The 72,089-nt window shown below is 41.2% G+C and overlaps 1 protein-coding gene across 3 annotated transcripts; it reads left to right on the forward strand.

Annotated features, from left to right (window-relative positions):
* The first annotated feature begins 9,500 nt into the window (after positions 1-9,500).
* MKRN3 (makorin ring finger protein 3) lies at positions 9,501-20,563 on the forward strand. Of its 3 annotated transcripts, none has more exons than XM_033190748.1 (2): positions 9,501-10,822; positions 19,262-20,563. In XM_033190748.1, exons 1-2 carry the CDS (start codon positions 9,621-9,623, stop codon positions 19,326-19,328), a joined length of 1,269 nt encoding a protein of 422 aa, XP_033046639.1. In that variant the 5' UTR covers positions 9,501-9,620; the 3' UTR covers positions 19,329-20,563. The 3 variants fall into 3 exon arrangements, with proteins under 3 accessions (XP_033046639.1, XP_033046640.1, XP_033046638.1); XM_033190749.1 differs by lacking the exon at positions 19,262-20,563 and adding an exon at positions 11,407-11,776 and having other exon boundaries at positions 9,507-10,822; XM_033190747.1 differs by lacking the exon at positions 19,262-20,563 and having other exon boundaries at positions 9,507-11,856.
* The last annotated feature ends 51,526 nt before the right edge of the window (positions 20,564-72,089 follow it).

The raw sequence follows: 72,089 nt of genomic DNA on the forward strand, positions 1-72,089 counted from the left end.
TATCTTTATCAGCAGTGTGAAAATGGACTAATGCACTAATCTTCAGAGAAATGCAAGTCAATACCATGAGATACCACCTCATGCCAATCAGAATGGCAATTATGAAAAAGTAACAAACAAACAAAACAACAGATACTGGTCAGGCTACAGAGCGAAGAGAATATACACTCTTAGTGGGAATATAAATTATTTCAGCCACTGTGGAAAGCAGTTTGGAGACTTCTTAAGGAACTTAGAACTACCATTTGACCAAGCAATGCCATTCCTGGTTATATATCCAAAAGAAAATAAATCATTCTATCAAAAGGACACATGTACTTGTATGTTCATCACAGCACTATTCACAATAGCAAAGATAGAGAATAATCCCAGGTGCCTTACAATGGAGGGCTGGATAAATAAAATGTGGTACATACATACCATGGGATATTATACAGCCATGATAAAGAACAAAATTATGTCCTTCGCAGCAGCATGGATGCAACTAGAGGTCATTATTTTAAGCAAATTAATGTAGGAACAGAAAACCAAATACTACATGCTCTCACTTACAACTGGGAATTAAATATTGGTTATTCATGGACATAAAGATCACAGACACTGGGGACTACTACAGCGGGGAGGGAAGGATGGGGAAAGGATTGAAAAACTACTGGGTTCTATGCTTACTAGCTGGGTGACATAATTGATCATATCCCAAACCTCAGCATCACACAATATACCCATGTAACAAATTGGCACATGTATCCCCTGAATCTAAAATAAAAGTTGAAGTAATAATAATAATAATTATTATTATTTGAGACAGAGTTTCACACTTGTTGCCCAGGCTGGAGTGCAATGGTACGATCTCGGCTCACTGCAACCTCCACCTCCCGGGTTCAAGCGATTCTCCTGCCTCAGCCTTCCAAGTAGCTGAGATTACAGGCACCCACCACTATGCCCAGCTAATTTTGTATTTGTAATAGAGACGGGATTTCTCCATGTTGGTCAGGCTGGTCTCGAGCTCTAGACCTCAAGTGATCCGCCTGCCTCAGCCTCCCAAAGCACTGGGATTACAGGTGTTAGCCACCGTGCCTGGCCAAAATTATTATTATTATTATTATTTATTATTACTACTTTTTTTTTTTTTTTTGAGACAGACTCTCACTCTGTCGCCCAGGCTGGAGTGCAGTGGCACGATCTCGGCTCACTGCAAACTCTGCCTCCCGGGTTCATGCCATTTTCCTGCCTCAGCCTCCCGAGTAGCTGGGACTACAGGCGCCCGCCACCTCGCCCGGCTAATTTTTTTGTATTTTTAGTAGAGACAGGGTTTCACTGTGTTAGCCAGGATGGTCTGATCTCCTGACCTCGTGAACCGCCTGCCTTGGCCTCCCAAAGTGCTGGGATTACAGGCATGAGCCACCGTACCCGGCCCAAAATTAGTTTTTTAAAGATGACAAGTAATAGCAAGACTGTGGATGACATGGAGCTCTTAGGTATTGCTAATTTAACTATGGAATACAGCGACCACATTAAGAAACTACTTAGTAGTTTCTCAGAATGTTATACATGTAATCCCTTGCAATTCCACTCCTGGGTATGTACCCACAAAAAGGAAAACACATGGCCACATAAAAGCTCATGTGAATGTCCACAGCAGTGCAATTCATAATAGCCAAAATGTGAAGAAAAGAATCAAATATCTAATAACTCCTGAAAGGAGAAACAATATGTAGTATATTCATACAATGAAATATTCTAAAATCAAAGTAAATGATATGTACAGAATGAACCTCAAAATGTAAAGTGAAAGAATTCAGACACAAGAGATCACATATCACATGATTCTCTTTATAAGAAGTATCCATAAATGGCAGATTCATGAAGATGCAAAAAGATTAAAGTTTGGCTAAGGCTGAGGGTGAGAATATTCCAAAATTATATTGTGAATAGGGTTGCAAAAATCTATAAATCTATTAAAGTCATTGAATTATGAATCGAAAACATTTTATGATGGTATGCCAATTATATATCAAGACATTGTTTAAAAAATATTTAATGAATTTTAAAAATCATATATTGTACACCAATGATGTCTAAGGTTAAATTCATTATAATTATTTTAATTTCTAATGCTAAGGACAATTTTTTCTTAATAGTATTGATTCATATCTTAAGGTCTGTTGTGTCCTATCCTTGTGTCATATGAGGGCATTAAGAAAAAGATTGAAAAACCATAGTTTCATGTTGCTGATATCAACAAGCACTTGTTGACAAAAGGAATCATAGATCTATTTTTTTCAAAATTATCCTTGATATTTTGTTTCATTTAGTTGAAAACAATCTTGAAGTTCCCAAAACTTCACTGATTATTAGAGAAAAATATTCCTTTTTTAAGAACAAGGAAATTCTATTCCTAGTGTCCTAAGAGTTTTCTTATAAATAGCTATTATTTTAACAGAAAAATATGGAATTTTGAGACCTTATTACTTGACTTTTCTCATTTAATATCTTTTTTTTTTTTGAGACAGGGTCTAGCTCTGTCACCAAGACTGGAGTGCTGTGGTGCAATCTTGGCTCACTGCAACCTCCACCTCCTGGGTTCAAGCAATTCTCCTGCCTCAGCCTCCCCAGTAGCTGGAATTACAGGCACCCGGCAGCTAATTTTTGTGTTTTTAGTAGAGACAGGGTTTTTACATGTTGGCCAGGCTTGCCTTCAACTCCTGACCTCAAGTGATCCACCCGTCTTTGTATCCCAAACTGCTGGGATTACAAGCTTGAGCCACCTCTCCTGACATAATATCTTAATGTGATTATTGACACCACTGATTTTCAAACATTTAAATTACCTTTCATAACTAGAATGAATCCTTCTTTGCATTTTTTAATCTTTTGTAGATTTGCATCAAAGATTATGAGCAACATAGATCTGTAATGTTCTTTCTTAAAAATGTAATAGAATTTATTGTGAAACTATCTGGTCCTAGAGTTTTCATTTTAATAAAATTAATAATTGTAATTAATTTCCTTTAACAGTTAGAGGGCTATTCATTTTTACCATTTATTTTTGTCTTACTTTTCACAGTTGGTGGGTTTTCTAGAAAGGTGACCATTTCAAATACATTTCCGTATTAATGATCTAAGTTGTATATATCTTTCTACAATCTCATTAAAGTCTGTATGAATATTAAGGATGTCATCACTGTTTATTCTTCATATTGTTTAGTTGAGTAATCATCATTTTTCTTCAGTGAACCTCACCAGAGGTTTATCAGTTTTACTGTTTTCAAAAATTGATACATAATAATAATTGATATATAATAGTTGTAAATATTTTGGGAATACATGTGGTATTTTAATACCTGTATATGAATCCTTTTAAAGAACCAGACTCTGACTATTCTTTTTGCTATATGTTTGGGCTTTAAAAATTAAATTCTGTTATTTTTCTTATTTGCTTCATATATTTTATTTTGTTTAAATGTGTTATCTTTTTTGTAATTTTTGAATTGAATAATTAAATCAGAAGAAATCAGAATTTATCATTTTCTAATGTCTTACATATTAGAAACATGTATTATATATCCTAAGCTATAAAATTTCCCCTAAAAAGCATTGCTTTTTAACTAGCACACAAATTTTTATATATAGCACCTTAATTATTAGTCAAATTAGAATATTTTCTGAATTATTTTGTATTTTTTCTTAGACACGTGGGTCATTTAGAAATATAGTTATTAATATCCAAATATATAATCTATTTTCTATTTATATTTTGTGATTTCTGGTTCCATTTCAATCAAAGAGTCAGAACATATTCTGAATTATTTCAATCTCTGGAACATGTGGGGCCATGCTTTAAGTTCAATATGTTCAATTTTTATATATTGCACACTCTAAAAAGAGGTGTAAATACTCCAACCACTTTGTTTTAAGATCATAAAAGATACTGCTTATAAACATTATACTGATTTATCTATATTGTACTCAAACACTGAAATTTTCAACCAATCTTCTGGATACTTTTCTACAGATGTCAAGAATTCAACTACATTTATAGTTTAATGTGGTTAACAGAATTTTGTAATATTGCTATGACAAAGTAGAGTGTTTTTACATACATCAATTATGTCAGTAGTATTAATAAGTGAATAAATATCTTTACATTACTGTAGTCTTTTCCCTCTGCTATTCAATCAGTGCAACTGAATTACCTATCAATTCAATTACAAATCAATTCAATTACCTATCCACCCTCTCATGTTCGTATATATTAATGCTCTTTCTAATCTTTTATGTAGGACATGAACTTCATTGGCTGGTCATGCAGGTATGATTGTTCAATTGTACGATGGTACAATTTTCTTTACTGACTGCCTGAACATTTTGGAGGAGGAAAGGAACATGTAAAATTGTGAATTTTTTTTTTTTTTTTTTTTTTTAATGAAAATCGCTCATTCTCCAAGCATCAAATTCCAGTTAATTCTGTCTTTTCTCCCTGTGGCCTCAGCATGCAGATCTAAGTGTACAAATGGCACATCGTCTATGGGGATGCACCTCACTGGACCCCTTCCTGAAGAGAAAGGAGAAAATAGGACAACATCATTTTCATTTGACATTCTGCCCATGCCCTATCTTCTTTTTGTCATTTTTTCCCCCTTCTGGAAATGCAGCTTCTTCCTTTCTTGCGAATGCATTTAAGGCTGTAAATTTTGCCTCTAAGCATGACTTTAAGTGCAACCTAAGCGTTTTAACATGTTATAAACTTATCACTTATTACCGTTCAGTGGAAAATAGTTTCCAGTTTTCTTTGTGATTGCTTCTACTACCCACAGGTTATTTAGGTTACTTAAGGCCATCTTTTTTTTTTTCCCCTGAGCACTCACCACAGTAACTATTTCCTGTCTTTTAAGCATCTACTTCATGTATGTAACCAGTTTCTATCCTTGTTCTGGATAAAAATACTAGCTTAAGATAAGTTATTTCATCTGGCTATAAATTGGACATTAAGCATGTTTTATATGTTTAAAATACAGCAATATGACAAAATTCTGTTAACCACATTACAGTATAAATGTGGTTGAATTTTTGACATCTGTAGACAGATCTGTTGAAAATTTCAGTGTTTGATTACAATATAGATAAATCAGTATAATGTTTATAAGCAGTATCTTTTACGATCTTTAAGTGGTTGTCGGAGTACTTAAACCTCTTTAAAAAAAAAAAAAAAGAAATTTAAAGGTATTTTAAAGTAACTTTCTTATGATCCAGTTATTCACTCAGGGTGATCAGATGTCTATTCAAAACAGCCAACAATGAGCTAAAGGAGTGCTGCTCCAGCCAGAATTCTACCGCTACCACAAGTGATGAAAGCACAAGAAATCCTCCACAAAGGTATTCTACAACTTGAAGTGCAACCTAAGTCTATTCTAAACTTCTGAACTAAGGGTTGGAGAAAACTGGCTCTTTAAATTTCAAAATAAAAATCAGTTTGTCTATCAATATAAGGCAATAAATACTCATGCATCCACCTCTCATGTGCCAGTAATTCCCAGGGACCCTATAGAAATCTTACTGCTGTGCAGATAGAGGGACTGACACAAAAACTCCAGTCACAGGATTCTCTGGGTGGTTCTAAAATAGAAGAGACACGTATAGGTATCTTAAAGATCAGGCATCATTCCAATTACTTTATAAGAATTAATGAATTATTATAAATTAATTAATACAGCAAACCTGCAAACTAGTCGCTATAATTCTTGCTGTTATTATTCCCGTTGTCAGATGGGATAAAAGAAGGTAACTAATTTGTGACAGGGGAAAGTCTCAGAAAGTGAGTGGTGGATTCAGGATTTAAACCCACGATGCCTGATTCTGGACACTTGCATTTAATTTCCGCAGCCCTAGCAGCTGCCGGCGCCGGCGCTGCACCCAGCTCCGCTCCGCGCGCCCAGCCCCGCCGGGTCCCGGACCCTGCCGGCAGCCGGCAGTGCCTAAACGTTAGATCTGAAGGATAGGAGCGTGCTGAGAAGGATAATGCTTTTAGGCAATTAATTGTATGCTCTTTAAATACGGGCATGTTAACCATACGGGGCTGGGCAGCGCATGCCTGAGCTGTTTGGAATAAAAGACTGCAGGATTTTGCAGTTTCTTTCTCTCCATCCTGCAGTCCACTTCTGAACTTGCCTCCCTCCTCTTGGGATATTCTTAGGCTGCCCGGACTTCACTTCAGCTCTGCTATCGCCCAGCCTTCCACTCATTCCACTCGGACCCCCAAATGCTGACCGGCCAGGGGATCCCATGCTACCCTGCAGGCTATTATATGCACAAGAAAACCAGGTCCCAGCCTCTGAGGCTGTCAGTGCTTTGTTAGTAAAGAAGGCACAGCTGAGCCAAATAACAAGACAAATGACCAGATGTGTACTTTCTGATAATTGTAAAAACAATATTGATGCTCAAAAAAAATATATGTATATCAGGGCAGGAATATGGACAAAGGCAGTCAGAGAAAATGATCTCTGAAGACATTTGGATGGGATGGGAACTAGTTTATTTTTCTCAAGATGCACTGCCCAATTATTTCCAGTTATTCAATTGTTATTCATTTTTTATGGTATTTAAAATCATGGGATACAAATATTAGTTTATAACAGTTTATATGAAATATTGTTATGATAAAACTAAAAGATAAAGTCACTATCAGACTGTAAGACATGCACACGAATGGCAGCCACACAGGTGGGTATTTGGAAGCAAACACCGCCTGGCACCAACTGCACAGCCTTGGGCAGGTAAGGAAACATTCTGCTTCCCAGTTCCCTTGTGTTAGGAGATGAGATGGCCAAACACTATATACAACTGCACTCCAATACAGTAACTACTAGCCTCATGTGGCTATTTAAATTAAATTTATAATTTTTAAAATGGACATTCATTTCCTCAGTCACTCTGAGGAAGTTATTACCATTCAGTTGAAAATAGTTTCCAGTTTTTTAGCCTCATTTCAAGTGCCCAAGAACCCCATGGGGCTAGTAGCTTTCACACTGTACAGCATGCATACATATATATATATATATATATAAAAATTGTTCGCAGAAAGTTCTTCTGGACAATGCTGGTGTATCAAGAGAGGGTCAACTATGATTTAGATACAGTGCTGGGAAAATATCACAGTTAAGCAAATAATAGATGCAGTGCTAGGAAAATATCACAATTAAGCAAATAATAGTTTTATATTCAGGATTCTTTTGTTTGTGAATTTGTAGAGAGCTTGGCGTAGAAGCCTGAGAGCTGTGCTGCAAGTCTTTTTCTTGTAAAAATCACTGGGGCTGTCAAATCCTGATAAAGAGAAAGTTTATTTCAAAAAGTTCAAGTGAGGCAGACCCTGGGACAGCGTGCATGCAAAATATAAAACTCGGTAACTATCAAAAGGAGAAAAAGACAAATCCAACATTTCCTACATTCATGATGAATAATCAGCACCATTTTTAAATAATTATCAAATTAGGAAAAGACAACCTTTTAAAAACACTGAACCTTCTACTGACCGACTGTAAAGACTATGAGGTATCCCACAATTTATTTAGGTCTTCTGAAGCTAAAATGCTTTTCATTTTATTGTACAGCCTTAATAAGTTTAATTCCTAGGTTAGTTAACTTCTAATGTTATGAATGTTATTAATTTTAAATGTTTACTTCAAATGTTATTGATGACAAATAAAAATGATTTTCGTATATTGCACTCCTGTCCAGTGTCTTTGCTAAATGTACCTATTAAAGCTAATAGCTTATCTGTAAATTATTCTTAATTTTCTGTTGCATTCCATCAATAATTTATTTCCAGTTATAACATCTTTTATTTCTTTGCTATTACACTAGCTAGGACTTGCAATAATAAATACAGATTTTTTGCCTTTAGATTTATTTCAGAGGGAAAGTTTTAGAAACCTTTTAGATAATTATCTAAATTACAGATGTAACAGATCCATATTCACATTTATTTCTGCTCCTGTCATTTTTACTAATAGATGTTTCCAGCAATATGACTATTTCATGTAAATTTTCAAGTTTAATGTCCTAACTTTGTTCCTGATATTCTCTAATGATTTTTAATGCCTGTTATTAATGTAGTGATAACATATTTGAAATTACTGATGTTGGTTATTAGAGCCTTCTTCATTTTTCCTTGATAAGTTTCACCAAAAATTATCTGGCTTCAATAAGCTGTTTAAAGGATTTTACTTAATTTATTTCCCTTATTTAATACTTGTTTTTCTTCATTGCCTTTCTTGGCCTTATTATTTGCTTCATTCTGCTTTCTTTGCTTTTACCTACCTAATTATAATTTAATTTGTTGACTTGGGTGATTATAAATATTCAGAATTTAGGCAACAAAATTTCCTCAAAGAAACTTACAGAAAAAAAAATCCAATAATATATAAAATGATATATCATGACACAGAAGGGCTTCTTATTAGAAACAAATTGGTCAGTCAAATATTTGAAACTCATAGCTGCAAATAATCACATTAAGAGAATAAAGGGAAAAACAAGATTATCTCAAAAAATATACAAAACTACATGACAGAATTCAGTATGCGGCGGTCATGATACGTACTCTCAGCAAAGTAGGAATACAAAAAAATGATTAATCCACTACACGTATCTGCAAAAATGACAAAACGCTTATATATGGAAATTAAAGACCATTCCTTTGTGGATAGTATGCCACAACACAGCACAGATGGGGTTGAAAGAAAGGAAAAGAAACAAAGGGCTGCCATGAATTAAACCACTAGAGAAAATAAAAGCCTGGGTCATGCAGGGGACAGTGCCTTATTAAGCCAGCATCAGGAATGGTTGAAGTCTGGGGCTTCTACACAATGGGAAAACGAGCATAGTAATCACAATAAAGAAAGACATCTGAAAGGTGCTAACTTAGCCTCGGATCAGCAGCGCTCTCTGCTAATGCCTTGCTGGTGAAAAGCGTATCCAACGTAAGCCCTCAGAAATCCCAGAAAACAAAGACCAAAAGAAACGACGCTTTGTCAACAGAGCAAATCGAAAAAATCTTCCAGCAGTGACAGGGCATTAAAAGAAAAAAAACACAGACATAAGATGGAGTGAATCAAAAAAGGATTTATATAATTCATGTATGAAATGTTTCAGAATCCATTGGATTCTAATTTTTTTTAAGGCAGACAGATACGAAAATACAACGAAGACGTGCATGACTGAAACCAAAAGAGATTAAAGTAAAACCTCATTCTCCTGAGGAAACGGTGTGAGAAGGGAATTAGGGACTGCCGGAACACAGCGAAGCAGAGGCAGAAGGCAGACAAAAGGGGCTGGGTTGGTCCCTGCCTGTGTGAACAAAAAATATGTCAGATTGGAAAATTGCGGTAAAATCCGAGCGCAGCACGTACGTTGCCCCCACAGGAAGTGTCCGCCAGTGCTGCCTGTGCCCGGAAGTAGGTAGGAACACACAGTCAGAGGGAGCCAAGAACCGGGGGGGAAGGAAAAGAGATGCACACTTCCCCTAGAGAAGCCTCCGAGCGTGGCCGACACTCCGGGCCTCAAGCCCATAAAGAAAAAATACCGGAGACGTTCTGGCACCATTTCGGGGTGAAGAAGCTGCCATGGAAGAGCCTGCAGCTCCCTTAGAAGCCCACGAGGCAGCCGGGGCCCAGGCAGGTGCTGAGGCAGCAGGGGAGGGTGTGTCTGGGCCGGACCTTCCCGTCTGTGAGCCCTCCAGGGAATTTGCTGCTCCAGATTCAGCCCTGCCACATGCGCCTGTGGCCTGGGCCTCCTTCCCTGTAGCTCCAGTCCCTGCCCACCTCCGCACAGGAGGCCTGAGGCCTGCTCCAGCCTCAGGAGGAGGAGCCTGGCGCAATCCGTTTCCAAGCCGAAGCAGCGGCATTTGGACAAAGCAGATCATCTGCAGGTATTATATACATGGGCAGTGCAAGGAGGGGGAGAACTGTCGCTATTCCCACGACCTTTCTGGTCGGAAGATGGCCACTGAGGGCAGCGTTTCGCCGCCTGGGGCCTCTGCAGGTGGAGGCCCTAGCACGGCTGCGCACATCGAGCCCCCGACTCAGGAAGTGGCGGAAGCCCCCCCGGCTGCATCCTCCCTTTCCTTGCCTGTGATTGGCTCGGCTGCTGAAAGGGGTTTCTTTGAAGCCGAGAGAGACAATGCAGACCGTGGAGCTGCTGGAGGAGCGGGTGTAGAAAGCTGGGCGGATGCCATTGAGTTTGTTCCAGGGCAGCCCTACCGGGGCCGCTGGGTTGCGTCTGCCCCCGAGGCTCCTCCACAGAGCTCAGAGACTGAGAGGAAGCAGATGGCTGTGGGCAGGGGGTTGCGGTTTTGCTATTATGCTTCCAGGGGAGTTTGCTTTCGTGGGGAGAGCTGTATGTTCCTCCATGGAGACATATGCGACATGTGTGGGCTGCAAGCCTTGCACCCCATGGATGCTGCCCAGAGGGAAGACCATATAAGGGCCTGCATTGAAGCACACGAGAAAGATATGGAACTCTCGTTTGCTGTGCAGCGTGGTATGGACAAGGTGTGTGGCATCTGCATGGAGGTTGTCTATGAGAAAGCCAACCCCAATGACCGCCGCTTTGGCATTCTTTCCAATTGCAACCATACCTTCTGTATTAGGTGTATCCGCAGGTGGAGAAGTGCCAGACAGTTTGATAACAGGATCATCAAGTCTTGCCCGCAGTGCAGGGTCACCTCCGACTTGGTCATTCCCAGTGAGTTCTGGGTGGAGGAGGAGGAAGAGAAGCAGAAACTTATTCAGCAATACAAGGAGGCAATGAGCAACAAGGCCTGCAGGTATTTTGCGGAAGGCAGGGGTAACTGCCCATTTGGAGACACATGCTTTTACAAGCATGAATACCCTGAGGGCTGGGGAGATGAGCCTCCTGGGCCAGGTGGTGGGTCATTCGGCGCATACTGGCATCAACTTGTGGAGCCTGTGCGAATGGGAGAGGGCGACATGCTCTATAAAAGCAGTAAGAAGGAGCTTGTCGTGCTTCGGCTGGCCAGTCTGTTGTTTAAGCGGTTTCTTTCACTGAGAGATGAGTTACCCTTCTCTGAGGACCAGTGGGACTTGCTTCATGATGAGCTGGAAGAATATTTCAATTTGAATCTGTAGCATCGTGCTGTGGCATGTGGTCTAGTCTGCTGAGGTTCTGTCGTCTGCTATTTATTGCCTGTTTTCCCTGTGTTGACACTCTTATTGCTTTCAGGGGCTGTTGAGGCAGTGCTTCTGTTTTCTTGTCTATTCTGCATATCTTTTCCCCTAGGATTATGGTGATTATCTGTGTTAAAAAAATAAGTCCTTAAAGTTACTGTTTTGGTGAAATTAATATTAATGTCAGCTTATGGCTTTTTTTTGTCATCTCTGTTTTCAACAGGATTAACTCAGTTCTAGTGTAGTGTTTACTGAATTTTCACACTTATTTTGAAGACCCTCAAGAGTAAATGTGGCAGAGTGAAAGGAGAAGTTTTCATTGAACTAGTAGCTTTGTGCTATAATAGCCTTAACAAATGGACCCTCACAGGGTCTTGCAGCTGCTCATCTGTTTGTTTACAGTTTGTTCTTTTCCTCCTTCCCCTTCAAGTGCACTTGTTAAACTGTGATGAACTTGTGATTTTGTGTTTTACTTGACCAAAACCAAGTGTATATGTTTACATGTTTTTATCCTGTTTAGCTTGACATGAAATAATTTATATTTGGAAATATATATTTAAGAATGATATATATATAATATATATGTATAAGAGCTATGTATTTGAAAATATATATAAAAGAATATACATCACAATATTTATGTTTATGTAATAAAGTAAATACAGAGCTGAAAGCTGAAGGTCAAAGCCTAACAGGATTGGCTGTTGTGTGGATGTGAGTTGTGTGAATAATCATTCTGTCCCTTGCACAGAAGCCAGTAATTAGCATCTAATGAAAAGGACTGTTCAAGTGGGTCTGGCCAAATGTAACAGATGCAGATCTTAGAGGACTTACAAAGCACTACATTGGTAATTCTTACAATGGCATTAATAGCTCACTCTATAAAAACAGAAATGGTGTTCCTATGCAGTTTAGCCACCTTCTCAATAATTCTTTGTAACAGCAAATCCTAGGCTCAGAGGCACAGTGCTTTGTATTTGATATACAAAGTCTCTAGACTTTCCCAACAAGGGGCTTTAGACAAAAGATTTCAACATAAAAGTAACAAGATTATAAAAGGGAAAATAGAACAAAAATACTAAAACCAGTGAGAATAAAATAATGGAAAGATAATAAAATATAGAAAGTACTAAAAACTAAGTGTAAGAGTAATATAGAAAATTTACATACAACTTAATTAGATTAAATGAAAGCAGTTTAAAGACTGAAAGTCAAAGGCTATAAGACTTCATTACAATCAAAATGAAACATCCTATTTAAAATACACACAACATAAAAATACAGAAATATTCAAAGTAGTAAGATGGGAAAAAACCAAACAGGTGCTGTGACTGTCTTGATTGTAGACAAAGTTTATGGTAAGGATAAACACTTTGCCGGAGATAAAAAGGAATGATACATAAACATTAAATTGTAATTCACAGGAATATATAACTATTCAAATTTTGTATACATTTAATAACATTGTATCAGATACACAACTGATAAAAATAGAAAATCCTAACTCCAGACTCTTAGTGGACAATTTTAATACACCTTTTGAGCAAGCAAGCAAAGAAAAAATGAATGTGAAAGATAATTATGCCATTTTAATGACTTACCTGCATAACTTACGATCTGCATCAACTGCAAATGCACTTATCTTGGCTGAAGTAGCTGAAAAATATGCTAGGAGTCTGAATCGTGAGTCCCAGGTTACTCACACTGTCCTGACTGTCCAACAAATACGGCACATTTAAGAGTTTTTATACCATGTAATTTGCATGCAAAAGGATGAATTTGTCAGAACTACCTAATGTGGTACTTGCTATAATTTTTCTCATTATCCTGATGAGGTAAATAATAGAGAATTTAAAGGTTTTGCCCATAGAGTTTATGACCCATAGCTGTGAATTAGTGGAACAAAGACTGGAACTCAAACAGTGTATGTCCAGAGCAGTTGCACTTACCATGTTCACTAGGAGCAGGTGGACTAGCTGAGTGTAGCTGCTGGAGACACAAGTACAGCCTTTAAATATGGATGCTTCAGCCAAGTGGAGCAAAGATGGACATGAATAAGCTCCTTACAGAACGTAGGAGCCATGGGGCATTTATCTATAGGCTGCCAGCTCAGTGATTTTAGTCCACTGCTTCAGAGTGTGCCTCAGCCTCCTATAATTTTACATTGCCTCTCCCTTCTTATATGACTCCTGGTTCTAGTAAGTACCTCAGTCTATTTGCCTGGACCTTTTGCCATATTCCTTTCCTCTTGACTCCTCTTAGCGAAAGAATTCACCAATCAGGACACCCTTGATGCCTGACTATCACTGGCATGCAAGGTGAGTGACAGATTCCAAATAAATTCCAAACATCTGAGGTCCCTGCCCTGCAGTTGTGCAGGAGAAAGAGAGATTAGATGAACTAAACACCCAAAGAATGAGACCAGATGGTGTATTCTCAAAGACTGTGCCAACACCAAAGTCTCAAAAAATGAGTCCCAGTAGTGGCAGAGCTTTCAGAGAGGTGTTTTTAAGCTGAGCCCAGAAAGCTGTGGAAAGTTTCTCCAAATGTACACTTCCCTGCATTGTGAAATACCATGTTTTTATTCAAATAGTATCTTGAGCCAGATAATCGTTAAGTTCAGGATTTATAGTAGGACAATGGTTAGTAGAAAATAAAGTGGCTTGGGAGACAAAGGATAGTTAGAATGCTGACTCTGCTTCTTACCAACCATTCAGTTTCACAGTCTAAGGAAGTTACTTAAATTTTCTGTACTTCAGTTTCTTCATATGAGAAATGGGTACAGTTCCACCTACTTTTGCGGGATTGTTGTGAGGATCAAATGTAGTCTGGACAAAAAGCTCGAAACATAGGTTTGTTGGTTTGTTGGTTTTTTTTTAGTGATATATATAGATGTGAGATTTGTGCATATTTTTGGACATGAAAAGGTGATTGCACAGAAATTAATCACCAAGATTTTCTTTTTGAGAGTCTTTGGAACTTGTATTAATGTAACATTATCACTTAATGATTATTTTGGTAAGCAAGGGGTATATTAGCCTCACACTCATAATTTCAAAAAGATGAAGTATTTTTTCAGCAAAAATTATTCAGTTGAAACTAAGTATGTGCTATTCAGTTACTTAAAATATAACAAAAGAAATACATATTTTTGGCAGATTTCTAACTGAGGAAAATAACAAAGGGATATTTTTAGAATATATGGGATTCCTTGTTCCCTCATCAGTTCATTCAGAAAAATGTCAAATAACAGAAGTATTACTGCCACCGAGTCTGGGTGAAATGTTACCAAGGGCTTTCCTACGATCTGACCACTCCCCTGCTGCAGTCAGGAACAAAGAAGCCTTTGCCACACAAAGGTCTGCTCTGTGAGTGATGCAGCGTGTGCGCTGGCCCTCGCCCCTAAGAGGACTTAGGGATTCAGCCCTGGGGTCTACAAAAATGGTATCATTTCAGCTACAACCAAAAAAGCCTAAAACAAGTCAGGTTTGCTTACGTTTCATGTGTCTCGATTTGATGGATATCCACACATGCAAATATACTAAGAGAAATTTACCTAGTAATTCTTCCCCTTTGAAGATACAGAAATCACTTTGTCTCATGGCTCACATGTCACTAAATCAGTTCACTGAATTTCACTGACAGGGAAACATTTTCAGTCTGTAGTCTATGTCCATATGCTCTTCCATTTTACAGTTTTCCAAACGTCGTGGAGGCATGGTTTTTGTTGCCACAGCTAATGCTAAACTACAACTTCAGTGTGGGATAGAGTTAGGGTAGGGCTGGGAACAGGGATATATGGGAAATAACCCAGTACTAGTGCATAGAAGTAAATTAAGTCGTGTCAGTTTTTGCCATGAAAATATATATCGCATTTTCCAATATTAAGGGAACAATAACAAAACTAATTGTGAAATAGAGTACAGTGAAACTGTCAATTAGATCTAGATATTAAAAGTAGTACAGGCAACATTCTCTGAGGTCAATATGAGAAAATAAGCTACTCCCGTCTGAGCACAGTGGTTCGCACCTGTGATCCCAGCACTCTGGGAGGCCGAGGCGGGTGGATCACGAGGTCAGGAGATCAAGACCGTCCTGGCTAACACAGTGAAACCCTGTCTTTACTAAAAATACAAAAAAAAAAAAAAAATTAGCTTGGCGTGGTGGCGGGCGCCTGTAGTCCCAGCTACTCTGCAGGCTGAGGCAGGAGAATGGCGTGAACCCAGGAGGAGGAGCTTGCAGTGAGCCGAGATCATGCCACTGCACTCCAGCCTGGGCAACAGAGCAAGACTCTGTTTCAAAAAAAAAAAAAAGTAAAAGAAAATAAGCTACTACCACTTTTAATTGTCTCTCATAAATAATTTGATGTAGGAGTGAATTCAAAATCATTTAGAATATAATATGACAATGGCAAATTATGCATACCATAATATACAGGATACTTCTAGATCTGTACTCAAGAGTATAACTCCTAATTTTAAATACTAATGTATATTGTCTTAGAAACAAAGAGCCTAATTAACTAGGTATTCAAACTTAAATTTTAAAAAGACCACAGCATGAACACATGCACACATATATACAAACACATACAAACACAACTAAGGTAAGCAGGAGGAATTAATAAATATTAAACTAAAAATTTGTTGAACAGAGAATGACAATGTAAAGGCTGATTTTTTTTTTTGTAAAAATAATTAGTAAACAGATAAACCACGAACTTAAAAAATAAAGGATAGAGTGCAATTAACATAGGAAATGTTAATCAGAGGTAATTAGAGCTAAAAAGGCACTAAAGAAGTGGGAAATAAATCCTTGTTATACCTGAGGGAAAGGTACTTGAAAATATGAAACAAAATTTAACAGTTTCAACATAAACATAAATTTCCAAACATCAATCCAGATGACAAATCTAAACGAACCTATTGCTAACAACAAAAAAATGAAGTTGTCTAAAATGCACTTACTCCCTACTCCACACAAAAAGAAACAGAAGACGTTATCCCCTGAAATGTACTTATACATTTAAGTAAAATATATTGCAATGCTGTATAAACCATTTCTTAGTCCATTTGAGGAAATATCATAAACTAGGTGGCTTATCAGCAACATAAATTTATTTCTCACAGTTCTGGAGGCTGAGAGGTTTTTAAGAGCATGGCACCGGCAGCTTGGTGCCTGGTGAGGGGCGGTTCCTGGTTCATACATGACCATCTTCGTAAGAAGACACTGTAAAGTGTCCTCACATAGTGGAAGGCACTACCAACCTCACTGGGACCCCTTTAATTGTGCTGTTTTAATGTACAATAAAATGTATTAAAATTAAAAACTATAAATAATTACATAAATATATTTGTTTTCTTTTTTATGGGTAGTTTGTTTTTCAGTGGAGAAGTGCTTGAAGCAATGCCATATGATAACATGTTCTAGTGAAAGTTGTATGCAAGTTAATCAATACAATACAGTATAAACAATGAGGGAATCACAGTTGTGGGGGCTTAGACACAAAGCTGTGTATACCATTTGAGCTGGTAAATTGGAGCCTCTTTTATTAAGGGCATTAATCCCATGTATGAGGCCTCCACCATCATGACTCCAACACCTTCCAAAGGTCCCATCTCCTAATACCATTACCTTAGAGATTAGATTTCACCGTAGAAATTTTGGAGACACACAGACATTCAGTATACAGAACTGCTATGGTTTGGATATGGTTTGTTGAGCCCAGCAAGTCTCGTGTTGAAATTTGATCCACAGTGTTGGAGGTGGGGCCTGGCAGCAGGTGTGTGAGTGGTGAGAGCAGATCCCTCATGAATGGCTTTTGCTGCTCTTCTCACAGAAGTGAGTGAATTCTCACTCTGAACTCCCATTAGAGCTGGTTATTGAGAAGAGCCTAGGCTGCGCACAGGGGCTCATGCCTGTAATCCTAACACTCTGGGAGACAGAGGCATAAGGATTGCTTGAGGCCAGGAGTTTGGACCAGCCTGGACAACATAGTGAGACCCCATCTCTACAAAAAAATAGAAACAATTAACCAGACATGGTGGTGCATGCCTGTAGTCCTAGTTTATCAGGATGTTGAGTGGGGAGGATTGATTGAGCCCAGGAGGTTGTGGCTGCAGTGAGCTATGATTGTACCACTGCACTCCAGCCTGGGCTGCAGAGTGAGACCCTGTCTCTAAAAAAATAGGAAAACAGCCTGGCAACTCCTTTGCCTCCTCTTTCATGATGTGATGTCTTCTCCTATTCCTCTTTCATCATGAGTGGAAGCTTCCTGAGGGCCCTCACCAGAAGCAGATATTGGTGCCATGCTTGTGTGTGTGTGTGTGTGTGTGTGTGTGTGTGTGATGGATTTTTGCCCTTGTTTCCCAGGTTGGAGTGCAAAGCTGCACTCTTGGCTCACTGCAACCTCTGCCACAGGGGTTCGTACGATTCTCCTGCCTCAGCCTTCCGAGTAGCTGGGATTACAGGTGCCCGCCACCACACCCAGATAACTTTTGTATTTTTAGTAGAGATAGGGTTTCACCATGTTGGTCAGGCTGGTTTTGAACTCCTGACCTCAGGTGATCCACCCGACTGGGCCTCCAAAAGTGCTGAGATTACAGGCATGAGCCACCACACCCGGCTGGAGCCATTATTTTTTTTGCAGACTCCAGAACCATAAGCCAAATAAGCTGCTTTTAAAAACTATATTATTCAGTTTCATATATTCCTTTATAGAAACAAAAATGGACTAAGACCAGAAAATTGGTGCTGAGGAGTGGAATGTTGCTATAAAAATACCTAAAAATTTGGAAGCAGCTTTGGAACTGGGTAATGAGCAGAGGCTGGAAGAGTCTAGAGGGCTCAGAAGAAGATAGGAAGGGAAATCTTGGAACTTCCTAGAGACTGGTTGTGACCAAAATGCTGATAGAAATACCGACAGTAAAGGACATGCTGAGGAGGTCTCCGACGGAAATGAGGAACTTACTGGGAACTGAAGCAAAGTTATACCCTAGCAAATAATTTGGCTGCATTGTGTATACACTCTAGCACTTTGTGGAAACCTGAATTTAAGAGTGATGGCCTAAAGTATCTGGCAGAAGAAATTTCTAAGCAGCAGAACATTCAAGAAGTGGTATGGCTACAACCAACAGTCGACAGTCAAATATGGGAGCAAAGGAAGGACTTAACGTTGGAACATAGGGTTAAAAGGGATACAGAGCATAAAAATTTGGAAAACTCAAGCCTGGCCATGAGAAAGAGAAGAGCATTTTTCAGGAGAGGAAATCTGAGGGGGACAGCTGAACAACCACTTGCTAGAAAGATTAGCACAGATAAAAAAAGAGAGCCACTTGGTAATAGAACGGTGTGAAAAAAGTCCAAAGGCATTTCAGAATCTTTGAGTTTACTTCTCCCATTACAGGTCCACAGGCCTAGAAGGACAGATGGCTTCTGGGCCAGGCCTAGGGTGCTGCTACCCTGTGCAGTCTTGGGAAGCTGCTTCCCACATCCTGGCTGCTCGGACCACAGCTAAAGCTCAAAGGGCTCAAGCTACTGCTTAGACCACTGCTTCAGAGGGTGCAAGCTGTAATGTTTGGGGCTTCCATGCGGTGCTAAGACTGCAGGCACACAGTGTGAGACTGACTGAGGCTCTTTGTGGGTTGGAGCCCCCACGAAGTGTCTCCACCACGCACTGCCTAGTGGAGCTGTGGGAGTAGGGTTGCCATCCTCCAGACCCCAGAATTCTAGAGTCACCAGCGCATGCACTCTCAGCATGGAAAAGCCGCAAGCACTGGACTCCAATACATGATAAAAGCTACATGGGCTTCACACAGCAACGCCATGGGGACGGGGCTGCCCAAGGCCTTGAGAGCCCACACCTCATACCGTTGTGCCCAGGATGTGGGACATGGAGTCAAAGGAGAATATTTTGGGGCTTTGAGTTTTTGTATCTGCCCTTCTGAGTTCTAGACTTAATGTGGGGAGTATTACCTCTTTCTTTAGGCTGATTTCTCCCTTTTGGAATGGGAATGTCTAACCAATGCCTGTATCACGTTTGTATCTTGGAAGTAAATATCTTGTTTTTTATTTTACAGGTTCACAGCTGTAAAGAACTTGCCTGGAGTCTCAGATGAGACTTTGGACTTTGGACTTTTGAGTTGATGCTGGACCAAGTTAAGACTTTGTTGATAGGATGATTTTATCTGGCAATGTGAGAATATGAGTTTTAGGGGGTCAGGGGCAGAATGCCGTGGTTTGGATATGGTGTCTTTGGCCCCACCGAGTCTCATATTGAAATTTGATAACCAGTGTTGGAGATGGGGCCTGGTGGGAGGTGTTGGGAATATTGGGGTGGATCCCTCATGAATGGCTTGGTGCCATTCTTGCAGGGATGAGTGAGTTCTTACTCTGAGTTCTCTAGAGAACTGGTTGTTGAAAAGACTTGTCATTTCCTCCTCTTCTATCTCAGTTCCTCTCTTGCCATGTGATGCCTACTCCCCTTCCCTTTCTGGCATGGGTGGAAGTTGCCCCAAGTTCTCACCAGAAGCAGGTGTTGGTGCCATGCTTCTTGTACAGTCTCCAGAACTATGAGCCAAAGAAACCTCTATTTTAAATAAATTACTCATCCTCAGGCATTTCTTTATAGCAACACAAACAGACTGAGAAGCACTATTTCATAAAATAAAGGTGTACCTACATAACTTACGAGTGGTATATAACATGGTATCAAAATACTGCCAGTTCTAGTTCATTTTGTGCTGCTATAACAGAATACACATGCCCCTTGACTTATGGTGGGGCTGTGTCCCAATAAACCCACCATAAATAGAAAATATCATAGTTGAAAATGCATTTAATGTCCCTATAAACCCATTATAAAGACAAAAAATCAAAGTCAAACCATTGTTAAGTCCAGATGCTCACTGAGTTACACTGGGGTTATGTCCTGATACAACTGTCGTGAAGTTGAGTAATCATATGTCGAACCATCATAAATTGGGGCCCCTCTGTGCCTGAGACTGGGTAGTTTACAATGAACAGAAGTTTATTGGCTCATTGTTATGGAGGTTGGGAATTCTAAGATTGAGAGGCCAATGTCTGGAGAAGGCCTTCTTGTTGCACCGTCCCATGGCAAAAGGGCAATGAGAGTGAGAGGGAGCAAGAGCCTGAACTCAAAACTTCAAGCCCCTTTATAATTGGTATTAATCCATTCATGAGGGTAGAGCTCTCATTACCTCAGCATCTCCCATTAGGGCTTACCTTCCAACACTGTTATATTGGGGATTAAGTTTCCAACACATGCTCTTGGGGGAACACATTCAAACCATAGTACCAACATAGTGTAATACAAAAATAACTAGAGATCTGTCTCATTTATGAATATTGATGCAAAAAAATAGGAAATGAAATATTAGTGAAAGAATAGCACAGTTAAAAAATAAGACATCAGGAAGTAATGAATTATATTCCAGGAAAACAAAGATGGTACAATATGAAAAAATATTTTTTCTTAATATATCAAAGGAAATAATCATATAAGCAACTTCATATATCTCCCAATAAAAATATATTTGTGATCCGAGGTCAGGAGATCAAGACCATCCTGGCTAACACGGTGACACCCTGTCTCTACTAAAAAATACAAAAACGAAAAATTAGCCAGGTGTGGTGGCGGGCACCTGTAGTCCCAGTTACTCAGGAGGCTGAGGCAGGAGAATGGTGTGAACCCGGGAGGCGGAGCTTGCAGTGAGCCGAGATCGCGCCGCTGCACTCCAGCCTGGAGGACAGAGTGAGACTCTGTCTCAATAAATAAATAAATAAATAAATTTGTGATCAATTTGCTTTAGTGTATATAATACTGCTATTTAAGGCATAAATATATTTATATATGTATATTATCAAATCTAAATTTTTGAGAAATGAACACAAAAACACATAACTAATGAAAAGAAATCAAAAATTAACACAGGAAAATTAAAATATTAAATATAAAGGCTGAGACTTTGAAAACAATTCATAAAATAAACCACTAAATTAATGAGGAAAATGAGAAAAAATAAAAACAAAATCACATACACACTTACGTTCAATAGGAGGATTTCACAACATATTCTATTAAACATAAGAAATCACTCAACCAGATGTAGATTAATTGCAAAACTGAAATTGATAATTTTCTAGGCATTTATCATTTATCAAACATTGGCTACAAAACATGACAATGTAACCTAGTTAACATAAAATTAAAATGGTTATCACAATTTTAATAGGGATTCTCATAAAACCTTCAAAGAACAAATCATTAAAGTGCTATGTAACACAATCCAGAAGTTTAAAATGGAAGGAAGGGTCGGTCACTGACATGTTTAATTATGAATGACACATACTTTTATATCGGAATGTAACGAAGGTAGTGAACACACACAAACACCCATTCACAAATACATGCAAACTAATGATCAAATTTATGAATAATGATGCAAAATTTAAAGAAAATATTAGAATAAAATATTTCAGCATTGTATTTCTTTCAAAATCAGTCAAAAAAGATAATCCTATCATCTCTTTTGATCAAGCAAAAACAATCAGATTTTTCTCTCCTTTCTTCACTGTTAGTCATTATTTTGATGTATCAATCAGTGCAATTGTATACGAGGCCAAAAAATGAGACATATAAATGATACAGCCTTCAAAGAAGGATTTAAATTCATCTGAGATGTCATATATTAAAAATCTGAAAATTTCTGTAAAACTTCAAAAAATAAAAACCAGTAAAATTCTAGGAGAATAGTAAATGTGGATAAGTTTCATATTATAGAAAATGTAATAAAACACCTATTTTTGTTATCACAGCAATAAACTACACAGGAACCATGTACTTTAAATTTAGGAATAAATAAAAATGGAATAAATGTGTTAAGTGTCTTCAGGAAACCATAAAAACTTAAGCAAATGAAAATAATATACTATATAATTTGATAGGGAACTTTAACATCACCAATGTGTCCATTTTTTAATGAATTTACCAAATTTCTAATAAAGTACTGCTTAGGGAAAAGTCTTCTTATAACTGTGTCCTTCCTCTATTCTCAACCACAACAATCACGAACGCAGAAAATGTCGGTGGCTAAATGTGGGGGCATTTCACACACACCAAGCAGCAGACACCAGCTGGCTGGGAATCCTCCAATTTAATTCCAAGGCTATCTACCTGAAGATAGTGTCAGATCCCACAGGGAGAGGGGCCAGCCGGCCCCGAGACTCCTCCCACTCCCTAGACACCAGTCACAAGTCCAGGCCTCTGGAACTTCTGACCAGTGGGCTTCAAGTTGGCGTTCCCACAACCCACTCTTTGGATTTGATTCATTTGCTGGAGCAGCTCACAGAACTCAGTGGAACATGTGTACTGATTCATTACAAAGGATGCAGATGGAGAGATGCATTTGAGGAGGCTGTGGGGGAACGGGGTGGAGCTCCCATGCCCTCCTGGAGCGCCGCCCTCCAGGAGCCTCCAGGTGTTCAGCTACCCAGAAGCCTTTGGAGCCCAGTGCTCTGGGGTTTTTATGGCAGCTGCGTAACATCAGCATTCCTTCCCCCAGGGTATGGGGGGTATGGCCCTTTATGGAATGAGGATCTTAGGATCCACGTCAGAAAGGTTGGGTGAGATTGAGAGTCCTGCCTTGAGGTGGCTCAAAGGAGGTCAGGAGAAGGTAGAGAGATTCTGTTTCCGAAGTCCTGCTCCTGAAGCCTAACGCCCAGTATTATTTGTTTATTTTTTTTATTTTATTTTATTTTATTTTATTTTATTTTATTTTTTTTTTGAGGTGGAGTCTCGCTCTGCCGCCCAGGCTGGAGTGCAGTGGCGCAATCTCGGCTCACTGCAAGCTCCGCCTCCCGGGTTCCCGCCATTCTCCTGCCTCAGCCTCCCAAGTAGCTGGGACTACAGGCGCCGCCACCTCGCCCGGCTAGTTTTTTGTATTTTTAGTAGAGACGGGGTTTCACCATGTTAGCCAGGATGGTCTCTATCTCCTGACCTCGTGATCCGCCCGTCTCGGCCTCCCAAAGTGCTGGGATTACAGGCTTGAGCCACCGCGCCCGGCCACTATTATTTTTTTAAAAAAGACTGTAACAAGGGCTATGGGAGTTATGAGCCAATAACTGTAAATGAAAACGTGTGTGTGTGTGTGTCTCATAACAACACAAGTACAAACGAGTTCTTAAAACAACAAACTGTTATGAAAGTTGACACGTTGTGGGGAAAAAGCCAGTAAGACCAGAACATATTAGAATTGAAAAGCATCCAGTCAGTGAACTTTACCAGGTCTTCAAACAGTGTCATATTGCCGGCAATATGAAGAGCAGCTAGTGGGACTTGAATTGATGAAAAATAGATACTAAAAAGGTTCATAAACAGACATATGTATTGGGTTTATGATAAAGATAAAAGGATTATTCAATAAAAGTTGTTGGGTGAATTCAGGAGTCATTTAGAAAACTAATACATGGGCTCCAAACAGCATACTTTAACAGCAGTATAAATTCCACCTACATCAAAATTTCAAACAAATACAAAACCAGGAAAGGATTTCCTTTATATTTTAAAGGCTTGGAGTCAAGAATGTCTTACAATGACATATTCTATAAAACCCTTAAAAGTTTGACCATAATTGTAGCAATAACTGCATAGGGTCTACTGTGTGCCAGGCTCTAAGATGGTTTATCCCAATTAATCCTTCCAACCATCCCAAGAGGTAGGCACTATTAACCCCTTGTAGTAGCTGAGAGCACTGAAGCTGAGGGAGGCTCATAGACATGTCCGTGGCACACAGTTAATAGACTTGCCCATCTGACCGCAGAGCGGGACCTCTCCTCAACTGCTCTACCTTACAAATGTAACCAGTTTAAAATGAGCTAATGAATTCGACATGAGCAGCTTCCTCACCCCTAAAAAAGTATCAAACTATAAGAATTTATTTCCATAATATATAAAGGCGTCTAATAAAATACTAGTAACTTAAATCAACAAAGTATAAATCTTGCACAGAAAGCAAAATGCATATAGTTTGAAGGTAGGGAAAAGTTGTCAAACATCACTAATAATTATTAAAACTGATGAAGTTTCAGTTTCCTCCCAATTGGTCAAAAACCCAGATGTTTAAAAACACTCTGTCGGGGGAATAGGCATACATTGCCTGCAGGAGTATAATTGGTACAATTTCCATGCAGGAACATTCGATGATAATCAAATCATGAGTTCACATATGCATACACCTTGACCAAGCCATTCTATTTTTTAAAAATGTGACTGCAGGTTTATTCTATACATACAAAATCTTTCAAGTACAAGGATGTTAATCTGAGCCTTCATTATAACGGGTGCAGTGGTTCACATCTGTAATTGCAACACGTTGGGAGGCTGAGACAACGGTCTCACTTGAGGTCAGGAATTCCAGACTAGCCTGGCCAACACGGCCGAAACATGTTGGTATTCTGTATTGTAAAAATATAATACAAAAATTAACCAGGGGTGGTGGAACATCCCTGTGTTCCCAACTGGGGAGGCTAAGGCACAAAAACTACCTTAACCTGGAAGGCTTAGGTTGCAGTGAGCCGAGATCGTGCCACTGCATTCCAACCTGGATGACAGGGCCAGACTTTGTCTCAAAAAAAAAAAAAAAAGACAAGACACTGGAGACAGAGGCCTATACTCATAATTTTGTTTTTAAACTTTTTGATGTACGTTGTTTTAGGTTTATCTTGGATCTGCATTTATATTTTTAATACATGTAAAAATATATGAGTGGAGGAGGCTGGGCGCGGTGGCTCACACCTGTAATCCCAGCACTTCGGGAGGCAGAGGCGAGTGGATCACAGGGTCTGGAGATCGAGACCATCCTGGCTAACACGGTGAAACCCCATCTCTACTAAAAATACAAAAAATTAGCCTGACGTGGTGGCGGCACCTGTAGTCCCAGCTACTTGGGAGGCTGAGGCAGGAGAATGGCGTGAACCCGGGAGGCGGAGCTTGCAGTGAGCCGAGATCGTGCCACTGCACTCCAGCCTGGGCGACAGAGCGAGACTCCATCTCAAAAAATATATATATACACACACATATATAATATATAGACATATAGACATATCTACGTATATATACATATATATATATGAGCGGAAATGGTGCCACTGCACTCTAGCCAGCGTGACAGAGCCAGACTGTGTCAAAAAGAAAAAAAAAACTAGAAAAGACAAATCCAACAATAGGCAACTGGTTAAAAAATGGCATAGACATACAATGGAATATTATAAAACAAGATTTTAAACGTAAACATAAAAAGGAAATTTGCTTGGGCTGACTTGGAAATATTGTGGTAAGCAGGAAATATACATGTGTTAAGTTTATAAAATTATATCATTTGTATACAGTGATAGGCCTGGTGTGGTGGCTCACACCTGTAATCCCAGCACTTTGGGAGGTTGAGGAGGGCAGATCACCTGAGGTCAGGAGTTCGAGACCAGCCTGGCCAACATAGTGAAACCCCATTTCTACTAAAAATACAAAAATTAGCTGGGTGTGTTGGTAGGCGTGTGGAATCTCAGCTACTCGGGATACTGAGGCAGGAGCATTGCTTGAGCCCTGGAGGCAGAGGTTGAAGTGAGCCAAGATTGAGCCACCACAGTCCAGCCTGGGTGACAGAGCAAGACCCTATCTCAAGGGGAAAAAAGAAAAAAAAAAAGCAGTGATAATCAGATATGGTGTCTATGCTTGTGTGTGCATAAGTCTCCTGAAAAATCATACTTAGGTGAAATGATATCTGTATCTATATATATCTAAATATGTACACACCCAATGTGTAGGAACATACTTCAATATGTACGTGTGTGTATATATCTACCTATATATAAATACAGGAGAATGTGTGTATATATATAATGGATATATGTGTGTGTGCATGTAAAATAAAGCAGAGCTTAAAACTGAATGTCAATTGTTAAAACAGTTCCTTTGTGAGTGTGAGTTTTTGTGAAGAGGGAAAAATGTGATCAGACTGCAGTGAGGAAAATTAAGTGGTTTAAGGTAAATATTGTGAGGACACAGCAATGATTTGCTGCTGCTAAATCACTGTGATGCCAGAGCTGGCTCTCAGTGCTCCTACAGATGCAGACATAGGTTGACTGATCAGGCTTGGGACTGTCTGATATTGCCATGTGATAAAGTCCATGCATCAGATACAAAGGTCTTTATACTCAATATTCTATATTCTCCTGAGCCTCTCTAAACTTGATATTTTTCTGAAAAATTATTGAAATAGTGACTGAAAATCTGTGAAAAAGAATAAAAATAAATTTGTAAGAAAGTAAAGAAGTGAAAATTGACCTAGAACAAGCAAGATAAATAGAAATAAAAAAGCAATATTGGAAATTAAACAAAAGTAATCCAAAAGAAAGATTTTCTAAATTTACTTGTATTTGACGCAGTGAATTTTAAGGCACAGGTATTAATAGAGAAAATGAAAAAAAATCAGTGACTCAGAAATGTAAAAGAATTTTGAATTTTTATCCACATAATTACATAGCCTCAGAATATACAAAGAAAAAAATGACAAAACAGCCAGGCATGGTAGCTCACGCCTGTAATCCCAGCACTTTGGGAAGCCGAGGTGGGTGGATTATCTGAGGTCAGGAGTTCAAGACCAGCCTGACCAATATGGTGAAACCCTGTCTCTACTAAATACAAAAAATTAGCTGGGCGTGGTGGCACATGCCTATAATTCCAGCTACTTGGGAGGCTGAGGCGGGAGACTCGCTTGAACCCTGGAGGCAGAGATTGCAGTGAGCCAAGATTGTGCCATTGTACTCCAGCTTGGGCAACAAGAACAAAACTCCTTCCAAAAAAAAAAGAAAAGAAAAGAAAAAAGAAAACACAAATAGGGGAAATCCATGAGCCTACAAACTTGGTAGATATTTTTAACATACATAGTAGTCACTTATTTTAAAATACTGTTATATTTGGATGACACAATGAATACAGTGACCCTAATTGTCATGTTTAGACCCCTACACTCATCAAATGTAGAAAAGTCACTTCTCATGGTATGACAGTAGACAAAAAAAAAAGGCAAGATGACCTGGCCAAAAGCTCTGAATTCCAGATGACCTCTCTGATAAAAATAGATCACATAAGTTTACTGTGTAGTAGGCAATGTGCGATGAGTTGATAAGGATAATCTAATTCTCATAACATCACCCAGAACAATATGCTAGTTAAGAAACTGTTTTTCCTTTTTTTTTTTTTTTGAGACAGAGTCTCACTGTGTTGCCCAGGCTGCAGTGCAGTGGCATGATCTCGGCTCACTGCAACCTCCGCCTCCTGTGTTCAAGCGATTGTCCTGGCTCACCTTCTTGAGTAGCTGGAATTACAGGCATGCACCATCATGCCCGGCTAATTTTTTGTATTTTTAGTAGAGATGGGGGTTTCACCACATTGGCCAGGCTGGTCTCGAACTCCTGACCTCAGGTGATCCGTCCACCTTGGCCTCCCAAAGTGCTGGGATTACAGGCGTGAGCCACCATGCCCAGCCAAGAAACTCTTTAACTTCTCAGTGCTCAATGTTAAGTCCATACTGAGAAAGTTGTGGAGTCGGGATTTGAACTTGGGTTATCTATTTTCAGAATACCTAAGTTGACTTCCTCTTTCCCGCTACCCTTTCGATCTGGAGGGTGTTGTGGGGAAGAATCTGCCTACAAAAAGCTGCTTGGAGAAAAGCCTATTTTCTTCATTGTAGGTGGGCCAGACACAAGAGAAGCGCTGGGTTGCTGGGAACAGGAGACTGCTAGATCCACCTGGTTTTGTCTATCCGTCTTATCTTCCTCTAAACAACGGGTTACTTGTTCTACCGCCTGCACTATGCCTAGTTCCTCAAATTCATACAGCAGCACGCTACTTGCTCTGCTTCCTTGTTTCCAGGGCCAGTGGTTTAGTCTCTTTAACTGTGGCTTTGCTTATTTCTTTGAATATTGTCTCTTTCAACATATTGCCCAAATTCTTAGCTAGGGATAATAATTTGGGTATTCTGAGAAGCAGACACCAATACAGGATTAAATGAGCAAGGATTTTACTTGAGGGCATTCCTGTGAGAGAAAATGGGGAGCACGCCAGAAAGGCTTTGATATACTTTGGACCACACTGCATGTCTGTGTCTGCCTGAAGGAGAGACAGAAGGCAGGCAGAATGGAAGCACTGCTATGTAATCTAGTAGAGGCTCAGCAAGGCCATCCCTAAGCCATAGTCTGCCATCACTGGAGTTTTATAACTCTCAGAAATAGGCCTGGTCACATTTAGTTATTAGCTGGGAGCAGCCCATGGAAGTATGGCTTTGACAATGATGTGGTAATGGATTTCAGAGAATACTAACTGGGCCTGCTGGGTTGATTAAAACTCCCTGTAGCTGAATGATCCAGAAGGTATTGAATGTTCATGCTGCTAGGCATAGTGATTGTATTAGGATTCTCCAGAGAACCAGAATCAGAACCTATATTCTCAGGATTCTTCAGAGAAACAGAACTTTTATCAAAATACTGTGGTTCAGTCTAGGTCCTGCTACTCACCACACAGAACGGCAATTGCTGGGACAACAAGTATTGCCAGGGAAGAAGTCTTTAATCAACCGCTGTACCTGAGGAAAATGGGAAATAAAGTCAAATCCGTCTCCCCAACCAAGTAAAACTGAGGGGTTTATAGAGTGGGAAAGGTGGAAAAGCAGGAATTAGAGAGGGGCAAGGAAACAGTCATGATGGATGGGGGGTCTGGTGTCTCACTGGATGTGGTGGTCTGATGGGTTTCAATTCCTTGCCAGAGGGTTTGTTTCCTAAGGAAGGAAGTCAGTAAGACAAATGTAAGTTTCAAATGTTAAGACTAGAGAGGGTCAATTTCTATGTTTATTCCAAGAAAAACCCATAAATATCAGTTCTATGGGATAATAGGGCTGGTGATAGTCCCTCCACCTTTCTTTTTATCCGTCCCTCAACATGGGGAACCCTGTGGTCGATCCTTCTGTCTGCCTCATGCTGTGGAGGGGCATCATGGGATAGTGACAAGGAATGAAGAGGTAGTACCTGGTTAGCATCCAGCTTGCTGGAGAACCATAATTAAACACACACACACACTTGGGGAACCCAAGAGAACAAACCTAAGCCTCCCAAAAAGTATTCCTGATTCATTACATCCACTTTCAAAAACGATGGTTTGTCCTTTAGGAGAGAACAATAATGAACTGAAAGGGGTGTGGTCCCTTCATGATTTCTTATTTTGGGTCTTTGGGCTTTGAATGCTAACTTCAAGCTGTCTTTGAGGGTTCAAAAGACCATGACTGTTTTCCTTGGAGGGACCCCAGAGGGACTGGTTTTACCTGAGTATGTTGAATTTATGGCTTCACACCAGCTCACTTGAACTAGAACCTGTTGGAAGCAAACTCAGACTAGTTAATTATTTCCAAAACAAGGTTAATACCCTATCATTATAAAGCCAGTCCCAAGGACCTGCCTATGAAGCACGTCAGCTGCTTCATCTGGGCTGCTCCACTTGGCTTTCATAGGTTCCCTCCTCTCAAAGTAAAGAGATCTTGCAGTGGCTTTTATCCAATCCACCAGGCTGGCTGTTCTCTCAGGAATAACCTCCTGTGTGTCTGGATTATACATACCCATCTGCAATTGTTCAACAGTGAGCCGTGGGTCCTGGATGAACCAAAAAAAAACAAAAAACAAACAAACAAAAAAACGCTGTGCAATTCTGCAGCATCTAAAAACAAAGACATTGCTCCTAAATTAGTTACTTTCACAATCCTCTTTAGTAAAGGGTCTTCAGAAAGCTGTTGATACCAATCTATAAAATGGAACAATTCCTTCACATTATATCCTCTGGTTTCAACAGTTAATTGGTTCTGCCCTTTCCCCACACTGGAAACCATAGGTCTCAGAGATACTGATTGGAAACCACAGGTCTTAGAGATACTTTTTGGTTGCCTAGCCTAATTTTCCCTTTTTTGTGGGTAGCGTTAAAGCTGGTGATCTGAGCTCAGACAGACCCATGTCTGAGTCTGGTCTAGCTTTCAGATCCAACTCAGCACTCTCTTTCACCTTTATTTTAGCTATTATAGATAACAATAACAAAGGGATTGAATATTTCACTTTTCCCTACTAAGTTTGCATTTCATTATGCATCCAGTGAACCAACTCCCCAGGACTTGAATCCATCTCAGAATTCCATTCAGAACTTTCACCTTTAATAACTGAATGCAGCACAGCTGAATCCATCTCAGAATTCCATTCAGAACTTTCACCTTTAATAACTGAATGCAGCACAGCTGAATCCATCTCAGAATTCCATTCAGAACTTTCACCTTTAATAACTGAATGCAGCACAGCTGCAGCTCCACACCATGGGCGACCACATTGCCACCCAGGAGTCAAAGGTTAATCCAATAACAGGTGTACTATAGCTTTCTTCTGAAACATGATTTTTCTTTCCTTAGTCCCCCATATTTAACAATGACAAATCATAGTGGGACCAATTTATTTACAAAATAAGTTTTATTTCTTATACTTGACCTGATTATTTGCACAAAGTCCAGCAAGAATTATTGTAGGCTCTTATAAATTGGCTTTGCTGGAAATTTTCCTAAGGTATCTCTAATTTGGATTTTAAAGGCTTTTTAAGCACAGCCAAGGATTTGTAAAAAGTAGAGGTTCCTCTTCAAAGACTTTCCTCCCCATCTAATTAGGAAGAAATAGTAACTTCTCTTAGAAGCAAAATGTATTCACAGACCTGTGCCAACATTCTTAAATATCTGCTAGCCATAATAAAGAAATCAATGTACTTATGTTCTTAGTGCCCACAATTTAGCCTAAATATTTGCCCTGGCTTGCTTATACTGCTCCAAGCAAGCATTAGGTCATAGCCTGTTCCTCTTCCTTATTTGAAGGTGTTGTTACCTTTCTCAGCATTCCACAAGTGACTTCCTCCTTCCTTTGTTCTCCTCTGCCTTTGCCTCTTTTAAGAAGTTCTAAGTTGCAGCCAGTCAGGACAAATACAGAAGGTGAGGTCCCGTTCCAGCCAATGGAAACCGGACACAGCGGTAGGGTGGACACGTCCGGTTATAAATGACCCTGTCTCCTTTATTCAGTGTCCTCTCATGGCAAAACTGCTGGCGAGTATACCCTTTCTGCAGAAAGTAAAAATGGCCTTGCTGAGGAAATTAAATTTATGTCCAAGTGCTATTTCTTTATGGCACCAGGGAACAAGCATTTCTAACAGATTTACCTGTGCCTGCAGATACCTATATAAATTGGGTGAATTCCTCTCTTCTTGAGGTCTCAAAACATGAGGTCCCTGAGACTGTCAGAAGGTGGCATTCTTTGTTTTCCACAGGTCAGAAAGCCTGCGAAGGAACTGTGCAGTTAAGGTATAAGGCCAGGCTTTCCAAGGAGCTGTTACCAGCTCCATAAGGCAACTTCAGTTTCTCAAGGCGTTCTGCTGATACCTGAAAATACGTTATTCCAGTCCAAGCCTTAGTGTCTCCAATTGTGACCTGTTATAAGTCAGCTTCAGTTTCTCAAGACATTCTGCTCATATCTGAAAATATGTCATTCCAGTCCAAGTCTTGGTAAAACAATCAGTGCCTCCAATTGTGACCTGTTATAAAAGAAAACAGATTCTTATTCAACTTATGCAAATAACGATATTGCCATAAATTGAGAATACTTGTAAATAATTTCCAAAATCTGGAGAAATCAGCTGGAGAGAAAAAAAAATACCTTAAATTTTGCTTACAAGAGTATACTCTGTCAGTTCACTATAAATAGCTCAAAAGAAAAAATTTTCTTTAAAAAACAGAATGGGCCGGGCGCAGTGGCTCAAGCCTGTAATCCCAGCACTTTGGGAGGCTGAGGCGGGCGGATCACAAGGTCAGGAGATCAAGACCATCCTGGCTAACACGGTGAAACCCCGTCTCTACTAAAAAATACAAAAAACTAGCCGGGCGAGGTGGCGGGCGCCTGTAGTCCCAGCTACTCGGGAGGCTGAGGCAGGAGAATGGCATGAACCCAGGAGGCGGAGCTTGCAGTGAGCTGAGATCTGGCCACTGCACTCCAGCTTGGGCAACAGAGTGAGACTCCGTCTCAAAAAAAAAAAAAAAAAAAAAAAAAAACAGAATGAAAATAATTGGCAATCTTTCAAACAAGAAAAGCCATAAAAATTATTTCAGTCCTCTAGTAGTTCAGTCCATGCAGTTAACTCTTGTTCTCCTTCGTACTGGGTTAGCAGTCTTTAAGTACACACCAGCCTTTTAATTAGAGTCCTGCATGCTTTCTCTCTAGTCCAATGGCACAATCTCCAAAGTAATCAGAAACCTATATTCAAAAGTCCTTTCCATGAAGCCCCTAAAGCAGTAAGTTTTAGACTGTGGCTGACAGCAAGCTGCTTTTTGAGAAAAATCAAAGTAAAACAACAATTGTGGATGACAGATGTCTTAAGACAGTCATAAAGACAACTAGTCACTGGTAACTTGGGATCTTTCCTTACTTTGTACCAGTTGCAAAGAAAGAACATCCAGTTGGAAGCAAAGTGGAGTAGGTTTTATTCCTGGCCAGGAAGGGAGAAGGCGAACTCTTGCTCTGAAAGCACCTTCTCCTCCAAACAACAGAAGGCATGGGGTTTTAAAGGACTGCTTATGGCGAGGAAAAGGAATGTTAGCATGTGCAAGGTGGACTCCAGACCCACAGGCTCAATTCGTAAACATACATCTTCATAAAACCCATGTACATAAAATAGTGGAGATTTTCTTTTTTTGTGTGTGTGGGGGGTATTTTGGTATTATAATACTTTAATGATCTGAAGGCAACTAAGATCATCTGTTCCAGTGTGGGTGCTTTTGGGGGTCTTACCTTCCTCTGGTATCTGGTCACTGATCATGACGTGCTGGCACCATCCCGGGCCCACTGGGTTCTTAAGCTGTTGTGCCTATAAGTAAGGGACTAAAGAAAATCAGTAAGAAAAAGAACTTTCCCAGTTATTTCATCAGGGTTGCCTTAGAAACAAAATCCCTCCTCTTGTTTGTTTGCTTCTCATTCTTGTTGGCTGCTGAGGGGTGGGGTCCATCTTCTAGAACTACTTTCTGCTGTGTATGGGCATTGTCATTTCATAAGTTAGAGGAGAAAAACTTTTCCCTTGCTATTCTAAGGTAGGTCTGATTGTCACCAGGCTGCAGCCCTAAATGCCAAGATCCCTTCTTGATTACCATTTGTAGTCTGATTGCTTCCCGTTCTTTACTGACAAAGCTTGCTGAAAGGTCAAGAATACAGGGACAAAAAGCGGTAAAAGTATGATCATCACCAGTGGGCAAAAGAAGGGGAGGCACAAAATCTGGTTGGGCAGGACACCTTTTACTGCATTCCAGATGTCGTTAATCTTGGTTACCCCCAAAGGAGCAGAGCCATTCTGCTTAAACATTTCCTTTATATTAACTTCTATCTCCCCAGAGGTGTTTGCTGAGGTGCAACAGGAGGTATTGGTGATCGCACCTACTTCTTGTTTTGCTAGTAGATAGTCTAAGGCCAACCGATTGTCCGGTACTACAATTGGCTAGTGAATTGAAAGAAGGCTGTATATTTTGAAGAGCCTTCCTGGTATTACTTGTGAGATTTTTGACTGTCCGGGTTATATTTCTCAGGGTAGCCTCACGATAGGCAAAGCCCTTCAAGGGGCAGCCAACCGTACAGCAAGTACTATACCTACCAGATCAGCCCAAGAGCCTTCTTAGACTTATTGTAATGGCAGGTTTTGGTATGAATGGTTATTCCATTGGGTCCCATAACACCTACTATATATTGTCCTGTGTGTATTACATTATCTACACAAGAGTCAACTACCACTAGCAATGGAGAAGAAAAGGTAGCAGCAGAGGAGCCGTTAGGGAGGTGGTGGTGGCGAGAGCCACAGATGAACACATACCCTCGGGATGCACACACCCTTGTGGCAATGGGGAAGTTTAGCCAACGAAGTAATTAAGAGCCCTGAAGGGGAGGGTGAATCTTCTGACAATGAGGGGACAGGGGGCCTTTCTGAGGCCAGGTGAAATCTATCTTTATTACTGAAGCTATTGCTGGAGGTGGGTATTAGAGTCCCCAGTATCCCTTGTTGCCTAAGGTAGGTGCTGGACTATATGAGTCTTTGACTCTTGGAGTAAGATCCACGCAACCCACAGACAGGGGAATCGCTCAGGTGTACAGGAACAGGTGTGGGTTGGACTTTCGATTTTCATGGCACCTGTGTAAGGTTGAAGTCACCTCCCCAAGGACACACAGTGTGCAATGTTCCTCACGTCTGGAGGTGCCTGTGATATGTCCGGCAGATTGTTCTGGCTGGCTATAATATGGGAGAAGTTGACTATTGCCTTTGTGCCCCAGAGACATTTGGCTGCTGATATCAAAATCACCAAACAGCATAAGAAAAAAAGAAAGAATACATTTGTATTTATCTAGGCTAAGCACTCAGAGGTGGCTAAGAGATAAGGATGGTATTAGGCAAAGGGTCACTCATTTAAGGAAACACTATGGGGCTTTCAGGGAATGCTTGAGGGAGTGTGGTTGAGGTATATGCAGTATTTTATCAAGATGCCAGAGGGATATCAATCAGGACTAGCATGGTCAAGATGTTCCAATAGGGGCCGGGTGCAGTGGCTCAGGCCTGTAATCCCAGCACTTTGGGAGGCTGAGGCAGGCAGATCACGAGGTCAGCAGATCGAGACCATCCTGGCTAACATGGTGACTAAAAAAATACAAAAAATTAGCTGGGCGTGGTGGCGGGTACCTGTAGTCCCAGCTACTTGGGAGGCTGAGGCAGGAGAATGGCGTGAACCTGGGAGGCAGAGCTTGCAGTGAGCCGAGATCGCGCCACTGCACTGGGCGACAGAGCAAGCCTCCGTCTCCAACAAACAAACAAACAAAACAAAGATGTTCCAATATAAAAGGAAACAGAGCCCTAAGCCAGGGACCACCTGTGAGGACTACAGAACAAGTCCTAACACAATCAGAAGCAGACAGCACAAAAGTGACACCAAGAACTCTCCTGGAAGGTAGAGACAAGTAAGTTTTATAGCAGTGACCTCTTTAGATGGGTCTGAGTATTCTTATCTTTTGGGAGTCAGGTTGGGTTTTCAGAACAGCAATTTTAAATCCAAGATGGGTTCAGCCTGGTACGAGGGAGTTTCCTGCACTGGTGTATCCACCTGTTTCACTCGTGTGTGATGAATCTCCGGGGTGACGCCCTGAAGTTTTAAGGCAGAATGTGTGGTCAGTGACTAAGTATGGTCCCATCCGTTTTGGACCTAATTGCCTCTCTGGGCTTTGGACCTTCCAGGTTTTCAGATATGCCCAATCTCCATGGACATAAGAATGCAGAACCAGATCTGTCAATGACAGAGTAGCCTGTTTTCTGTAAGCTTCAAAAACATAGGCCACTTCCCTGATACGTAATACATATTTCAGTTGTTCCTTTTCCTGTGGACTCAGCGCCTTCCCTGTGGCTGCCTCTGGGATTGGTCGCCCACACATCAGTTTGAATGCACTCAGTTTCTAAGTGCTTCACAGACAGGGTGATGATAGGCCAAAGTAAGGGAAGAGAGGCAAGTGGGCCAGGTGGAGAGCACGGCCATGTGACGGGAAGGCAGGCATGGCCGTGGTTGAAGCAGTGGGACACAGGCACCAGAAGGCAGAGGCTGCAGCAGCAGAGAGAGAAAAAGAGAAGACAGACAATTTAAGCCATGCACAGAACGAATACCATTGAGCTCAGGCATGCCTGGCACTTTCTTCAGGACCAGTCAGGCATCCCCAGTCTCCCAGTCTGGTCCATTTGTTTCCGACGGTCTGCCCTAGGTGCCTCAATTAAACCATGGGTATTTCTTTCCATTCCCAGAATGTGATCCATAAACCTCACAATGGAGATATCTTCCAATGCCCCAAAAGTGAGATACGCCCTTTCTTGATGCCTTTTTCCAATTTGATAAATGCCCGCATTACCAGCTGTCACAGTCCTCTTAGGGTTGTGGCCACTGGCCTGATGAGGAGAGGGCTGACAGGGTGATGGGCTTGGATACAGAGTAGGATGGTCATGGGCTCAAGCTCCACCTGCAGACACTCCCAGCAGACACTCCAAGCCATGACAATTTGACCTGAGTGTTGGCCCAAGATAAACTGCTACTGTCCACTGCTCCAGCTGCTGGGAGTCACTGGTTAGGAGGTGCCACTCTGTCCCCAGCTGAGGGAGGCCATGGCCATCCTGGACAAGCATCCAGAAATTGTCACTGTTAACTTAAGTTCTTTCCCTACTTTGTACCAGTCACAAAGAAAGAACACCCAATTAGAAACAAAGGCAAGCAAGTTTTATTTCTGGCCAGGAAGAGCTCAAGCTCTCACTCTACATGCCCCTTCTCCAGAGTAATAGAAGACATGGGTTTTTAAAGGTCTGGATACAGAGAAGGAGAGAAACGTAAGCACGTTTTGGGGTGGGAGTCCACCCACAGGCTCCATTCATAAGTATATATCTTCACACATCCTTTTTTTTTTTTTTTTTTTTTTAAAGACAGAGTCTTGCTCTGTCACCCAGACTGGAGTGCAGTGGCACAATCTCGGCTCACTGCAACTTCCGCCTCCTGGGTTCAGGTGATTCTCCTGCCTCAGCCTCCTGAGTAGTTGGGATTACAGGTACCTGCTACCACACCCCGACTAATTTTTGTACTTTTAGTAGAGACGGGGTTTCACTATGTTGGCCAGGGTGATCTCGAACTCCTGACCTCAGGTGATCCGCCTGCCTTGTCCTCCCAAAGTGCTGGGATTACAAGCGTGAGCCACTGTGCCCAGCCCATACAACTTATATATACGATGGAGGGGTTTTTTTGCAGGAGAGAGAACTTTACCATTATAATATGTTAATGCTCTAAAGGCAACTAGGGGTCTTCTGTTCCAGCTTCAGCAGGTTTGGGGTCTTATCTCCCTCTGGTATCTGGTCAGTGGTTATGAAGCTCTGGCACCATCTGATTTCTTGAAATAGCTGTGCCTATAAATAAGGCACTAAAGAAAAACAGTAAGAAAAAGAACTTTCCTAGCTACTTTATCAGGGTTGCACTGGTAACAACTTGACAACGAAATGTGGTTATTTCTGCAGTATACAATAATTTATCATAGTAATCATAATTATTATTGATAACATAAACTAAGACATATCAGAATATGATGTCTTAGTTATATATTATATATAATATATAACTATATTATTTTTTATATAATATAAATTATATTTTCATAATTTTCATAATTAAGTAATAAAATTATATAATCATATAATTTTGAAACACATTTCTAACACATTTATATAAATATACCCCAAGGAAAGTTAAACACCATTTCCTACATGACAATGCTTGCTATATAATTTTAACATACTGAATAAACCTAATATATCACTCTTGGACTTCAGGAGGCCGTGATATCTAAAAAGTTAGTTTGAGGTCAGAAAGACTGAAGTTATAACTTGAAATTTTGCTTTTGAAAAGTTTGTCAAATATCAAATGTTTAAAACACTTGATATCACAAAATAAGATCATAGGTCACTATCAAATAGTCATTCATTTAGCCAAAATGACAAAATATTTAAAAACACACTTTTACTCTTTGATTCAGTTTCCCAAACAGTAAGCCCTAATAAAGACAGCATGAAGCCAACTCAGTCTCTCTCTCTCTCTCTCTCTCCTTTTTTACCTGAGGTTTACTCAAAAGTTAAACAAAAATCTTTATTTCTTAATATTACATAAAAAATTTGTTCAAAAGAAAAAACAATTTTGTTTTTTTCTATACATCCTTTGTACAATGTATTATTAATGTTAAAGCTAATTTTAATACAAATTTATAAATGTATCTAATTTTAATCAGTTTGACCATAAGGTAAATTTGCCATAAACCTTTTAAAACATTTTACAGTTTTATATTAAATAGATCAGGTCTGCTGTGCTGGCTCATGCCTTTCATCCTGATATTCTGGGAAGCCAAGGCAGGAGGATTACTTGAGCCCAGGAGTGTGAGGCCGGCTTGGACAAAATTAGCTGGGCCTGGTGGTATATGCCTGTAATCCCAGCCACTCAAGAGGCTGAGGTGGGAGGATCACCTGAGCCTGGCATGTCAAGGCTGCAGTGAGCCATGATTGTGCCACTGCATTCCAGCCTGGGCAGACAGAATGTATCTCAAAATACATAAATCAATAAATAAATAGCACAGATCAATGCTCCAAGAAAACCCTGTTCTTCCAGTATAGGGCCCAGACACTGGTTTTGCATTATTGTGCTTTCGACATTAATAATTTATAGAAAAACTCTGAATTATCCCTCAAAACAGGCCTTCAAAATCTCATGCACCCACATCTTCCATGACAGTCTCTGGGCCTAGAGAGACTGAATAATATTAATTTCTAAACTGGTGTCTCACAAAAGCAGTCCATTCTGATGGTTGCTTTCTCCCTGGTCTGAAGGCAAAGCTTTGAGTTGTGTCAATGTTCAAGATTGAGAAGAAGTTGGTGCCTTTTTCAGACCCAGGAATCAAAGCCCTGTAATTTAATAGCACAAAGATTATAAAACGATAAAGTTATCTGGATGTAAAAACCTTCTTTTAATCACAGTTTTCATAAGTGATTTAAAACAACTAATAACAATGACATAGTAATTATCTTGATAAAATGTCAAACCTGTTTCTTAGGCCAGTGACCAGAAGGCAAAGAAAGACCTTCTGCAGTGTGATTGCCTCTCCTTATGGGAAGCCACTTAGACAACCTGAAAGGCAAACCTGATGAACAATTTAAACATAAAGAAAAAGGCTTTTTCAATTCTCGTGAGTACAGAATCAAGTAATACCGGAGGAAAGCACTGCTTTTCTAGACCCTCAAGATAAACATTTCAGCATCAGGCCACAACAGCCCTTAGAACCTGACAGAAAAAAATAATTACAGGAGTTGATGAAAAAGTTGAAGGAGAGAATGATCATCTCAGTCCTTTTCAAGTGCAGCATAAAAGCGGAGAGCAGCAAGACACAACACAGTTGCAGTTCTAAGATATGAATCTGAAAAGTTTAAAAAAGAAGTCGATTGTAGAATGAAAATCAAAACCTCTTGCACAAAACTGTTTCCCATACAAAATTATTCTCTTTTCCTTATAACCTTTCCTCCCTGGATCACCTGGGCTCAAGTGAGCCTCCCATCTCAGTCTCCTGAGTAGCTGGGACTACAGGTGTGTCACCACACCCAGCTAATACATATTAATGTCCACAAGTTTTGTTTTCACATCTCTCTCCTATACTTACTGGTTCCTTTCTTCCTTGTTTCATAAATAACTTTCCAAGTACATAACTTCAATCAACCTTTGGATAACCTCTGAATTTTACAAAATTATTTTTCTCAATGAGAACACATCTTCAGTACATTTTATATGCAAAATTATATAATAACTAGAATTCTCATTCTTAGTAACCTTAAATTTTAGTGAAAACCTAGGAAGCAAGAAATCTTGAACTGTCTCTCAGATTCACTCTGTTGCTCAGGCTGGGTGCAGTAACAGATCATAACTCACTGCAGCCTTGAACTCCTGGGCTCAAGTGATCCTCCCATCTCAGTCTCCCGAGTAGCTGGGACTACAGGTGTGTGCCACCACGGCCAGCTAATTTTTATTTTTATTTTTTGTAGAAACAGGTTCCCTCTGTGTTGCAGGCTGGTCTCAAACTCCTAAGAGTCAAGCAATCCTTCTGCCTTAATCTCCCAAAGAGCTGGGATCACAGGTGTGAGCTACCATTCCCAGTCCATAATCCTTTTGAATGGAAAATAACACAGACATTCAACAAGCATCTAAGATAATTTCAATATTTAAAATTACACAAGGAGATCACCTACAGCATTTATCCTATTTTGTTCATTTTTAGCAGTTTATTCAGATTACTTATGAGAATATAGATATTAGAGCTAGCCATTATTTCCTTGTTAACCATTTTTATAATGTGTGAATATCAGGTGTTCACCTAAGAAACAGTGAAATATATGGATCTTTTCACCAATAACTCAGAAGATTCAGCTGTTTTCATTAAACCAACAACATTAAAATAGTCTTACTTAAAAGTCACACAGGCCAGGCACGTTGGCTCACGCCTGTAATCCCAACACTTTGGGAGGCCGAGGTGGGCGGATCACGAGGTCAGGAGATCGAGACCATCCCAGCTCACACAGTGAAACCCCGTCTCTACTAAAAATACAAAAAAATTAGCCGGGGATGGTGGTGGCACCTGTAGTCCCAGCTACTCCGGAGGCTGAGGCAGGAGAATGGCGTGAACCCCGGAGGCGGAGCTTGCAGTGAGCCGAGATTGCGCCACTGCCCTCCAGCCTGGGCGACAGAAAAAAAAAAATCACACAAAAATTATTTTGTTCTTGTCTTGCCTGGGTTTACACTCTTACACCTTTTTGTGCCATAGCCTTACCCATTAAAATAGCTAGCACAGACCAATATAAAATCTGGACAAAAACGTGTGCTGACAATTTCAAAGACATTTGTATTTTTATTTTATCAATAATCTTAAAGCCAGCTTATTGATTAAATATTTACTTAAGTCACATGAATTTGAAAAATACTTGGACTTATTTAATTTATGAGCAGTCTTTTATTTATAAGCCAATTTGGTACCCAGTTAAAACAGCACATAAAATAAACGTTCATACACATAAACTTGTCATACACACAGCCATAAGTAAAGGTCCAATAGCTTTTACCTCAGAACTCCAGCTATTAGATAGGAATACAAACTCACCGGTTTACGTACATATTCATGTTGCAGAACGTTCTCCTTAGTTCAGCTAAAGCCAGGTTCCTGTCACTTAACCAGAAAAGATTAGCCTCACGGATACATAGAAGGGTTAGGAGCGGAATTTACTGGGTGAAAAGGAAAAAGAAAAAAACTCAGCGTAGTGACGGGGAGTCCTGCTCACTGGCCTCCACCTCCCAGATTGAATCCCAGGGCGCCACAGGGGAAGTGAGAGGCCAGGCTCCTCCCAGCTGCAAACAGCCGGAACTTCTCGAGGCCCCGCCTCGTCCTCCTAGTGCCCAGGTGGGCGTTATTCAGAGAGAATCAGTGGGGAAAGGGTGGGCTTCGTCTGGGACCAGCCGTCCGGTCCTTCAGCCTTCAGGCTGTTTTAGGCTTGAAGGCAGGGTTTCGCCAGGGACCCTTGGCCACCCCCTGTCTCTGTTAGTCACATGGATAAACTTTGCCCTGGTACGTAATTTCATGAAAGCTGTGAAACAACATTTTGGGTAAAGCAGTGGTAGCTTAATTTTAAAGGCCAAACCTTCCCAGACCCCAGAGAACACTGGAGCTAAACATACCACAGAAGAGCATCACATACTAAGCAGGTCTCACTCTGCTTAGAAGAGCAGTATAAAATCCAGGATACATGGGACTCTATCCTGCTTTCCTATTCAACAGCAAAATGAAGACAGCACTACAATTCAAAGACTTTCTGAGATCAGACAAGGTAGCGCATGTTCCGAGTTCCCGGAAGGCCTTAGCCATCAGCCCACACCTACATTCAGATCAACCCCAGTGAGTGCAACTAGAGGGGGCTGCATCCTGGGATTGAACCTCAACCTCCCGCAGCTACATCAACAACCACACAACCAATCAAGAAAATGCAATTCCCTGGAACCTGGGAGGCGGAGCTTGCAGTGAGCCGACCGAGATCACACCACTGCACTCCAGCCTGGGTGACAGAGTGAGGCTCTGTGTCAAAAACAAACAAACGGCCGGGCGCCGTAGCTTACGTCTGTAATCCCACCACTTTGGGAGGCCGAGGCGGGTGGATCACGAGGTCAGGAGATCGAGACCCTCCTGGCTAACATGGTGAAACCCCGTCTCTACTAAAAAATACAAAAAATAAGCCGAGCGTGGTGGCGGCGCCTGTAGTTCCAGCTACTCGGGAGGCTGAGGTGGGAGAATGGCGGGAACCCGGGAGGCGGAGCTTGCAGTGAGCCGAGATCGTGCGACTGCACTCCAGCCTGGGCGACAGAGCGAGACTCTGTCTCAAAAAAAAAAAAAAGAAAAAAAAAGAAAAAGCAACAAACAAAACAACAAAAACAAAATACAATCCAACTGCTGCAGCAATGAACAAGCCCCAAAAGTGTCCAAACTGAAATAGTATTTCCTCTCTCCCTCAGATGGACTTATTCAACCTGCAAACAGAAATTATTTTGCAATTTTCCAAATTGAGAGAAGCACATCCTGCTCTCTGGTACCCACAGAAGATACTTGCCCCGACACACAGTTACTAACAAGCCCCCAAGAGTGTCCAAACTGAAACAATCAGGTGCTTTCTCTTTCCGTCAGTTGGGCTTGTTAAACCTGCAAAATGCCTTTGGAATTTCCCAACTTGAGAGGAGCAGACCCCACTGTCCCAGCCCACAAAAGGCACTCACCTGTCCAGATGCGGATGTCAAATTTCAAAGGCTGTTCTTCCTAGGCAATCAGGAATGTGGTTGAGGCTGGCAGTGGCGGTGCCAAAGACAGAGAGACTGAAACTCACCTCCAGCCATAAAATGGCAGGCAGCTTCTTAGGAGGGCTTCTGAGACTCCCAGCCCTTGGCAGAAGCTGAGCCACAAGCAACAACAATGCATTCCAGATCAGGGAACCAAAATCTGTTACCAAAATGCTAGGGGTTTGGTCTAGGTTCTGCCACTCACCACTCAGAAACCCAGTCACTGAGACAAGTATTGCCAGGGAAGAAGACTTTAATCAGATGGTACAGTCAAGGAGAGCTAGAGATGAAATCTCAAATCCATCTCCTTGACCAACTAAAACTGAGTTTATGTAGTGAGGAAGATGAGAAAACAGGGATTAGAGAGGGGTAAGGAAGCAATCATAATGGATGAGGAGTCTGGCATCTCATTGTCTGGATGCAGTGATCTGGTGTTTCAATTCTTTGCCTGAGGGTTGGTTTCCTGAGGAAGAAACTCAGATGAGACAAAGGTAAGTTTCAAGTTTGAAGATGAGGGAGGGTCAGTTTCGATATTTATTCAAAAATCCTGTAAAAATCAGTTCTGTGGGACAATTGGGCTGGTTACAGAACCAGAACCTACAATAAATGATTTCTTACAATAAATTGGCTCACACAATTATAAAAGCTGAGAAGTCTCATGATTTTCCTTCTGCAAAATGGAAATCCAGGAAAGCTGGTGGTGTAGTTCCATCCAACTATGAAGGCCTAAAGCTGGGAGAGCCAGTGGTGTAAATTCCAGTCTGAGTACAGGAGAAGACTGAAGTCCAGGCTCGAAAATGAACTGAGCAAAGTCTCCCTTACCCTGCCTTTTGTTCTATTCAGAACTCCAGCAGACTGGATAAGACCCAGCCACAATGGAGAGTGTGCTCTGCTTTATTTTGTCAACAGACAAAATGTTAATTTCATCCAGAAACAGCCCGTAAAATATTTAACCAAATACCTGGGCACTCCATGGCTGAATCAAGTTGACACATAAAACTTAATCATCCACCTCTTGCCAACTTGCCGCTCATACACATCTCCTTAAACCATATTTAATCTCCAAATGAAGGCAGTAACAGGTCATACCTCCAACAAATGTGATACAGACTACACTGTATACCCTGAAAATGCATTAATCCCTTCCTCAGAAGTTGAGATACAATCCTTGAGTGATGTTTATTCTTCTCCATGACATTCTATAACTTAAATGCTGTGATGTAAAGCTAACAATACTTAAATACTATAATTGGTCAATGCATCTTATGTTGCATGATAAAGGGTTAAGAAATTGAGTGCCATTGCCATAACTCGTTCATGTCAATACTGCCTCAGTATCCAGCTTGTCCTGTCTCTGACTTGTCGCCCTTGAGCTACATTTTCTGAGGCAGTCTCCACACATTTCCAATTTTGGTTTTCTAGATAGATAAGGCTCCATCCCATCAAGTGTTTGAACGGCTTACTTCTGCTTTGAGCCTGGTGACCCTGATAATATATCCCCCTGAGTTTCTATACTGAGCCTGTCCACTCCCTTCAATGTAATCAGTCAACCCTTGTTGCAAGAAACCCACCTAGGTAATACCCTGGACCCCAATAAAGTCTTCAGCTTACAGGTTCCTCTTTATCTCTCTTGCTTCCCACCTGCTAGTTGAGCATGCGGGTCCAAGACAGCCCAACTTTTCCCATTGGCCCTGTGAGGCATGCTGCTCTCTTTGCTGAACTGTGAGTGATTAACTTATTCTTTTGGCCATTTCAGTCTGAGTGTTCCTCACTGTGCCACACTTGACTACACCAAGGCGAGAAACACCAGCTCACTGCATCCAGACAATGAGATGCCAGACCCCTCATCCATTATGATTGCTTCCTTACCCCTCTCAAATTCCTGTTTTCCCACCTTCCTCACTACATAATTTATTTATATATCTAACTTAAATACTTTTAAAAGTCATAACAGCTGGCCTCACTGTTGGTGAGGGACACCCTGGAAGTCCTTTTCACTGCTCTTGGCTGACAAACTGGCTGACCAGAGTGGCTGTGACCATCTAGGAAGGCTCAATAACTTGCTGGCCTAGGACCACACTGCTGTGTGCTGCTGGTGCTGCTTATGTAGAGTGCTAGCAAGACTCCTATCTTAAATTGTGGATTTTGAAAATCAGAGTCCCCACCTCCCCAGCGTATATTTGGCCAGCTATGACCCAGAAAAATGGAAGGACCTCCTCCATCACTCCTGGGAGTAAATGGTTCTGAGTCATACTGGTTGCAGAGTAATGAAAGGTCCTTGCAAGCTAGCATGATATCTTGCCTCAGTTCTCCTGCTTCAGCCTCCTGAGTAGCTGGGACTACAGGCACCCACCACCACACCTGGCTAACTTCTGTATTTTTAGTAGAGACAGGGTTTCACCATGTTGGCCAGGCTGGTCTCGAACTGCTGGCCTTAGGTAATCCATCTGCCTCGGCCTCCCCATGTGCTGAGATTACAGGCATGAGTGAGCTGAGAGCATGCCACTGGACTCCAACCTGGATGACAGAGCGAGACTTCGTCTCAAAAAAAAAAAAAAAAAGAAATATATAGAGAGGACAACTCCTTAACCCCCATTGTGCTGTATCTGTGGATGGTATTGGGAACAATTTACAAAGGCTCTACTTAGAAAGAGGGGTGTCCCCACTAACTAGGGAGTCATGAGTCATGATACCTCATAAAGGGTAGTGCTGTCGGGATCTGCCATCTCACTGCTGCTGCCTTTTTTGTTGCTATTGTTCTTTGCTCCCGAACTCTATGGGTTACTGAGGGTCTAACACCTGATGCTCAGTGGCAAATGACTTAATGACTCAGATTAAAGGGCTGGAACATCTTATTCCCATCCGTTCAAGATCCCTGAGGAAATCAGCAAACTATTAAAGAAATTTAAGGCCAGGTACAGTGGCTCACACCTGTAATCCCAGCACTTTGGGAGGCTGAGGTGGGCGGATCACGAGGTCAGGAGATCGAGACCCTCCTGGCTAACATGGTGAAACCCCCGTCTCTGTTAAAAATACAAAAAATTAGCCGGGCATGGTGGTGGGCGCCTGTAGTCCCAGCTACTCGGGAGGCTGAGGCAGGAGAATGGCATGAACCCAGGAGGTGGAGCTTGCAGTGAGCCAAGATTGCACCACTGCACTCCAGCCTGGGCGACACAGTGAGACTCCGTCTCAAAAAAAAAAAAAAAAAATTAAAAATGCCCATCCAATGCACCTGGGCTCTGCTGGGGGCTGCACCCCATCAACATGCTAAAGCCTTGGTTTCAGCCTCACAGAGGTTGGGGCCTTGCCAGATGATCCTGCCACTGTTGCACTAGTGGGAACCAGTCCAAACCCAGATGAAGTCAATTAGAACATCCAAAAGAGGCAGGCAGCTACCTACAAACAGAACCAATGAAAATCACAAATTTTCCCAGAGGCCACTGGCAAGATCAAACTTGAGGGTGAACAATAGGACCTAGAAACCAAGACCAGAAATTTTATCCAATTAGACGTTCAAATTATTAATTTTTTTTTTTTTTGAGACAGAGTCTCGCTCTGTCGCCCAGGCTGGAGTGCAGTGGCCGGATCTCGGCTCACTGCAACCTCCGCCTCCCAGGTTCACGCCATTCTCCTGCCTCAGCCTCCCGAGTAGCTGGGACTACAGGCGCCCGCCACCTCGCCCAGCTAGTTTTTTTGTATTTTTTTTTTTAGTAGAGACGGGGTTTCACCGTGTTAGCCAGGATGGTCTCTATCTCCTGACCTCGTGATCCTCCTGTCTTAAAGGTTTTGTACAAAGGGATGATGAGAACGTTATAGGTGGCAAATATCAAACTCTCAAAGCACCAAATATGTTACTGGCAGAAGGTATCCAAGTTACCAGTGGGGAATCCCTACAGGTCTGCAGCAACCTCAATTCTTGCCTCCTCAGAAGAAAGAATTCGACTGAGGGGCATAAGACAGAAAAAGAGACCGAGGCAAGTTTTAGAGCAGGAGTGGAAGTTCTTTTAAAAAGGCTTTAGAACAGGAAAGAAAGGAAAGTATGCTTGGAAGAAACCCAGGTGGGCATGTGAAAGTCACGTGCGGTGTTTAACCTTGATCCTAGGACTTTCTCGGCTGGCCGGTTTCCCATGATTCTTCCCTTAGGGTGGGCTGCCCACGTGTGCAGTGCCCTCCTTACGCTTGGGAGGTGAGAACACGCAGTGTGTTTAGGACGTTGTATGAATGCCCAGCTGAGACTTTCTTCCCCTTTCCGGTGAAGTGCCCCCAGAAAGTCATACTCCTGCCATTTGATCTCTTAGTGCGCATGCCCAGGCTCACTCGCCCAACACCTGAGATTTTATTGGAAGCCTCTTTTGCCTCTCCCTGGCACCTGCATTCAATGAACACTTTAATGCAACAGGTGTGGACCGTCAGGATATGACCTTGCCCTGGTGCCCACTGCCAGTTTCTCACTTTTCGAGAGGCAAGTGATAACTGCCTTACCATCACCTGACATTCCTAGCGGGTGGGGGAGAGCCGTATCCTGCCCCACTCATGCCCAACTGCCTACTGTAACAAGAATGTAGTGCTATTCATATAATTTTATATTGACCTCAACGCAGTTTCCAGTTCCCCGTGTCTCCCCCATTTCCTCAGTGCGGTCAATCCAGATATCTGCATTGTACAGCCTCTCTATGGGATAGCTAGATACAACCTACTTGATTGGTCCCACTGACCTTCACAGCTCATGTGGAAGGCTTAGATGTATCACAGCGACTGCCTCTGAGTCGTGGCGTGACTTCCTGGAACTCAAACCTACTTGCTCTACAAGTACCAGTTAAAACTTCCCACAGGAAACCTGCCTGGGTAATGCCTTGGATCTCAATAAGCACTTTTACTTTCAGGCCCTTTGATCGTTACCTCTTGCTTCTCACACACGCGTGCATGTCCCAGATGCCGCCACCCTTCCCGTCGGCACTCAGACACCAGCTGCCCTCTTCTCAATGGGACCTGTAAGGAATTTGCTGCTTCTGGTATTTTATGTGTTTTGCTGTACTGCCTCCTCTGTGTCTTACCTGACTCACCCAAACCTGACTCTCCTTCTGGTCAGGAATCTCCCAGAGAGCGGCTATCTTGGTAGGAATAGAGTGGACACAGTCAGGAGCCTCCACGGCATTTGCTAGGACAAACAAGTTTCAGGTGAGAGGGACAGCTGGTCACTTGTCAGAGTTTCAGGGATTCGGCTGTACACCAACATAAAGAGGTATTCCATAAAGGAATATCGTCAACATCTACAACCACGTCCCCTGGAGTCCCAGCAGGATATGGCTAAAGTTTATACCCACTCTCCAGAGAGAGAGAGACCTCAAGACCAAATTAGAGAAAAATCACAATACAAGAGGAAGCAGGTTTGTTGTTACGTATGTTTAATATAGGGTCAAGTTACTACTAAGGGACACTGGGGTGAGGCATAGCCTCACACTTAGGTATAAGCAAAGACTTCCAAACCTGTCACTTATTAAAGGGTCCTGTATATTATGAGCCAGATTCTGACATGATTGTCAGGGCCCTCCGAGGGGTCAAACTAAATCTAGAGAAGCTGAACTCCCAAAATAGAAAGGAGGGTTACAGAATACTCAGATGATGAGCACTGACCTTCAATCCAAAGAGGAGAAGAGGAGGAATGAGCATGGCCCTTGCTTACTTGGGCTTTTAAGCCTGGAAGAGGCTCATCCCCCAATAGCAGACATTGCTGCTGAGGCACAGGGACAATGGGAAACCACCAAGGACACTTGGTCCCTTTGAGGTAAAATTGGCATATGGTTTAGTGTGTATGTCATTTCTCTGAACACCCAAATAAAAATGATAATGAATATATTTCTTACTCAGAGGAGGCCCCTTTTGACCCCGAGTCAAGAAAATACTTTTTTCCCAAGGGGTATTGTCTAGCTACCATAAAGAGTTCTCAGTTTGGTGAGGGCAGCTCACACTATCTATGAGGCTTAGATGGAATTGATTTACTGGCTGGCCATGAGGAAAGCCTAAGTACCGATTCTCAAATGTTAGTGTATTCTCAGCCAGGTGCGGTGTAATCCCAGCACTTTGGGAGGCCGAGGCTGGCAGATCACCTGAGGTCAGGAGTTCAAGGCCACCCTGGCCAACATGGCGAAGCCCCCTCTCTACTAAAGAAAAAAAAAAGCCAAGTTTGGTGGCATGTGCCTGTAATCCCAGCTACTCAGGGGACTGAGGCAGGAGAATTGTTTGAACTCGGGAGGCAGAGGTTGCAGTGAGCTGAGGTCACACAACTGTACTCCAGCCTGGGCAACAGAGTGGGAACTCTGTCTCAAAAATAAATAAATAATAATAATAGAATGTTAGTATATTCTCAAATAATAGTATAATAACAAGGGAGACTTGCCTTTTATAGGAGGCTTGGACAAACCACACCAGTGCCACCACCACAGTCACCTCAACTGCCGCACAGCCCATGAGCTCCCCCGCGCTCCTAATCACCCCTTACATTGGCAATTAAGGGAGACAGTGCCAAGCTAGGTAATTTCAAGACAGCTGGCATCAAAACTTCAACTAAAGATGCTCTAATACAATTACAGGCACAATTTCAACCTAGTCAGTTTGAAAACATCTGCACAAAAGCCCTCTGCTGTTCGGGACAATAGCCAATAGCCTCACTCATGCCGTGCCATTCCTGACCTGCACAAGAAGAGATGCCTCTTAACCTCTACCATAGAGGTCTGTTGGCTCTGCAGGTCTTGCCCCACCACCCGGTGACAATTGCCCTCTGGTGGTTCACTGGAATACGAAAAACGCACAGACCTTTCTGACATTATTAGACACAGGTGCCCAATTCGCAGTACTTCTGAAAAATCCTAATAATTATAATGAAAGAACACCCTGTGACTGGCAGGGGATTGCCAGCAAAGCAATCTCTGGTAAACAGGTGACCTTTGATGTAAGCATTGGCTCTATTTTTATTAAATAACTCCCAGTGGCTGTCACTTTCTCCATTGTAGGAATGGATACATGTTAGAATCAAGTCAAATCCTTAGTGCTACTGGTGGGAGAAATGGAAACCAGTGCACTGTCCCATACCAGTAGAGATGGTACATAACCCTAATATCAAATAAAACAGGATACTGAGGGCTACATGGTTACTGTCATTACTGACCTTCTCAAGGGAGGTGTCATTGTTCCTGCAAATTTCACCATTTAGTGGCCCCTTCAAGGCTTCTATAAGCGAATGGAGATTAGCCCCAGGCTGCCACAATTTAATCACTCAGCTCCGTCCAATAAAGGCTTTAACCGCAAACATTGCAACTGATAATACCGGTGCCTTTTTCACAGCCAATGACTTGGCCAACATGTTTTACTCAATCCTATTGTAAAGAATCCTCAGAGCCAGGTTGCTTTCACTTTCTGTTTTTTTGTGTTTTGTTTTGTTTTCTTTTTTCTTTATTGAGACGGAGTCTCACTCTGTTGCCCAGGCTGGAGTGCAGTGGCGTGATCTCGGCTCACTGCAAGCTCCGCCTCCCAGGTTCACGCCACTCTCCTGCCTCAGCCTCCCGAGTAGCTGGGACTACAGGCGCCCACCACCACGCCCAGCTAATTTTTTGTATTTTTAGTAGAGACGGGGTTTCACCGTGTTAGCCAGGATGGTCTCGATCTCCTGACCTCGTGATCCGCCCACCTCAACCTCCCAAAGTGCTGGGATTACAGGCGTGAGCCACCACGCCCAGCTGCTTTCACTTTCAAAGATGCCCAATATACATAAGTTCACATGGTTACCTCTGGGATACTTAAATAGTCCTGCCTTTGCATGTAATCTATGCCAACAGGATTTACAGAGATACTTTTTTTCATCGCCATTGCTGGCATGGCTTTGATGTTATATTACTAATGGGAGACTCCCAGGAGACAGTATGAACAGACCTTACTACTCTCAGAAGGTAGGGGGATGGGTCATAGCTCCCCATAAAAATGAGGGCTTTTGACCACTGTTATATTCGTGGGGATCATGTGGTCTCCAGTGGTCAAGGTCTTCTCATGACAGCGAAGCACCTCGTTCTCACAGGATACATCCCCAGGGCACTCAAACACGCTCAACATCTCTTGGGGCTTTTCCTACCCTGAAGGACATGCCCTCACCTGTCACTTGTAGTTAAGCCTACATCTTCTATTTCAGTCTCTTCTACTTACGCCTATCTATGCCTTTACACAAAAGCCCACTTCCGTCCACTGGGAGGGACCCCAACAAGCAGCTTTACAATGAGCACAACAGGTTTTACCGTCTGTTCTCCAGGATCAGCCTTCTGGATCCAGTCCTTGGCCACCTTAGAGTATATATCATGGAGTCTCTACACTAAACATGATTGTAACTGGCTGCTCATGAACTTTTGAACCAAGAAGCTACCATCAGTCACTGGCCACTGTGCAGCCTTAGAACAGCAGATCCTGTGGAGACTGAGGTGCTCGCACAGCCTGTAATGCTGCAAACACAAATTCCCTTTCTGCCTTTGGTGCAGATGTTTCCCAACGGTGGCTTGGCACAACCATGGACACCTCCTTGTTGCAATAAAAATGGTCCCTGCAAGAAAGGACAAAACCTGACATTCAAGGGATTTCCAAATTACAGGAGAATGTAGCTTCCCCCACACTCAGCCTACTGCAGTTGGGGAATCGGGGAGGGCACCTCCACTGCTTCCTCCTTTTGCCAAGTAGGGTGCCCCTTGGTCTGACACGGAAAGAGAGTCAGGGTACCATCATGCACTGCATGACATTTAGGCCAACAACAGACTGCATATACAACAGGGGCCCAATAAGACTAATGGAGCATATATAGAAAGCCATCGAGGTTTCTGTAAGTACACTCTAAGATGTTCAAATAATAATGCAATCACCTAACAACCCATTTCTGAGAACATATCCCCATGGTTCGGTAATACATGCCTACACGTCAAGGGCACTGCCACCATTGTACACAACACAGCCTCTTAAAGGGCAGCAGCAAACCACCCAGTCGTAAACATCCACTACTAGAGGACGGCATTGGCATCCTTGGATCCAACCAATCAAAAGAACTTGTTGCAGTTCTCTTGGCTACAAGAGATGCCCAAAAAGGGGGACTAGTAGAGTTTTACATTTTTACTGACTCACAAACTGTGGCAACTGCTTGGCTATCTAGATGGGACAGTGGACATTAAATAACCTTATTATACACAATAAACCCCATTGGAGCACCTGCAATCTGGAAGGAAATGGCCACCATCACACATCTCCATTTCGTCTCACATGGGTGTACCCAAACCAATGCCACTAACCCATAGCTCATTTCAAAAATATTGCAGACATGCTTACAAAACAGGAAGTTTGTACCATCCTTCTGGACATTGTATATCTTCCAGCAGGATGGGCACATGCTAAGTAGGGACACTGAGGCACCTCTACACTGGTGGACTGGACCTATCACTGGGGCATTCCATTAACTCCCTCTTTAGCCAAAATGGTCACTTACAACTGCACCATATATGCCAACACTAAGCTTTGGATGTTTTCCTGCTGGGACTGCATTCCTGGAGTGGATTGACCTTGTTCACACTGGCACATTCACCACATTGGTTCACTTCCTTCCAGCAAGGTAGCCACAAAGAATGCTCTCACTGTGATTGACTGGTTCGCAGAGTTACTTTTAGCCTATCCCGGCAGATGCACTGCTGCTTCCACAACTGTGGCCAGACTCACCAATTCCATCTTACTGCATTTGGGTGCCTACAGGTCCTTGACTCAAACCAGGGCATTCATCTCTCACCACCTGCTGTTCAACAATGGGCCAAAGACCAAGACACACAGTAGAACTTTCACTTAGCCTGCAGACCTCAGGCACCAGGCCTAACTGAAAGACATCATGGCTTTTTCAAAGACCTATTACCCAAATCACAGTGAGTTCTTGAACCCTCAATGGGTGGCCACATTTATACAAGCTCTCATGCTCCTTAACTCTGGCACTACAGGTTTCCACATATCATGCACCAAGTACTTCAAACCCTTTCCCATGGCTCTGATATTATCAGGAGACTCGCCTTGCTCACTTCATTGTGGGAGAGGACTGCATCCACATTCATTCCTCAATAAAACTCACCACACACTTTTAATTTTTCAGTCATCTGCCAGATTTCCTACATTGGTGGACCAGTGTGGGTTGATAACAAAGTCTGACTGCCAACAATTGAAAGAAAAACTGTGTGTCCCTCATTCTTGCTGCTTGGCCATTCATACCCAGAATCAGCTAGAGCTAAGCCCAAGACTTTACTCAAGTTTTAAGGATCTGAAAACTAGTTAATAAATCTACATTCCTTTTATGCCTCGCAGAGATCATTGTTCCTGGTCCCAGCAGCAGCATGGTCTGGTCACAACTTTGGAGGCAAAAAAATTACAGCTAGTGCATGCCAGTCGTTTTAGAAAATGACTACCATTTGACTTCTCATGTTGGCCCGTGATCAGTACAAGGCCCAACACTCCATATGGGAAGCACCTATGATCAAACAGGCCCTGGACATATGTCTAAAGCAATGCACTGGGAGAACGTGCAGATGCTTGCAGTCATAATTCAAGTTTCTCCTCCCAAATAAAAGCCAGGGAGACTTCTCCATTGCCTGTGTTCAGCTTTGTTTTGTGTCTTAGTCTTGTTTGCTGCATGGGTGCTGGGGTTACTCACCTACCCTCAGGGCTTGCTCCTGAGTACAATGGAACACGCCAACAACACACTTTTTGCAAACAGTTGAACCACTGGGTGACAAAACAGAATGTTGGAGGCCCCTCCTCATTTTATTTTATTTTTATTTATTTATTTATTTATTATTTATTTATTCATTCATTTTTGAGACGGAGTCTCGCTCTGTCTCCCAGGCTGGAGTGCAGTGGCGACATCTTGGCTCACTGCAAGCTTTGCCTCCCAGGTTCATGCCATTCTCCTGCCTCCCGAGTAGCTGGGACTACAGGCACAGGTCACCATGCCTGACTAATTTTTTTTTTTTTTTTTTTTTGTATTTTTAGTAGAGACGGGGTTTCACCATGTTAACCAGGATGGTCTTGATCTCCTGACCTCATGATCCTCCCACCTAGGCCTCCCAAAGTGCTGGGATTAGAGGCGTGAGCCACCATGCCAGGCCGGCCCCTGCTCATTTTTTTCCAGCCAGCTTGCCACCACACCTGGCTAAGTTATCTGCCTTCTATATCACATGGGACAGATGTCAACAGTGCATGATTCCATTCCATCACATAATCTACAAGCCATTCTTCTAAAATGAGAATGGCCTTCCAAATATAATCAAATTAAACTTTCTTGGCTAAACACTGTTCAAACCTCCCAGCCTGGAACAAGCATCCCAGCTCATTCAAACAGCAGCCATAGGACAAAACCTTTGACTGCTGAGGGGGACACCAGAAGATAGTCCTTCAATTGGCATACAATTGTGGCCAAAGTGTTTATCTACTGTAGATGGACGCTACAGGCTCATCTAGGCTGAAGGCAGTAAAGAACTTTGTGCTGTCACAATAAGCTTCTGGAGGTGACAGAGATCTGTAGTGCTAGCAGCCACCCTGACACCCACACAGCTATTCTTACCCAAGCCTCCAAATTATATAAGACCTCTGGACCACCATATCAGACACTTACCCTTCATGGATTTCCACCTGGGAAGGATTTTCTTCTCCAGGGTGACATGCATCTGCAAAGATGACATTGGCTGAGATTACAGTGCCCCAGCCAGAGAGGTCATCAAAACTGGGCACCCTGGGCAAGTCAAGTTGACACATTAACTTAGCTATCACAGTGATGGATGTATAATGCGATGTCAACCATGACCCTGCCTTTGAGATGCTCAAACTCCTAATAGAGTGTCCATCTTAGGGACTGAATTTGCTAAACAAGTAGAGAATAGGCCAGGCGTTATGTTCTCTGAGACTCTGTAATAATAAAAAAGCAGAATAAAAATGCTTCAGAAAAGTCAGGGCAATATAGCAGGCTTGGGAAGTTGGGGGAAATCTCTTAAATAAGGGCATGTAGGCTGAGCCTGGACAGCTTTCAGGTACCCCCAGCTACGTGTCATAATTTCTTTTACAAATACGTGTATGTTTATATGTGTGTGTGCGTGTGTGTGTGTAAATGGTATGTAAAATATGTATAATATAAAATATAACAGTATCCTACACACACATATGTACATGTACTATATTTACATGCATACATACATACATTAGTCTAGGTACCTGGTAGAATTATATTTTATATTATTCCAATATATTTAATATTACACATTCTACATAAATCCAAGTTTTCTATATGAATACTAATATGCTATTTATATTGTTTGTATGTATGTATGCATGTGTCAATTATACCAGAAAAGTGGGATAAATTATAAAAGTCTTTATTTTTGGTGTCAACAGAGAGTTTTGGAAGCAACAAAAACTGTAGAAGTTAAAATTCTGAAGACAAAAACAACTTGCAAAGACGTATTAATTATCTACTGTTGCTCTTTTTTCAGAAGTATTTGTTGAGAGATGTTTCAGGCTGGAAGTGGTGCACCACTGACAGGGATCAGAGAATTTCCCACAGAATTTGGCAGTCACATGCATGGATTTAGAAAGATAAAGTTGGAAATGAATTGTTGCAGCTAATATCTCCCTGAAGACATTGTCTACATTCTGAAGCTAGATCTGGTGGCAGAGGAGACTAAGGAGCTCAGTATTTCCACATAGTAACAACAAACATTCTAAAAACAAACAAGAGAACAATCTTATTTACAACAGCTTCAAAAAATAAAATATTTAGAAATAAATTTAACCAAGAAGGTGAAAGCCCCATACACTGAAAAATGTGAATAATAGAAATTATAGAAGACACAAATAAATTGGAAGATATTCTGTGTTCATGGATTGGAAGAATAGTATTGTTAAAATGTCCATACTACCCAAAATGACCTATAGACTCAATGCAATTTCTAACAAAATTGTAATGTAATTATTCATAGTAACAGAAAAAATATAAAATTAATGTGGAACCACAACAAACTCTGAATAGCCAAAGGAATCATGAGTAAGAAGATCAAAGATGTAGGAGCCACATACGTGATTTAAAACTACACTACAAAGCAATAGTAATTAAAACAGTGTGATACTGGCATGAAAATAAAGTCATCAGCTGGGCGTGGTGGCTCACGCCTGTAATCCCAGCACTTTGGGAGGCTGAGGCAGGAAGATCATGAGGTTAGGAATTCAAGACCAGCCTGACCAACATGGTGAAACCCCCGTCTCTACAAAAAATACAAAAATTAGCTGGGCGTGGTGGCATGTGCCTGTAATCCCAGCTGCTCAGGCGACTGAGGCAGGAGAATTGCTTGACCCCAGGAGGCAGAGGCTGCGGTGAGTCGAGATTATGCCACTGCACTCCAGCCTGGGTACCAGAGCAAGACTCCATCTCAAAAAAAGAAAGAAAGAAAAGAAAAAGAAAACAGACTTACCAACCAATAGAATAGAAAATAAAACCCAGAAAAGAATACATGCATATATAGTCAATAAATTTTTAACAAAATTGCCAAGTCTACTTATTGGAAAAGGAACAGTCTCTTCAATAAGCAGTGCTGGGAAAAGTGTATATTCACATGCAGAAGAATGAAATTGGATCCTTATCTCATACTATGTACAAAAATATACTCAAACTGGATTAAATACTTAAGTATAAGACCTGAAACTCTAAAACTACTAAGAGAAAACATAAGGGAAAAACTACACAACATTAGTCTGGGCAATTAATTTTTGGATTTGACCCCAAAATCACAGGTCACAAAAGCAAAAATAGACAAATGTCATTACATCAAAATAAAAAGATTTTGCAAAACAAAGGAGACAATTAATAGAGTGAAAAAACAACCTACTGTTTGGGAGAAAGTACTTAAAGCCATACATCTGATAAGGGGTTAATATCCAAAATATATAAGGAACTCAACTCTGCAGAGAAACAAACAAATAACCCTATTAAAAATAGAGAAATTACTTAAATAGACATTTCTCAAGAGAAGACATAAAAATGGTCAACAGATATATGAAAAAGTGTTTGACATCACTAATCATCAGAGAAATGCAAATAAAATCTCCAATGAAGTATCACCTCACACCTGTTAAAATGGTTATTGTCAAAAAAAGTGAACAATTCGTGTTGGGGAGGGTGTTGAGGAAAGGGAACCTGTGTGCACTGCTGGTGGGAATGCAAGTTAGTACAGCCGTTATGGAAAAATGTATGGAGGTCCTCAACAAACTAAAAATAGAATTATCATAGGATCCAACAATCTCACTTCTGGATATTTACCCCCAAAATTTAAAATCAATGTGTTAAAGAGGTATGTGCCCGGCGCGGTGACTCACTCCTGTAATCCCAGCACTTTGGGAGGCCGAGACGGGCAGATTAGGAGGTCAGGAGATCAAGACCATCCTGGCTAACACGGTGAAACCCCGTCTCTACTAAAAGTACAAAAAATTACCCAGGCGCGGTGGCGGCGCCTGTAGTCCCAGCTACTCAGGAGGCTGAGACAGGAGAATGGGGTGAACCCGGGAGGCGGAGCTTGCAGTGAGCCGAGATAGCGCCACCACACTCCAGCCTGGGCGACAGAGCAAGACTCCATCTCAAAAAAAAAAAAAAAGAAAAAGAAAAAGAAAAAAAGAAGAGGTACATGCACTTCCATGTTTGTCACAGCACTATTTCCCAAAGCCAAGTTATGAAATCAACCTAAGGGGCCATCACCAGATGAATGAGTAAAGAAAATGTGGGAAAAAAGAAAATGTGGTATACCCAATAGAACACTATTAAACCTTAAGAAAGAAATTCTGTCGTTTGTGACAACATAGATGGAATTGGAGAACGTTATACTAGATGAAATAAGCCAATAAGAAAGACAAATACTGTGTGACTTCACTCATATGTGGAATATAAAACAATCAAACTCAAAGAAGTAGAGAGAAGAATGGTGGTAACCAGAGGATGAAGGGATAGAGTTAGTGGGGAGATAATGGTCAAAGGGTATCAAACCTCATTTAGACAGGACAAGAAAATTTTATTTTCTTTGGAATGTATTGCACAGCATGGTGAATACAGCAAATGAAAATGTATTGTACATTTCAAAATCATTGAGAGTAAATTTCAAATGCTCTCACCACAAAAAAAAAAATGGATATGTGGTCTGATATACATGTTATTAAGTTCGATCTAATTATTTCACATTGTATTTAAGGATCATGACATTGCTTTGTATTCCATAAATATATATAACTATAATTTGTCAATGTACAGTTAAACAATAAAAATAAATCTTTACAATAACAAGAACAATAAAAAGTGAACACAGGGTGACTGATTTTTACCAGACAGATGAGGAAAACCTCCCTGAGCAGATCACTTCAGATCTCAAGGCTATGAAGGCATTAGCCAGGATAAGAGCAGCATGTGAAAAGTGTCTGTGACTGAAGGACACATGGTGTTTTGGGGGAACCACCATAAGGTGAGAGAGCTGGTGCATAGAGAGAAGGTGAAAGGTAATCATGGTGGAAATGATGCCACCACGATGACGAGCGAGGATGATTATTATAACGACATCTCATAAGGGAATGGAAACTTTACAGGAAACAGATGGAGGTTGGAAGTAAATATATGTACACACACAAATAGGCCAAACAAGAGAACTGCTATGGTCAGAATCTTTGTGTTTTCCCAAAATTGATTTGTTGAAACCTAACCCCAAGGTGATGGTACTAGAAGGTGGGGGGCTTTTTGCTGGTGATTAGGTCATGAGAGTGAAGCCTCATGAATGGGATTAGTGCCCTTATAAAAGGAAACTTGGAGAGCTCTTTCACCCTTTCCTCCATGTGAGGACACAGCGTAAAAACAGCCATCGGTGAACCAGGAAGCAGGTCCTCAACAGACACCAAGTCTGTCAGCATCTTGACCTTGGATTTCCCAGAATACGGATCTATGAGAACTAAATGTCTGCTGCTTATAAGCCACCCAGTCTATAGTATTCTGTTATAGCAGCCTGAATGGACTAAGACAAGAACTAAAGGAGATCCCATAGAGCAAAATAAATAACTTTCAGGAACTTTGTAAAGCATTACTTATACCTAAATATCAGCAGATTGATTAGAGGGAAGGGTTCCCAGACTTCAGTGATACCCACACCACAGGTTGAGGACACAGATACACTGTAAACATTTTTATTTAATGCTATTTCCTGCACTGGTCTATTCATTCCCACCCCTTCTTGCATATCCAGTGGTATCCTTCAGTAATTCTCCCCTCTTTCTATGTATTATTAATGTATCACACTTAATTAAAATATTCTCATGAACATAAAACTCTGCTGGAATTTCTTTTTTTCTTAATTTTACTTTAGGTTCTGGGATACATGTGCAGAACGTGCAGGTTTGTTACGTAGGTATACATGTGCCATGGTGGTTTGTTGCACCTATCAACCCATCATCTAGGCTTCAAGCCCTGCATGCATTAGGTATTTGTCCTAATGCTCTTCCTCCCCTTGTTCCCCACTCCGCAACAGGTGCTGGTGTGTGATGTGCCCCTCCCTGTGTCCATGTGTTCCCATTGTTCAACTCCCACTTATGAGTGAGAACATGCAGTGTTTGGTTTTCTGTTCCTGTGTTAGTCTGCTGAGAATGATGGTTTCCAGCTTCATCCATGTCCCTGCAAATGACATAAACTTATACTTTTCTTTTCTTTTTTTTTTTTTTTGAGACAGTCTTGCTCTGTCGCCCAGGCTGGCATATAGTGGCATGATCTTGGCTCACTGCAACGTCCTCCTCATGGGTTCAAGTGATTCTTTTGCCCCAGCCTCCTGAGTAGCTGGGACTACAGGCACACACCACGACATTCGGCTAATTTTTGTATTTTTAGTGAAGACGGGGTTTCACCATATTGACCAGGCTGGTCTCGAACTCCTGACCTCGTGATCCGCCCACCTCAGCCTCCCAAAGTGCTGAGATTACAGGCATAAGCCACCGCGCCTGGTGAACTCATTCTTTGTTATGGCTGCATAGTATTCCATAGTGTATATATGCCACATTTTCTTTATCCAGTCTATCACTGATGGGCATTTAGGTTGGTTCCAATGCTTTGCTATTGTAAGTAGTGCTTGTGCTGGTATTTCTTATCTCAACAGGAAAAACTCCTTAACCATAGTTCTGTATCAGTTATTGCCCCATATCTTTGATTCTCTTTAAAGTGAAACTCTCCAAAACATTGTGTATACTCACTATCTCCAATTCAGCTTTCTGTTCTCTCTCTCTTTTTTTTTTTTTTTTTTTTTTTTTGAGACAGAGTCTCGCTCTGTCGCCCAGGCTGGAGTGCAGTGGCCGGATCTCAGCTCACTGCAAGCTCCGCCTCCCGGGTCTACGCCATTCTCCTGCCTCAGCCTCCCGAGTAGCTGGGACTACAGGCGCCTGCCACCTCGCCCAGCTAGTTTTTTGTATTTTTTTTTAGTAGAGACGGGGTTTCACAGTGTTAGCCAGGATGGTCTTGATCTCCTGACCACGTGATCCACCCACTTCGACCTCCCAAAGTGCTGGGATTACAGGCGTCAGCCATCGTGCCCGGCCTCTGTTCTCTCTTAAAGCCACTCCACTCTGGCTTTCACCACTCACCTCTGTTGGAGCTTCCCTTACGAAATTCATGGATGACCTCCATGTTGCTGAATCCAATGGTCCATTCTCAGTCTTCATCTTGCTCTACTACCCACAGTATGTGACACATCTGATGGTGTCCTCTTCAATGACATACCTCTTCCTTTGGCTTCCAGAAACCCCTCATCCCCTTGGTGCTTCTCTTACCTCTGGTTCCTCCTTCCTCCTTTTTTCTAGATATCTCCTCTGTAAGTTAACTTCCTAATGAAGAGTGCATCCAGGGTTTCATCCCTGTCGCTCTGCTCTACCGACACTCACTGCCCTGATGACCTCATCAAGTTATATGGTTTTAAATAGCATCTATATGTCGATGACACCAACATTTATATCTGTAGTACAAACCTTCCTCCGTTTCCCTTATAGCCAAGTGTCCATTCAACATCTCTATTCACATGTCTAACGGATGTCTGATGCTTTTAAAAGTCCAAAGAACACTTGGTGCCCCATGAGTCCCTCAAAAACGGTTGCATCAGCAATAACTTTCCGCATCTAATTGGTGGCAACTCCAGCCTTCCCAATTGCTCAGACCCTTGCATTTGTCGTAAGGTGATTTATTTTTGTGTGCATGATCTATGGAGCCTGGTGGGAAATTTTGTAGGCTCTACGTTTTGTATACATATATATCTAAATACACACATATAATATATATAGCCACTTTCTCAAAACCTTCATTCCCGTCACTCTGGTAAAAAGCCACCATCATTTCTAGCCTAGATGATTGCAGTCGTTTTTTAAGAAATTTCCCTACTTCCACCATTGTGCTCTTACAGCCTATCACCAGTGGGGCAAGCAGAGCGATTATTTCAAAACCCAAGTCATGGCTGGGCGCGGTGGTTCACGCCTGTAATCCCAGCACTTTGGGAGGCCGAGGCAGGTGGATCACGAGGTTAGGGGATCGAGACCATCCTGGCTAACACGGTGAAACCCCGTCTCTACTAAAGAATACAAAAAAACTAGCTGGGCGAGGTGGCGGCGCCTGTAGTCCCAGCTACTCGGGAGACTGAGGCAGGAGAATGGCAGGAACCCGGGAGGCGGAGCTTGCGGTGAGCCGAGATCACGCCACTGCCCTCCAGCCTGGGCCACAGAGCAAGACTGTCTCAAAAAAGACTCTGTCTCAAAAAAAAAAAAAAAAAAAAAAAAAAAGAAAGCACTTCAGTCGCGATGGCCTTCTGTTGTTCTTTGAACACCGGACAGACATTCTTCAGCCTTCGGGCATGTACACTGGCTTTCCCTCTGCACAGCACATATTGTTAATGACCTCACCATCTTGGGGTCGTTGTTGAAATGATTTGATCTCATTCAAGCCTTCCCTGGCCATTCCACATAAAATTGCAGCTCTTCCTGCAACCGTGATCTACTTTGCCTTGATCTAGCTTCTTCTTTTTCTATAGTGCATTATTACTTTCTAAAATAGTATATAACTTGTATGTTTATCTATATTGCTAATTTTTTGGCTTTTCTAGTAGAATGTAAGCTCCATGCGGGCACTACTTTTTATATTTTGATGATTTTATATATCAAAAGTTCCTGGAGTAGTTCCCAGAACACAGCAAAACTATATAAAAATTTACTTAATAAATGAGTACTTGAATGAATGAGTTGTGTGGGACTGCATTTTGAAGAGAATCAAGGAGAATAAAGCCCTCTTGCATGGCCCCTAACCCTCGCTTTCCTGAAATAGTTCTCAGTTATTTCAAAGAATCTTAACAAGGATCTTACCTTGAAATGGTAGAAAGTTCTTAATTTTGGCAGATCTGAAAGAACACAAAATGCAGTTGAATTTTAGAAACTCTAGGCTGTAACTCTTAAAATCATCATAGTGAGGTAACTATCATCAGATTAATTTAATTTATGACCTAATTGTAAATAAATTTAAGTCCCCAATAAAGAAAACGCGGTACGTATATACCATGGAATACTACACAGCTATAAAAAAGAACAAGATCATGACCATTGCAGGAATATGGATGGAGGTGGAGACCATCATCCTTTGTGAATTAATGCAGAAACAGAAATCCAAGTACCATATGTTCTCACTTATAAGTGAGAGCTAAATGATAATGACACATGGACAGAAGCAGGGGAACAGCAGACACTGGGGCCTACTTGAGTGGGGAAGGTGAGAGGATGGAGGAGATCAGAAAAAGTAACTTTTACTAGGCTTAGTAGCTGGACTGTGAAATAATCTGTACAACAAACCCTTGTGACACAAGCTTATCCATACAACAAACCTGCACATATATTAATAACCTTGGACCTAAAATTAAAAAAAAAATAAAGTGGAAAAAAGTTTAAGTCCCCATTGCTGCAATGTCACTGATAGGTGGTAGAGCAAAATTCAAGCATGTGACCTCTACATTTACTCCAAGTGCCTGTGAGAACACACACAGACACACACACAAAAACACACACCCACACAAACACGCACTCACATATGTGTACACACTGACACAGAAACACTTTCACACACAAACACACAAAACACACATAAACACAAATACAAAAAGACACCACATATGCATTCACAAACAAACACAGAGATACAGGAAAACCCTTTCACATGCACAGACACACAGTTACACACACCAACACTCATACAGTCAAACACATACATACGCCCACACAAACACAAAAGCACATCACACCCAAAAACATTTCACACACAAACACACCAATCCATGTAGTGTACATGCACAGAACACCCTTTCACACAGTCATCCAATCACATACACCAACACGCTAACTAACACACATTCACACACAAGCCCAAACTAACACACAAACAAGTGCACACTTTTACCCAGAAACACACAAATTAACACTTGTGCACTCACACACACATAGTCATACACAGTTACACACTCACATTTAATCACATAAACATACAAATACACATTGGTGCACGTGTACACTCTCACACAAAACACTTTCGCACACACAAAAATTCACACACAGCCACCCGCATTATACAAAACACGAACACACACACAGAAACATAGACACACACAAATAGAACCGCTAAGTGCTCACATTTTCACACACAACACACATTAACGTGAATACATACACAAATGCATAGTCACACACAGTTACATACTTTCACATACACACATATACATATGCACACACACAAAATGCACATTCACTGTGCATATGAAAAACACCCTTTCGGCCGGGCGCGGTGGCTCAAGCCTGTAATCCCAGCACTTTGGGAGGCCAAGGCGGTGGATCACGAGGTCAGGAGATCGAGACCATCCTGGCTAACACGGTGAAACCCCGTCTCTACTAAAAATACAAAAAATTAGCCAGGTGTGGTGGCGGGCGCCTGTAGTCCCAGCTACTCAGGAGGCTGAGGCAGGAGAATGGCGTGAACACGGGAGGCGGAGCTTGCAGTGAGCTGGGATCGCGCCACTGCACTCCAGCCTGGGTGACAGAGTGAGACTGTCTCAAAAAAAAAAAAAAAAGCAAAGAAAAGAAAAACACCCTTTCAAACACAGAGACACCAAAAGTCACCCTGTCACACAAACACATAAGCCACAACTCACAAACACAAAACACTCAAACACACATGAACTAACACAAGTGCACACAGTTTCTCATACAAACGCATTAACGTGTACATACACACACACAGCTATACACACACATGTACACACAGATACACAGTCACAAGTCACACACACTTAAATACACACTCACATGAAAACACAAACACACATTGACACATGCACACAAACACACACATTTAAACTTACACACATAAACATGTGTGAACACTTGCACACAAGTGAACACAATTTCGCTAGTGCAAATGGTCTTACGATGCTATACATGTAAGCCTTTGGTTACTTTCAAAGCCCCCAAATGACACTGACACTGACTGGTGACTTTTCCAAATCAATTACACTTAGGCCGTAGAGTTTTTAACCAGACAGTTTTACACACACACAAACACAAACACATACAATTCTTTCTCATACACACGCACCCACTTCTGCTTGTCTTCCATCTATTTCCCACGATTACCCTCTACCAGTCCTCTATTCAGAATTAATTTCTAGACCCTCACTTTCATTTCTTCATATTTCTTCATTTTTTCTTTTTCTGACAACACTCTTACCAAATTCCTCTTCTTAGTACCTTACTTCTGCTAAACCCGATTCATGATTTTCCATCACCATCTAAATATGTGTGCAGTGCTTGATCGTCTCTTTGCCTGGGCTCCTTACCATCATGTTTTCCCAGTGCCTCTGTGGTTCTTTTGAATCTTGTTTTTGAATTTTCTCTGTTCTAGGTCTTTCTTCCACTGCCTGCCTGAACTGGGATGCCTTCCAGAGTCCTCATCCCTGGCTCCTTTCTTGTCTGTCTACTCAGCCTTCAGCGTCTCAGTCCCATTCAGGGTTTCATCCACCGTCTGTGCTGACTCCCATATTTTTCTGTCCACTCACATTTGGAGCTAAACACAACCATATGTATGAATGCTTTCTGGAACATCCAAAAATACTGTCCAGAATGAAGCAATAAACAAATACATAACAACAGCAAAGGACAGCGACATCTACCTGTGTGACATTATTTCCTGGACATGCAATGCAAATGTCAATATCACAAATGGAATCTATCACTTCTCTGCCATCTCAAGGTCTCCCTTTCTTTCTTCACCTTTCCACTTAAAAACATCCATCTCTCATCCAGTTCCTCAAGCCAGAAAACTTGGCTCTATCATCATCTTATTATGTCCCCCTTGACCTGGAGTGCAAGGTAATTAGCAAGTTCTGACTTCTTGAATTCTCCAATTCTGTCTTTTTTCTCCAACCCACTGCCACTGTCTTCATTTAGTTGGTTTCTGCTCTCTACTGGATTGTTGCAACAGCTTGTGTCTGGCTCCCCTGCCATCTTAATTATCCCCACGACAATTCATTCACTTTACCTAAGTCAGGATGATTTTTGTAACCTAAGGAGAAGGACTCTCTGTCCTGAGTATATAGGATTAGAAAGTTTTGGAGTAACCATACAGTTATCCAGGTGGAAAATTAACCAGTGTCCCTTGCCACAGTCATCTCCACTGAAATGCTGTATCGAGGATGCCCACCTTCTCACTGCCCAGAAGGACATGGTTTAGATGTAGCCTCCCGCCGTGCAACAGCCATGGAGTGGAGCTCACCTTTCCCATTACAGGTACTGATAATGTCTCACCTTCCCTCTACAAACCAAATAGCCAATAAACCACAAAGAATATTTCCACTTTGATTTTCTGTAGAGTTCTGCCAGTTACCACAGAGAGATGTAAAATTTGGAGTCTGGGACAGAAACTATGGGTTGTACGTTTCAATCTGATTAGCACACGCCCATGTCCCATATCTGAGAGGCAGTCTCATGGGAAGGTTTCATCATCTCATAACTCACATTTTCTCTGTCCCTTGCCACAGTCATCTCCCTCGAAATGCTGTATCCAGGGTGCCTGCTCTCTCCTTGTCTGCCCCCACTTCGCCTTGTTGTATAACAGGATCCTGGGCACCAAGTGGCTTTTATACCACCTCTTATGACTATGGCTTCTTAGTCACTTTTGCTTCAGCTCAGTTTAAGCTGATTTAGCGGTTGGTGGAGAGGAGAATGGTTAATTTGTTTTCCTAATTGTCTGCCGGCTCTGGAAGGGAAGGGGAGGAATGCATTTTCACCCTAAGGATAGTGAAGGAAGGGGTCTCCTTTATGAACGATAGATGGTTTTCTTTCTAAGAATCTGAACCCATACAAAGGCATCAAAGGCAACCCAGCCTAGTGCAAATGGTCTTACGATGCTATGCATGCAAGCCCTTGGTTACTCTCAAAGCCCCCAGATGACACTGACACTGTTCGGTGATTTTTCCAAATCAGTTACACTTAAGCCCTACAGTTTTTAACCAGAAAAAAAGAGTACTAAAAGATGGAAGGATTTAGGAGAATGAAGAGAAGGTTGTTATTTTATCTCTTCCAAAAAGTAAATTTGATTAAAACATTCAGAGGCCTCCTGTTGCTATTAGAATGAATAAAGGCCAAATCTATTACTATAATGCATGTTCTCTTTCATTGTATTATTTCTTCGTGTTTCCAGATGTACTATTCTCTATTTCCAACCCCTTCTCATGAACGTGTACTTGTATGCACACACACAAATGCAAGCACACGTGAAGCTTTAGCAACGATGATCTTCTCTCAGTTCTGTAAATGCACCATATTTTCACCAGAATACATCATTCCTATCATTCTTGATCCTTCCCTGCCTTCTCCTCTCCCCCATTTCCTCCCACCCCAGGTACTATGATCTCTCTCTTCTCTGGGCCTACATCCATGCTCTGCTTCTGTTTGGAACATCTTATCTCCATTATTGTAACATTCATATGGCCAAGTTTCAATTTTAGTGACATTTCTGACAGAGAGCATTTCCTAACCTTCTTAAATTGATTAACTATCACTGATTTGTGATTCCATAATCCATTGTACTTTCACTATCATTAAACTTATGTCATATTATGATTGCATTATATTGTCTACCTACCTATTACTTACTCTGTCTTCCCTCCCACCCCTACTAGTCTGGGAACTCCAAAATACATAGATCAAGTCATTTTGCTCACCATATACCTTATGCTATCCATGTCTTAGGTTACTTTTCACTTAAAAGCCATCTCGCTTATCTAAGGATTGCTGCCAATACAAAGGATTAAGGCATAATACGTAAGTCTATACCATGTCATTTGCTCTCTCAAAGCTCAGTTGAGGCATAAACTTTAGGCTTTGGTTCCCAAGAATTGATACCCACCACCCTCTAACCATCAAATGGTCTATTCTAGATGGTGACATTGGGTTCATTGTTAGACACAGTGGCATCTTTATGGTCAATTGGAAGATTTGGGGCACAAAAACTTTAACACAACCCATTGTTTCTGAAGACGGTTCTAGGGACTTCATCTATGTTTCATAAACGTTTGTCTCTGACCTGGTACACACATAGAAAATGTACAGGCTTTGATGCCTGACTCTCATCAAGTTGAACAATAAGTGGCTACTGGAAAGTTATTCATTTATTCAACACATTTTACTGAGAACTTACTATAAGTCAGGCACTGCACTAAGAGCTGAGGAATAAATAATGTGGAAAGGAGACACTACTTTTGCCATCATAGAGCTTTATAGGCTAGTAGGAAAGACAACTACTTATCAGAGAACTCCAACAGTCATGGCATGTCCTGTATAGCATGGACCGTGTATGCACCCCTTTCCTGAATCTGAATCAGAGGGTCCTTTTTTTTCTTTTTCCAACTTTTATTTTAGGTTCAAGGGTTTGTGCAGGTTGTTGAATGGGTGAATTATGTGTAACAGGGGTTTGGTGTACAGATTACTTTGACACCCAATTAATGAGCATAGTCACTGATAAGTAGTTTTTCAGCTCTCACGCTCCTCTCACCCTCCACTTTTAAGTGGGTCCTGAGGTCTGTTTTTCCCTTTTCAGTGTCCTTATGTACTAAATATTTAGCTACCATTTATAAGTGAGAACATGAGGTATTTCATTTTCTGTTCATGTGTTCGTTTGCTTAGGATAATGACCTCCAGCTCCTCCGTGTGGCTGCAAAGGGCATTATCTTGTTCTTTTTTATGGCTGCATAGTATTCCACAGTGTATATGTACCATATTTTCTTTATCCAGTCAACAGTTGATGGGCATCTAGGTTGATTCCATGTTTTTGTATTGTGAATCGTGTTATGATGAACATACACATGCATATGCCTTTATGGTAAAATAAATTACATTCTTTTGGGTATATACTCAGTAATGGGATTGCTGGATCCAATGGTAGCTCTGTTTGAAGTTTTTTGAGAAATCTTCAAACTGGCTTTCCACAATGGTTGAAATAATTTATATTCTCAACAGCATTGCCTTTTCTCTGCAACATCACTAACGTGTTATTATTATTATTAATTTTTACTTTTTAATAATAGCCATTCTGACTGGTATGAGATAGTATGTCATTGATGCTTTAATTTGTATTTCTTTGATGATTAGTGATGTTGAGCATTTTTTTCACATCCTTGCTGGCCACATGAATGTCTTATTTTGAGAAATGTCTGTTCACATTCTCTGACCATTTTTAAATGAGATTGCTTGTTTTTTAACTTGTTGATTTGTTTAAGTTCCTTATAGACTCTGGATATTGGGCCTTTATTGGATGCATATTTTGTAAATATTTTCTCACATTTGTAAAAATAAATATGTGGCTTTATTTCTGGATTCCCTAACCTGTTCTGTTGGTCTTTGTATCTGTTTTTGTGTCAGTACCATGCTGTTTTGGTTACTGTAGCCTTGTAGTATAGTTTGAAGTTGGGTAGAGTGATGCCTCTGGCTTTGTTCTTTTTGCTTGGGATTGCCTTGGCTATTTGGGCTCTTTTCTGTTCCATATGAATTTTGGAATCGTTTTTTTTTTCTAATTCTGTGAAAAATGTCCTTGGTAGTTTGATCGGAAAAGCATTGAATCTATAATTTGCTTTGGGTAGTATGGCCATTTTAACAATAATAATTCTTCCTATCCATGAGCGTGAAATGTTTTTCCATTTGTGTTGTCTCTGATTTCTTTCAGCAGTGTTTTGTAATTCGTGTTGTAAAGGTCTTCACCTCCTTGGTTAGCTGGATTTCTACGTATATTATGTTTTTTTGTATGTCTGTTGTAAAGGGGATTGTGTTATTGATTTGACTCTCAGCTTGGATGTTATTGATATATAAAAATACTACTGATTTTTGTACATTGATTTTGTATCCTAAAACTTTAATGAGACCTAGGAAGTTTTGGACAGATAACATGGAGTTTCCTTAGGTATAGAATCATACAATCTGTGAAGAGAAGATAGTTTGACTTCTCTTCCTATTTGGAGCCTTTTATTGCTTTCTCTTTCCTAATAGCTCTGTCTGGGACTTCCAGTACTATGCTGAATAGAAATGGTGAGAGTGGGCATCCTTGTTTTGTTCCATTTCTCAAGGGGAATGCTTCCAGCTTTTGCCCATTCAGTATGGTGTTGGCTGTGGGTTTGTTACAGATGGCTCTTATTATTTTGAGGTATGTTCCTTTGATACTTATTTATTGAGGGCTTTTAACATAAAGGGATGTTGAATTTTACTGAGAGTCTTTTCTGCATCTGTTGAAATAATCGTGTGTTTTTTGTTTCTAGTTGGTTATGTGATTAATCACATTTTTAAAAATTTGCATCTGTTGAACCAACTTTGCGTCCCAGGAATAAAGCCTACTTGATTGTGGTGGATTAGCTTTTTGATGTGCTGCTGGATTCATATTTTGCTTATATTTTGTTGAGGATTTTTACATTCATGTTTATCAGGGATATTGGCCTGAAGTTTTCTTTTTTCATTGTGTCTCTACCAGGTTTTGGTATCAGAATAATGCTGGCATCACAGAATGAATTAGGGAGGAGTCCCTCCTCCTCTATTTTTTGGAATAGTTTCAGTAGTACTGGTACTACTGAATTTCTTTATATGTCTGATAGAATTCAGCTGTGAATCTCTCTGGTCCAGGACTTTTTGGGTTGGTGGTTTTTTTTATTACTGATTCAATTTTGAAACTTATTATTGGTATATTTAAGTTTTCAATTTCTTTCAGACTCAATTCCAGGAATTTAACCATTTCCTCTAGGTTTTCTAGTTTGTGTACATAGAGGTGTTCATAGTAGTCTTTGAGGATTTTTTTATATTTCTTTGGGATTAGTAGTAATGTCCCCTTTGCCATTTCTGATTGTGTTTATTTGGATCTTTTTACTTTCTTTGTCTAGCTGGCAGTCTACCAATCTTATTTATTGTTTTAACGAACAAGCTTTTGGTATCTTTGATATTTTATATGGTTTTTCTCATCTACGTTTCATTCAGGTCAGTTCTGATTTGGGTTATTTATTTTCCTCTGTTACCTTTGTCATCAGTTTGCCCTTGCTTTTCTGTTCCCTTAGGTGTGATTTTAGTTTGTTAATTTGAGATATTTCTAACTTTTACATGTAGTCATTTAGCACTGTAAACTTTCCTCTTAACACTGTTTAGCTGTGTCCCAGAGATTCTGGTATGTTGTATCTGTGTTTTCATTAGTCTCAAAAACATGTCTTGATTTTTGCCTTAATTTTATTGTTTACCCAAATTCAGGAGTAGATTGTTTAATTTCCATGTAATTGTATGGTTTTGAGAGATCTTCTTGGTATTGATTTCTATTTTTACCGCACTGTGTCTGACCATGTGGTTGGGATGATTTCATTTATTTTGAATTTGTTGAGAATTGCTTTGTGGCTGAGTGTGTGATTGATTATACAGTATATGCCACGGGCAACCGAGAAAAATGTATATTCTATTGTTGTTCTGTTAGGTCTGTTTGGCCAAGTGTCGAGTTTTAGGTCCTGAATAACTTTGTGAGTTTTCTGCTTCTATAATCTATCTGATACTGTCAGTGGGGCATTGACGTCTCCCACTGTGATTGTGTGGATATCTAATCGTCTTTTAGGTCTCTAACAAAATGTTTGTTTTAATTGGGTGCTCCAGTGTTGGTTGCATATATATTTAAGACAGTTAAATCTTCTCGTTGAATTGAACTCTTTATTATTATGTAATGCTCTTCTTTGTGTTTCGTGACCATTGTTGGTTTCAAGACGGTTTTATTTGACAGATTAGCAACCCCTGCCCCTTTTTTTGTTTTCATTTGCTTTATGGATTTTTCTTCAAGCTGAATCAGAGGCTACTTTCTGTAAGAGTCACTCCAAACTGACTGTGACTAGGTGCTTATTCTGCTACCATTTCCCACTGTATTCAAATAACTCACCCTTGGTCCTAGAATCATCTACAAGTGTCCAGAATCACTGGATACAAAACAAGGAAGGACAGATAAGCACAAGATGCTCAATGGCTGATGGGCTGACTTCTCCCAAGAGAAAGTCCCAGGAGAAACAGACCTGAGCACTGAGTCAGGATCCTGCTATAAAAATGATTTGTGTGGCCAGGCGCAGAGGCTCACGCCTATAATCCCAGCACTTTGGGAGGCCAAGGCAGGTGGATCACGAGGTCAGGAGATCGAGATGATCCTGGCTAACACGGTGAAACCCCGTCTCTACTAAAAATACAAAAAAATTAACCGGGCGTGGTGGCGGGCACCTCTTCCCAGCTACTCGGGAGGCTGAGGCAGGGGAATGGTGTGAACCCGGGAGGCGGAGCTTGCAGTGAGCCCAGGTCACGCCACTGCACTCCAGCCTGGGCGACTGAGCGAGACTCTATCTCGGAAAAAAAAAATAAAAATAAAAAGAAAAAGAAAGAAACAAACAAAAAGGTTTGTGTTGTAAAAGAACATCCATTTGTATCCTACCATAAACCTCAGCTTTATCCTCACTTCTCAAGATCAAATTTGATCCATTCCTTTCTTTCTTCCATCAGCATGTTCTCTTCACCTCTTAGGGCCATTTTAAAACTAACTCTGTAAGTGTGAAACCGGATATTTCTTTTCATTGTCTTTTCAGATACCAACTTTTACTCTTTGGAGTCAGAGTTCTGGTTGCTCCTTCAAAGTAGGTGACTCATGTCTACA

The sequence above is a fragment of the Trachypithecus francoisi genome, unplaced genomic scaffold, assembly GCF_009764315.1.
Source record: "Trachypithecus francoisi isolate TF-2019V2 unplaced genomic scaffold, Tfra_2.0 Lachesis_group3, whole genome shotgun sequence".
NCBI lineage: Eukaryota > Metazoa > Chordata > Mammalia > Primates > Cercopithecidae > Trachypithecus > Trachypithecus francoisi.

Coding starts and splice junctions, on each gene's coding strand:
- MKRN3 (XM_033190747.1), top strand. CDS start 9,621: ATGGAAGAGCCTGCAGCTCCCTTAGAAGCCCACGAGGCAGCCGGGGCC.